Source organism: Catharus ustulatus, chromosome 23, assembly GCF_009819885.2.
Source record: "Catharus ustulatus isolate bCatUst1 chromosome 23, bCatUst1.pri.v2, whole genome shotgun sequence".
NCBI classification, from domain to species: Eukaryota; Metazoa; Chordata; class Aves; order Passeriformes; family Turdidae; genus Catharus; species Catharus ustulatus.
This window is the reverse complement of record NC_046243.1, coordinates 6,147,947-6,208,894: the sequence shown is the minus strand read 5'-3', so window position 1 is coordinate 6,208,894 and position 60,948 is coordinate 6,147,947. Positions and strand designations below refer to the sequence as shown.

The 60,948-nt window shown below is 53.7% G+C and overlaps 1 protein-coding gene across 1 annotated transcript; it reads right to left on the bottom strand.

The window, feature by feature from the left end:
* Nucleotides 1-275: 275 nt before the first annotated feature.
* On the bottom strand, nt 276-43,190 carry WNT3 (Wnt family member 3). Its single transcript, XM_033079175.2, has 4 exons — nt 43,108-43,190; nt 10,753-10,994; nt 3,090-3,355; nt 276-975 (listed from the first exon to the last, which is right to left on the bottom strand). Exons 1-4 carry the CDS (start codon nt 43,185-43,187, stop codon nt 496-498), a joined length of 1,068 nt encoding a protein of 355 aa, XP_032935066.1. The 5' UTR covers nt 43,188-43,190; the 3' UTR covers nt 276-495.
* Between the last annotated feature and the right edge of the window lie 17,758 nt (nt 43,191-60,948).

Genomic DNA, 60,948 nt, shown 5'->3' with positions numbered 1-60,948 from the left:
TAAAAAATCCATTTCCACCTGAGCCCCCGTGTTGGTGTCTGCAGGGGCTGGACCTGAGGTGCAGGACAGAGCTGGGAGCTGCTGTGGCAGCAGCTCTGCCTTGTGAGGCTGTGCCTCGCTGGGACTCAGCTGTCCCTGGTGTCCCCAGGCAGCCTGTCCTGTCCGTGCCCTCTTTGTCCTGTCCCTGCCCTCCCTGTCCTCTCCATGCCCTTTTTGTCCTGTCCCTGCCCTCCCTGTCCTGTCCCCGCCCTCTCTGTCCTGTCCCTGCTCTCCCTGTCCTGTCCCTGCCCTCTCCAGACATCCTGCCCTGCCCGAGGGATGCAATCCCACCTGACGTGGGTGAGGGGCGCAGAGCCTTCTCCGTGCCCTGGGTGTGCCCTGGCCGGGGCCATCAGGAGTTCTGTGCCATCCTCTGCAGTGTGGGGCTGTCCCCGGGGCTGCTGGAGCCCTGGGCCCTGCCCTGCAGCAGCCTCCACCACCGGGACCCACCCGCGCTTACTTGCAGGTGTGAACGTCGTAGACCCGCGTGCACTCCTGGCAGCTGACGTAGCAGCACCAGTGGAAGATGCAGTGACATTTCTCCTTGCGTTTCTCAGTCCGGGTGTTGTGGCCCCGCCCGCAGCACAGCAGGTCGCAGCCATCGATGCCGTGGGAGGTGACATTGCATGTTCTGTCCCTGGTCCCAAAGGAGCCCGTCTCGGGGTTGGGCTCACAGAAGTTGGGGGAGTTCTCGTAGTACACCAGGTCCCGCTCCGTGGGCGGTTTGAACAGCGCGTACTTGGCCCTGAGCGTCTCTACCCAGCCCCGCGACTCGCGGTGCTTCTCCACCACCATCTCCGAGGCGCTGTCGTACTTGTCCTTCAGGTAATCCCCGATGGCGCGGAAATCGGGCTGGGCCCACCAGCACGTCTTCACCTCGCAGCTCCCCGAGAGCCCGTGGCACTTGCACTTGAGGTGCATGTGATCCAGGATGGTCTGTGCGGGGAAATCAGAGTCAAAAACCCTGAAACACAGGGTTTGCGTCCCATCGCCCCCCTGAGCCACCTGGGGTACAAGGTCTGATCTTGGGAAACCTCACCTTGAGTTCTGGGGGCAGTTTTAGGCACCACGATGTTGTAACCCTATACCCTGATGCCTTAAGAATGGTGTGTCCCTGCAACTCTGTAACCCTGTAACACCTAGGGACTGGCCATCTGAAATCCTATTGGAAAGAAGCCAAGAAGTTCCCCCTCCCCATTCCTGACCCATAGAAAAACCCCGAGCCCCTTTGTTTCACTCTTTTTGTTCCCTGCCTTCACCCATGGAAGCCATAAGAGCAATAAACTGAAGAAGTCCAGGGAAGAGCCTCTAATACCTCATCTGTTGTACATGATAGCACCCCAGGCTAGCTCTGCAGAGTATATTGGGAGCGGGGCCAGGCCTCAGGGTGTTGTATCACCACGACATAAAAAAGGCATTAAGCCACTAGAGAGCATCCAAAGGAGACCACCAGGATGGGGAAGGGTCTGGAGGGGCCTTATGAGGGCACTTCTGATGGAGGAGACTGAGCTTGGACCTCACTGAGGTTTTCAGCATCCTCAGGAGGAGCAGTGGATGGAATCAATCTCTTCACTCTCGTGACCAGTGACAGGACCCAGGGAATGGCTGGAGCTGTGCCAGGGGAGGTTTAGGTTGGGTATCAGGGAAAGGTTCTTCCCTCACCCAGAGGGTGCTGGGCACTGCCCAGGCTCCCCAGGGAATGGTCCCAGCCCCGAGGTGCCAGAGCTCCAGGAGTGTTTGGCAGCACTACCAGGGTGGCACAGGCTGGGATTGCTGGGGGGTCTGTGCAGGGCCAGGGGCTGGAATCCATGATCCTGTGGGTCCCTTCCAGCCCAGGATATTCTCTGGTTCTATGATTTTGTAAGCATGGGCTGGTTGGAGATGCTGGGGAGCTTTAAAGATCTCTGGACATGTCACACTACAAAAGCATGGCTGAGGTGGGCAACTGCTGTGATCATCAATCCAGTCCAATCCAATCCAATCCAACCCAATCCAGTCTAATTTATTCTAGTCCAGTCCAACCTAATCCAAATGTTTGATCCTTTTGTGGGGGTCCTCCCTGTCCTATCTGTGTGGACAGTCAGAGCCCAGAGAAGCTGAGGGCTGGAGATGTTTCTGAGCCCTGTAGATGGAGACTGATCCCTGTCCTCTCCTTGCTAATGACCCTTCATTTATGTCCCAAGTCCAACAGTTTGTACTAAAATGTGTGTGAAACTGGGAGTCTACAGATAGGACTCTTCACAAAAACCTCCTTTGTGTGGGGCAAAATAAGCACTGATTTTGAATAAAATTACTGGAGTTTGCTGGGGGATTTTTGTACTGGAAGCTGTCAGGCTTCTCTCCTTCCCCCTCTGCCTGCTGTGCAAAACCCATATCAGTGTCAGCTTCAAGCACTGTTGGAAAGGTCCCACTGGGCTTTCAAATGACCCTGCTGACTGCAGGGATGGGATGGGATGGGATGGGATGGGATGGGATGGGATGGGATGGGATGGGATGGGATGGGATGGGATGTGATGGGATGGGATGGGATGGGATGGAATGGAATGGAATATTACAGTTGGATGAGGCTGTGACTATCACCTACTTCAAGGAATCATTGGGTGGGATAATGTTCTAACAGGGAACATGCAGGAAGGAGGCACTGGGAGGAAAATCCTCTTCATCCAGTGCTGACCTGGGGTTGGGTTTCTACCATGGCCTTGGGAGGTGCTCAGGATGCCCAGAGCAGCTGTGGCTGCCCCACCCCTGGCAGTGTCCAAGGTCAGGTTGGACAGGGCTTGGAGCACCCTGGGATGGTGGAAGGTGTCCCTGACCATAGCAAGGGTGTGGAACAGGATGGGCTTTCGGGTCCCATCAACCCAAACCATTCTGGATTTCTGTTTGCATCGGAGTCAAGGCATATTTTAGCTCTGAACCCCACCTGTCTGTTTGGAGGGAGAGGAAATGCCATGCCCTGGAAAATAATCCTAGAAAGTCTCTGCCTGGGAATTGCTGTGGTGCCACTGCCCGAGGAGGAGCTGCACTGTGCAGCAGGACTGGGCAGCACTCACCGTCCGGCCGGCCTCGTTGTTGTGCCTGTTCATGGCGGAGCGCGCGTCCGGCCGGTTCTCGCGCGCGTCGGCGAACTCCCGGGACACCAGCACCCCGAAATCGGCGTCCTCGCTGCACCCTCCCCACTTCCAGCCGTCCCCCGGGGGTCCCTTGTGGTGGGAGTCACAACCACAGATGGTGGAGGTGCCCTCGGCGCAGGAGCGGGTGACAGCGAAGGCCACCCCGGCCGAGGCGATGGCGTGCACAAAGGCGGATTCTCGGGTGGCTGTGGAGACACAGAGCGCGGGGGTCACTGCTCAGTGCAACCCTGGTGTTCTCCTTCCCAACCTCCCCCAGAAGCACCCAACACTCATGGAAAAGCAATAAGGTGTTTTGTTAAATTGTTAATGAAGGTTTGGTGGAGCAGGAGCTGCCAGCATTGCCCTTGGAGGAGGTGGGGCAGGATCCAGGATTTGTGTGCTCAGGGGTGAACAAGGCACCAGAAGCAGCTTGAGGGGCCTCAGGAAAGAGTTACTGGAGTAATTCTTGTTCTGGGAACCCAGAGAGGGGCTCCATGCCAGGGGTTGGAGATGGAGAAGCTCATTGAGCTGGGGACAGGTTTGGGATGCTGCAGGACACCCTGTGGGACAGCAGCTTTTAACCCTTGGCCTCAGTGGCTGCCCTGGCTCAGCCTGTCCCAAGCACAGCCTCAGAACCAACTTTCTCCCTGGGGACACCTTTTGTCTCAGAGCTCTGCACAAGTGCAGCTCCCTGGGCAGTGACACTGGGGTGCTTTGGCCCATCTGTAAGGATGGAGACATGAGGTGTCTAAATCCAGAGCAGATGCTGGGGTCAGTCCAACAGAGAGACTGGGAGGGGCTGGAGGCCTGAGCTCAGGGACTGTGGTGCCTGGCCTGGAGAGTTCCCACTGCCTCGTGGGTCTGGTGTGATCAGATCATTGGGACAGTCATCAGCAGACATGGGATGAGCCCAGAAATTTCTGCTGAGAAATTCACCTTGGAGCCATGAACCGTCCTCTCAGCTGTGCCCTGCATCCCTGCCCTGCATCCCTGCATCCCTGCCCTGCATCCCTGCCCTGCATCCCTGCCCTGCATCCCTGCTCTGCATCCCTGCATCCCTGCATCCCTGCCCTGCATCCCTGCCCTGCTCCTGCCTCGTTCCCGGGGACCGCAGCTCGCTGTCCCCAGCCTGTCTCTCTGCAGAGGAGGGTCTGGCTCCCACAAGCCAGGTTCCAGGCTGATGCCAGCCCCAGCAGGCTCCCAGGGGAGGTGGCTGTGGGGTGTGCCAGCTGTGGGAATGTGCAGCCCTGCCCGGGGAACTCCCAAACAGGATCTCCAACCAGGGCTGCTCAGTCCTGGCTGTGCCGGCAGCACCCTGCTGAGGTTTTCATCTCCCTTCAGTTCAGATTCTTCCCTCCTGCCCTTCCCATCTCGGATGTGCCGGCAGGGATCCAGCATCCACCTAGCAGGGTCTGCCTCGGGGTCTTTTCACCAGCTGCTTGTACTGGGACCACTGGGGCTGTGGGCACCGGCTGAGGGTCCCTGCTCCCAGTGAGGTGTTTCAGCCTGACAAAGGCGCTTTGGGTGGCCCGTGATCCAAAGCAGAGCAGATTAGAGGAGCCAGCGAGCCCTCCTGGCCCCAGCCCAGGACAGCCCGGGGACAGCGGGAGGACACGAGTGGCTCTCGGGCCCGATGTGGCTCCGCTTTCCCTGGCAGGTGTGGATGGCCCGGGGAGCAGAGTGACAGCCCGGGGAGCGGAGTGACAGCCCGGGGAGCAGAGTGACTGCGGGGCCGGGCTGGGCTGGGATCGAGCCGGGACCGAGCTGGGGCTGGGCTGGGGCTGGGCTGGGCCAGAGCCGGGGCTGACCAGTGCCCGCCGGGCAGGGCCGCGATGGACACGGCTGGACACGGCTGGACACGGCTCCCGCAGCTTCCCCGTGTCCCCGTGTCCCCCGTATCCCCCATGTCCCCGTGTCTCCGTGTCCCCCGTGTCCCCCGTGTCCCCGTGTCCCCGTGTCCCCGTGTCCCCCGCACGGTGCCGGCGCGGGGGGGAGCGAGGAGCTGCGAACAAACCCCTCGCCTTGAAATTCTCGCCTGGGTCTGGGCGAGGAGCTGGGAGAATTTCCCAGAGATGAAATGCGGGAGCAGCGTTCCCAGAACCAGGGGAGGGGCTGGCGAGGGAGGATTAGAGCCGCCTTGACAGTGCACCACTGCGACAGTGTCCCAGCCGGGCCCGTTACCTGCTGGGACACTCAATTTGCCATTGTTCCCGCGGTGTCACACTGTATTACCAGCATAATGCGGAATGTTTCCGCCGGCCAGCGTACCCACGGCACAGAGCACTGGCATTCCCCAGGAGCACCTCGTAGCAACGGGGCAATGTTCCCCTGTCCTGCCGTCACCCTCCAATCCCGCCAGCCCGGCTGGGAAATCCCTATTGATGGCGCTCCCCAGCCCCCCAGAATGGCTAAAGGGCGTGTGAATGCGGCAGCGATTTGAAACGACTGCGGCGCTGCGATGGTATCGCTCGCCCTGCCTCACAGTAGGGGAGGAAGCTTAGCTCTTTCTCATCGGTATAAGCTTATTTTTCTCTCTCCCTCTCTCCTTTCCCTCCCCCTCCCTTTAAGCTGCTGAGTTTATATCAAGCCGGCCCCTGATCCCACACACCCCTGTTTAGATGCAAATGATGCGGGTGTCATGGCTGAGAAAAGCCGTGGGTTATCGTGGTGCGGGTCTGCCTTTCACAGCTCGTGTCAGGGCTTAGCCGGAATCGCGGGGACCCGGAGCCAGCCCGGCCCAGCTGCTCTGCACCTGCCCGGCCCCTCAGGGGGATGCCCGGGAGCATCTTCCCGGAGAATCGGCGGGGAGTCCTGGAGAGGAGAGGAGCACGGGCAGCCCGGGCTGAGGGGACAGGAGCACAAGGACTGGGGAAAGGGCTGAGCTTGCAAAGCTCCTGCCAAGCTCCAGCAGACCCAGCCCTGGCTGCGGCTCCCAGACCTCTTCCCCACAGCAGGAATCACTCTCCAGATTCCTGTGGGGCTTTCCTGCCTCGGGCACTCACACCCAGCTCTGTCTGGGTGCCAGCTTTAACCAAAATCATGGATTTCATCTCGAGCCCAGAGAAGGGTGATTGCTTCCCCCAGAGATGGCTCAGCCCTGGCTCTGGGCAGGACTTGGCTGGAAGAGCCATTGGCTTTAGATAAGAACTGACCTTATTTTACAAAGAAAAGGGAAAGAAGGGAGGGGGAAAGCAGGTTTTTCTTTCCTCCTTATTCCAGACTGCACACCTGCAGTATAAATCATCTTGGGGAATCTGCTTGTAAAAACATGATCTTACCCCACATTCAGGGCTTGGGTTTTTGACTTTTTTGGGGTTTTTTCATGGTCTGCTTTAGAAAATAAGACATGGAAAAAGAAAACAGAATTGTAGAACTACAGAACAGTTTGGGTTGGGAGAGACAAGCCCATCCAGTGCCACCCCTGCCATGGTAGGGCCACCTTCCACTATCCCAGGCTGCTCCCAGCCCTGTCCAGCCTGGCCTTGGGCACTCCCAGGGATCCAGGGGCAGCCACAGCTGCTCTGGGCACCCTGTGCCAGGCCCTCCCCACCCTCCCAGGGAACAATTCCATCCCAATATCCCATCCAGCCCTGCCCTCTGGCAGTGGGAATCCATTCCCCCTTGTCCTTTCACTGATAGATTCTTGTTCCAAGTCCCTCTTCAGCTCTTCTGGAGCCTTTTTAGGCACTAGAAGGGGCTCTGAGCTCTTCCTGAAGCTTTCTCCTCTCCAGGTGAACACCCTCAGCTCTCCCAGCCTGTCCTTCCTTGCAGTGGCCTTAGGGCAGCTCCAGCAGCCAAAAATTTGGGTCTGAATGTGGGGTGGGAAATGTGGGGAAAGCGGGGTGGGTGAGGACAGAGCCTCACCAGGGCTGTTGTTCAGCAGCTCCCACGTGGCTCCAGTGCCCTGGGGTTTCCCTGAGCTGCCTTTGGTGTTCCTCACCCTGCCAGGGGCAAAGGTTGGAGGAAAGATTGGAGCTGTGGGTTACACTGGGGGTGGGGAAGTGATGTGGGGATGAGAGGGGAGGCTGTGGGAAGACCTGGAGGCAGGGATCCCTTGGGTGTTTCAGGGAGGGCAGCCCTGTGCTCCCACCCTGGCACCAGAGCTCAAAGCCTGGAGGATGTGCCCAGAAGGAGCAGCCCAGGAAGGCTCAGACACAGCAGGGTCTGCTCAGCTGAGCCTCCCACACTGTGCTGCTCTGCAACTGAGCTCTCCTTCAATGGAAGGGACCATGGTTAACTTGTCTGTAGCTCCTTCAAAATGAAATTATCCTCATTTTCTTTGCAGGTCTATTAGAAATTATTTTCGATGCCGTTGTAGTGACAACTGCACCTTTGAAGCTTTTCCAAAATAGCCTCAATCTACCTGAGGGAGAAGCAGCTGAGATTAACCAATAAATAGTGAGGGGAGATTTCATCCAGGTGTTTGTCAGAGGTGAAACCCCAAGCCTTTGTTGGCCAAATGCAGCATGTGAGCTGTGACAGGAATTGTCTTGGTCTGGATTTTAGTTTTGGTTTTGGTTTGTGGGACTGCACCCTTGGGATGTGCTGGAAGTCAGGAAAAAGGAAACATGGCAAAGGCTGCCGTGGTGGACACAGGATCCACATTATGGGCTCAAAACTCTTGGTTTGAGGATCTCCTAAAGGATTCCAAAACAGCTGGAGAGGGACTTGGAACAAGGGCCTGGAGGGACAGGACACAGGGAATGGCTCCCAGTGCCAGGGGGCAGGGCTGGATGGGATACTGGGCAGGAATTGTTCCCTGGGAGGGTGGGCAGGCCCTGGCACAGGGTGCCCAGAGCAGCTGTGGCTGCCCCTGGATCCCTGGCAGTGTCCATGGCCAGGCTGGGCTGGGCTGGGAGCAGCCTGGGACAGGGGGAGGTGTCCCTGCCATGGCAGGGGTGGCACTGGGTGGGCTTTGTCCAACCCAAACCAGTCTGGGACTCTCGTTGCTGCCTCTGAGGAAGACACTGAGTTGGATGAGATGATTTTTGAAAGGTCCCTTCCAACCCAGACTGTTCCATGGTTGTCTGAAGGCCCAGGAGTGTCCAGCAGCTCTTGTCAGTGATGAGCAGGGCTGGTCCCACACTCCTGCCAGGATCTCTCAGTTCTGTCACCAACAGAACTCTTCTCTCTTCCCTCAGCTGAGGAAGCCATGGATGGAAAGGTTTTCTGGTTTTCTCCGTGACTTCTGTGCTGCAGACTCTGGGAATCTCAGAGGTTCCCTGTGTTACTCACTGCCACACAATGACACCAGTCCCATCCTCAATCCACTCATTAATTTTGAAGGCAGCAGGGAAAAGACACGAGCACAGTTCAAAGCTGTGAATAATACCCACAATCAGATGGGCTGGGCTTTGATGTGTCCTCCTTTGCAGATGATGCTGTTTATTTTTAACTGCTCCACTTTCAGGTTAGTGAGACACCAGGATAAATACACTCTGGGAGCCTGGCAGTGCTGTCTGGAGATGTGTCATGGTGCCGTTGGGAAAGCTGAATTTCCAACGTGCTCACTCATTTTTCTCCATCTGTCAGAAGAGTTTCAGAGCTCTGGGTGATATTTTACCTTGTCAGCTCGGGGTGCGTGGAGATGCTGAGGCAAGTCCACACATGAGGCTTTGCTCCAGTCCCTGCAGCCGAAAGAATCTTAAAATATTCCCCATAAATTCAAAGTTCAGTTTGCTCATTACAGGGAGGATGGTTCAAATCTGATCTTGAAGTGCTTTCCCGCTGACAGAAATGGTGCTGAGAGATTTTCAGTGTCTCCATGCTTGAGCAGTTCTTTCATAACGTGTTTAGAATTTTTATGACACTTTCTTAATGACCGTTTTTAAAGAAAATTAAAACTTTCTGATCTTTTAAGTGCTGAAATTTGGGAAAGGCTTTTATTAGGCAGCAAACTGGAGTGTGTTGAGCCCTGCTGACAAGTTATTTAGTAGTAAATACAGCAGTTACTCCAAAATATACCCTGGCACAACAGAGGGGAAATGAATGTCATGGTGCCTATTAGTGCTCTAATAAGACTTTACAATCCTGGCTCCTGCAAAGAATCCCACACTAGCACAAAGGAATGATTTTCACTGAAATACTCAACTGACATTTCAGGGATCTGAAATGATACCTACCCTTAGTGGGAGGCTGAAACTTGGAAAAAGAGCTATCATGAATTGTTTCTTTGCAGAATATTGGGGCTTTGTAAGAAAGATTCACCAGAGGTCCTGCATTCTCTGGGGACTGTTGGAAAATAGTCCAAAGTCCTGCTCCCACCCCAATTTCTCCAGTTTCTTGAAGTCTATACCATAAAATTCTCATTTCCAAAGCATCACTGGAAACAATAATTTCTGTTCAATAAAGAGATTTTGGGCTGCAGGGACACAGTGGTGTCAACACCCAGGAAAACGAGGAGGAAATGGTTTTGGTTGTGTTTATGAAGCTGTGAAATGAAGATATTACCTGTGGATGTCCCTTGAACTGACTGTGGCACAGAGTGAACATAATCCCACAGGACAGGATGGACAAACCAGAGATTTTTATCCACTGGGAGTTTTTAATCCACCACTTGGCCCAATTTTGTGGGAATGCCTTTTAACCTGGGGTCTGGGACATCTGAGATGTGGGACAGGTTATCATGGAGCTGTGCTGGGGAGGGTCAGACTGGAGAGCAGGGAAAGGTTCTTCCCTCACCCAGAGGGTGCTGGGCACTGCCCAGGCTCCAGGAATGGTCCCAGCCCCGAGGTGCCAGAGCTCCAGGAGTGTTTGGACAGGGTGGGATTGTTGGGGTGACAGGAGCTGCACTGGATGGTTCTTGTGTATCCCCAAACTCAGGGAATTTTGTGGTTCTATGATGTTCCCCTCCAGCACCTCCACCCAGGCTGTTCTGGGGCCCTTTCTCACTTTTCCCAGTGTAATGCCCATGGTCTCACTGGGAATCCCAATTTTGTGGTGCCTCATCAATGCTGCAGTGGGCCTGGTGCATGCAGTGCTGGAAAGGTGGCATTTCAGGAGCAGGGTGTGAAGAGGAGTTTGGAGAGAGGAGAGGAAAAATGAGTTTATAACCTCTCCTTGGTCCCTGCTTTTTGGGCTCATTTGTGAAAAGATTCATTGAAATCCCACTGAAAAAAAAGATTCATTGAACTAAGCCTGATCAGGATCATGGAGTTCAACCATGGTTCTTCAGTGTGGGGAAACCTGAGCCCAGGGACCTGCTGGGGTGGGCACTTTGTGCTTCAGTGGCTCTGCCTGGATCCAAAGAGCTCAACCACATCCCCTCCTTGGCTGTTCCCAGCGCTGGACCCAGCCTGGAAATGCTGCATGCCCTGGACAGGGAGGTGGAGCCATGGTTCCAGAAACTCCCAGAACATGTGAGAGTGCTTGGGGCTCAACCTTCCCCTCCTGTCCTTTACATCCTCCCTGCCCTTCTGAGCTCCTGGGATGGGAACAGACCTTTCCCTCGTTACCCCTTGTGACAGAAAACACCAAAAACTTGGGGAAAAAACAAACTGGAGAGCTCAGAGCTGGAAGCTGGCACATCAGCCCCTGTCCCAGGGTGTACCCCGAGCCCAGGGGAGCTGTGGCAGCCCTGCCCCAGCCCAGCTGCCCCAGGTACCTTTGTCCAGGACGGGCCCGAAGATGGCCAGGCTGTCGTCGATGGTGGTGCAGTTCCAGCGGCGGCCCCGGAACTGGTGCTGGCACTCCTGGATGCCCAGCTTGACTCCCTCAGCCACGCTGGGCATGATCTCGATGTAGTTGCGGCAGAAGCGGAGCTGCTTGGGCACCAGGCCGGGGATGGAGCCGCACAGGATGGGCTGGGACCCCAGGGAGCTGTACTGCTGGCCCAGGGCCAGGGACCTGCAGGGACAGGGACAGGGACAGTGTCAGGGCTGGGAACATCCCTGTGCCTGGCTGTGCCCTGTCCTGGTGCCACCAATAACCCCAGCCCTGCCCCCACCACCCCCAGGGGGAGTTGGGTGAGCCAAGAGTTTGGGGGGACAAAGCTGTGAAACCCAGAGATTTCCTGAGAGAACAGAACAGAACTGCTGCTGCTGTCACTGCTTGCACACCTGGGCCTTTCAGCTCTGCATGGAGCCACAGCACCTGAGAGCTCCCCAAGGGGCTGGAGGATCTGCCAGGACCTGCCAGGGACTGCACCCAGGGCAGCAACACCTCTGTTGAGTTTTGCCCTTTTCTGACCAGAGATGGGGCAACTGAGAGGCCTGAGACAATGCAGATGTTATAATTCACACCATCACACTCAGAAACCAACTATTTCCTAATTAAAGTACATTATAAGTGTTCCTTGGCTATCAGCTTTTGTCACATCATGCTGTAAAATGCCTTAAAGCCAATCATCTAAAATCACCCCTTGTGGGTTCTACTACAATGTTCAGAGTTCTGTTTTTCCAAAGTTTTCTGTTTTCTAATCTAATTTGCAAGGCCATCCTTTGACACTTTTTTCTCTCCCAACAACATCTGTCCTATTCCATGGCATTTCTAAGTCAGCATTTCTTATCTCCAGGTTTGCATACAGATGTGTGAGCCTTCTGTCAGGCCCTGAGAACTTCCCACAAATCCATTTCCCACCTGGAGCCTGGGGAATACCCAGGATCTCTCAGGAGAACTGACATGAGAGCTTCTCAGCTGTGGCCAAGGTGGAAAGTGCCCTGTCCAATGACAAGTTCACCAGGGAGGGATCAGCATTCCTGGGCAGGGCTCAGGTGTGTCAGGGCCACTGCTCCAGGCTGGCTGGACACCTGAACAGGTGACCCTGGCAGAGACTGAACCACCACAGTTCCACCTGGGTGGACACCAGGCTCAAGCTGCTCCTTTGAGCAAGGCAGGTTTGTGAGGATCCTTTCTGCTGCTCCAAGGAGCTGCCAGTGCCCAGCATCAGTGGTGGGAACAGTGGGTCAGAAATTGTCACTGAAGGGAGCAGCCACTGCCTAAAGAAGCACTGAGACACCTGGTATTGCCTGGAGCAGGGCCAGCCCAGCCCAGCTGTCCCTGCAGGAGGTGGGTGCAGAGGTGTGTGAGCAGCAGTTCTGTGCCACAGTGACCATCAGGAACTCAGAGTGGAGACCTCAGTTTGCAGGTACCCCTGTGGGCAAACCAGGGGCTTTGACTCAGTGTGTTCTCAGCCCATGGGATTGCTGGGGTGTCCTGAGCAGGGCCAGGATTGGCCTGGATAATCCTTGTTGAGTCCCTTCCAACCCAGGCAATTCTGGGATCCTATGATTTGCCCCTCCAGCACCTCCTTCCAGGGTGTTTGGGGGCCCTTGGCCCATGATCTCACAGGCAATCCCAATTTTATGGTGCCTCATCAATGTTCCAGTGTGCCTGATCCGTGCCAGATTTCCAGCTCAGGAGATTCTCTGCTGCTTTGATTCTATTTCTCTTGCACTGGGAGTCCATATGAAGATCTGGGGTGAGGCCCCAGCAGTGCTGAGCAGCAGGGAAGGATCCCCTCCCTCCCCTCCCTGCTGTCCCTCAGGATCCCTGGTCACTGCAGTGTCCCAGGGCTGCTCCACAGGCAGGCTCTGGTCCAGCAGCACCCCCAGGTTTTGCTCTGCACTCTTTGCTGCCTGGCCCCAGCAGGTGCATGAGGTTGTTTCTCCCCACGTAGTTTTTCCCCAGGTCCCTTGGTTGGAGATAATCCCGTTCCTGTTTGCCCACTGAAGCACATTCCAACCCCTGTGGTACCAACCCCTCCTCCCACTGCATTCCTGTTTCTGCCTCAAGCACCTGGAGACTGGCTGGGAATAAAACAATCATTGGTGGCCCTTGGTCAATCCAGGCTGGGAGAGCCCTCAGGAGGGCTCAGAGCATGGCAGGACCTTTCCAGGTTACATTTGGGTTCTCAGGGCCTTGTCCTTCCCCAACTTGACCTCCTCCAAAGACATGAGGCCAGGAGATGCCAAGAGATGCCAAGACACCAAGATGTTCAAGAGATGCCATCCCTTTTTTGGGACACCTGGGTGACTGTCCTTACCCAGAGCTGCTCTCCCAGGCTGGAGTCTCAGGCTGGATGCTGAGCTGGCAGCAATTGGTTGATTTAATTACACCTGAATGATTTTAAGGATGCAAAGGGAACCCCAAGGTACCAGCTCAGGAGAAATGTGTCTGCTGGAGCCACTGGATGAGAGGACCTGACTTCCACTCCTGCCCCAGTGCTGTCTTCTCCCACAGCTCCTGCTCCCTGTTTCCCCTGCCCCTCTCTGCCCCTCTCTGCCCCTGCCTGAGGCTCCACATCTCCCACCCTTGGATGGGACCCCCAGATGTCCTGGGGGCAGCAGCACAAGGGGCAGTGCACTGGGCCTGGCTCCCAGAGCTGCTCTGTGCTTCCAGCTCCCTCCCAGCCCCTGGCATGGGGGCTCAGCCCTGCTGGATGAGTGCTGAGCTCCAGGGAACAGACTCTGCCCCAGAGATGGTAACAGCAGCACCTTCTCTCCAGCCATCACCTCATTTTGTGTCAGTGAACCTGGGATCTCCCCACTGCAACTTGGTTATAAAAACTTCATTGCTCTTGTCCCATCATCCAGATCAGCCAGGGGTGCTGGGAGGACACAGAAGTCAGGAGCTGAGAAGTCCCATGGGTCAGTGGTTTCCCTATAGAGTGGCTGAGATGTGAAGATGAAACAAAATCTCTTTGAAATCTGGGATCCCAGGGGCAAATCTTGTGTCTTACACAAGATATTAAATCTAAAATCTCAATCACAGGACTTAAATCTCATTCACAGGAGTTAAATCTAAACCACAAGAGCTCATGAGGATGAAGGAAGCACACAAGGAGAGGAAGTGCCATGGGGTGGGTTGGAGAGATGGAGGACCAGCACAGTTTTTAGGGCACAAACACAGCTGGCACCTGCAGGACTGACAGAGCCCAGCTCCCTCTCCTGCTCTCAGGGTCCCTCCAGGCTGGCTGAGCCCACACTGCTGTGTGAGGGATGGGTGTGCACACAAGGGTTGGTTTTGCTGTGGATCCAGCAGCTGTGAGCTGGCTCTCTGTGCTCCCCATGCTCTGGGATGAGCTCCTGAAGCCCTGGCAGTGAATGGTTTTGTGCAGCCCCTCCCCTGGCTGCTCCTGGGTGAATCCCTCCATCCCTGCAGAGGTGATTCTGTCTTCCCACTCCTCAGTGGGGAAGGTGCTGTGTCCACACCCATCTCCATCCTCCCTGCAGAGCTGGCCAGAAATTCATCTTTCCTTTGACTGGAAAGGCACCTGGTGCCCAGAAAGACCAGACCCAGTGTTGTTTGGAAATAGCAGGGTTTGGCCAGGTCAGAACTGCTCCTGGGCACATGAAAAGCAGCATCTAGGGCAGGTTTCCTGCCAGGGAATTCAAAAGGTCCTGGGACATTTCTTCCTCCCTCCCTGGAGGCTGCAGTGCTTGGAGCACTCAGGACTGGACTCCCTGTGTGCCAGGGCTGCTCAGAGCAGCTGGGATTTACCAGGCACAGCAAACCCTGGTGAGCTGCTCCCCCATGGACAGGGCTCCAAAGCCCCTGGAGGTGATGCCCTGCTGGGCTGCTGCCCTCCAGGACAGCAGCTCCTTGGGGAGGTGTTTTCTGTCCTCTGCTGTGTGAGCAGGGTGAGGTCTGGGCTGGCCTTGGGGTGTGGAGCTTTCACAGATCCATGATAAAAGACAAGCAAAGGGCCAGGAGGGGACCCTGCATCCTGGGGAACAATCTGCTGGGCTCACCCCTTTCTCCTTCTTCTGCAATCCCATAACCTGCTGCTGTCTGTAATGAGTCCTGGGAGCTCTTGGAGTCCTGGGATAGAGAGGGATTTGCTCAGTTCTGGGTCATATTGATGTTTGTTGAGGAGTGTGCCCCAGCCTCCAGTGAGCTCCAGTGTGGGCAGCACCTGTGGCTGCCTGAGCTCAGTGCTGCAGCTTTTTGCTTGAAATGCAGCAGAACCTTTCTGGATGTGCTGCTCTGGCAGTGTTTTCTGGCTGTGGAACAGCAGCTGAAGCAGATGAATTTGAAGAACTCTTTGTCCCCTCCCTGCTCCAGCACAGCTCCAGCCCCGTGGCAGGAGGGCTCTGGGCTGTCACCAAGGGCACATCTCGTCCCATGGAGCACTCCCTGCACTGCAGCTCTCCCCTGCCCTCCTGAGGGATCTGCACATCAGTGGGGACAAGCTCCAGGACTCCTGGGCCCCTCTGTGCCACTTGCCCTGACAAAGATGTTAGAATGATTTTAGATTTTCTTCACTGGAGCCTGCAGCACACAGGAGATCCACGAGGAGATCCACAGCCATGAGAGCTGCACAGAGGAGGCTGCTGGTCATGGTGCCTCCTGCTCTTCCTAAATTCCTTCAGAGCCATGGCCAGCAGCACTCCTTGAGAGCTCCCAAGAGCTCCAGTGAAGCTTTTAACCATGATCACAGGATCCCAGGATGCTTTGGGCTGAAATGAACCCTAAAGCCCATCCAGTGCCACCCCTGCCATGGCAGGGACACCTCCCACTGTCCCAGCTGCTCCCAGCCCTGTCCAGCCTGGCCTTGGGCACTGCCAGGGATCCAGGGACACCCACAGCTTCCCTGGACAGGTCCCTGCAGCACAGTTACAAGGCAATCATTGTCCTGCTTGGCTCCCTGACATCCACCAGTGCCTCAGATTGATCCCTGAGGTTCTTACAAAGCACTGGAAAGCTGGGAGCCAGCAGGAGAAACCAGCTCACAGCTTGTTTGCCACCTGCTGCCTTGGGGAAAGCCTCTCTCTGCCTGGAAGGAGTTTTATTTTACACTTTTGAGATGAATTTGGTGTTTTCCCATTCAGGTCAATGTTTCTGCTCCAAGCAGTGGCACTGGTGCATCCTGGCAGTGCTGGTCTGGGGACAGGTTGGGAGCAGCAGTTTCCACCTGGCTCTTTCTCTGTCTCACACCTGCTATAAAATTCACCTATTTGAATTCTGGTGCTGTGCTGGCTGCAGCCCTTTGTGGGCAGGGGAACACACAAATCCTTGGGTTTGCCTGAAGAGCAGCAGCAGGAAAAGTTTTGCAAGTCAAAGCATGAAATGGATGTTCACATCTGAGCAGGGAAATGTCAGGTCTTGACTGAATGTGGAGACCAGACAAAACATGACAGAATTCCAATGAGGAGAGGGACTGGGGATCAGTTTTTCATCAGGAATCGCCCTCTGAGCATGTCTGGAGATTTGAGCTTTTCCATAGAGGGGGCACAGACTCCCCACCCAACTCTGCCTTGGGGGTCAATAAAACAGACCAAAAATTCATTTTTAAAAGGATGTTCAGCTGCCTGAGCATTAGAGGCTGATGGCCCAGCCAGGCTGAGTGCCAGGGCAGGAATGGGAGCTGGGTTTTAGTGTTTAATTGTCCTGGGAAGTCTCCATAGATTTTACACCCCAGTGTGACCCCTTGAACCAGAGAGCTTTTTCCAGTTGGAATGTTTGAAAATGACCTCATTAAAGAGTGTGTAGGAACTGTACTATCTGAACATTCAGCACCCACAAGAGCAGATCCTGTCCCATTAAACTCCTCCCTTAATGTAGTCACTAAGGGCCATAATCCTTTTAAAAGGCAAAAGTCCATCTAGAAATCACTCCCAAACCTGTGGCTGCTTGGAAATAATCTAATCATCACTGAGAGCTCTCCTCAGCTCAGGGTGTGTAAATTCCTCTGGGTGATTTTTGTTTGTTGTCCATGCACACAGTGCTGCCCCTCCAGAGACATTCCCAGGACTGTGCCAACACCAGGGATGGTTTGGCCCCTGCTGTCCAAGCCCCTGTTCTGTTCAGCTGGTCAGGAATTCTGCAGCCTGCTCCATTTGCAGAGAGGTGCTGGTTACTGCACAGGGAAGGCAGGAGGGAGCACAGCTGAGGTGATGCCCTGATCACAGCTCAGGGTTGGACACTGTGCCCTGCTCTGCTCCCAGTGTCACCTCTGGTGATTTTGTTCTGAGGGAGCAGAGGAATGGCCCAGGTGTGGCTAAAAAATGAATGTTACAAAGAAATGCTGCAGAGAGGCAGCTCCAGGTCTGAGGAACCAGAGGAAGAGGCTGCTGCTGTTTTGTTTTAGCCTCCAATCAACACCAGTGTCGAGGCAGCTGCTGAAACACATCCCAGACTCAATCTGCACTGAGGGAAATGAAAAGCCCCATATCTGCACACAGAGAAAATTGTTCTGAGTAAAACCAAGATCCCAAATGCTCTGCAGGGAGCATCCCTGTCCCTGTGACCTGTCCCCCCTGCAGGGCCAGAGTGACCAAGGGTGAGGAGCCTGGCTCAGGGGGCTCTCCAGGTGGGGCACTGCAAGGCTGTGTCACTCAGGAGGGAATTTTTAGGAGCTCTCTGTGGCTCCTGCAGGAGCTGGTGCTCTCCTGGGCTCTCTGTGAGTGCTTCCCATCCTCCCCATCCCCTGTGTGGCCTGGGAATGGTGACAGATAATGAAATATCTTCTGCAGAGGTGGAGGGGTTGAGGAACTGTCAGGTCCCAGCCAGGCAGCAGTGACTTTGTCACCTCTGATGTTCAGTGGGAAACTGGAGCTGGGAGAGCCTGGGCTGCAGGACACAGCCCAGCCCTGCTGGTCCACACAGAGCAGGACAAACTCACTCTGCACCCTGGGGAGGGAAGCTGTGTGTAATGGGGGGGAAAAGGGGTTTGTGAGCAATGCTGGTGCCACAGAAATTGCCTCAAGACCTGAGACTGGCAGGGCAAGCAGATGAGAGTCAGGGCAGGCAGCAAGAGGAGCTGAGTGTGGGGTCTGTGGGGTCTGTGTGGTCACTCCTGGCTGTGCCTGGCTGCAGAGGGGCTGCTCTGCCTCCCTCAGCTGGGCTTTGCAGCTGCCAGAGGTGGGGTAGGACTTTCTGGAAAGCTCCCACGAGAAATCAAGGAGTGAGGCCATCCCTGAGCTGGGCAGTGATGTGGCCCCAGAGCTCCATCCCTGGGGCTGAGGCCAGAAATGCCCAGGGAGCAGAGACCAACCTCCCCTCCTGTCCCCTGGGTGGGGATCCCCTCCTGTCCCCTGGGGGATCAACGAGCCCTGTCCCAGCTTGTCACTGTCTGAGCACTGGCACAGGACACTGAGTCCTGCAGAGACACGGGAACAGGGACAAGGAGGGATGGAGGGATGGATGATGGATGGATGGTGGATGAATGGATGGATGGATAGATGGATGGAGGGATGGATGGATGGATGGATGGATGGATGGATGGATGGATGGATGGATGGATGGATGGATGGAGGGAGGGAGGCAGGAAGAGGCTCTCCCTGTGGACAGACTGGCTGAGGATGGATTATTTTCACCCTGAGTGTCCAATCCCAGGGAGGCTGAATGGGAAGGAGGTTCAGGGGTGCAGTGGTGCTGCAGAAAGGGAAAGCCAGAACAGGGAAAGTCCAGGGTGAGGCTCATGGAAGCATCAAGGGCAGTGTTGGGAGGAGGCTGCCCTGCTCAATGTGAGTGTTTTGCCCTGCTCAATGTGAGTGTTTTCACTCAGGGAATAATAACCAGCATTTCATGCATTTCTCATTCTGCTCTGTCAATCATTATAAAATTACCAAAGGACACTGAGTAATCACAGATCATCCTCCCAAAGAGGAGCATCTGGTTGTGCTTTATCTTCTTCCTGCACTCTAAAAAAATCACTATTGTCTGTGGGATGGGGTTTCCCTGTTTCCTTTAAAAATGCACTCAGATCCTTCAGATTTAATGAAACTTAGGGGCAAGGAGGGGCACAGGGGAGAACACCACTCAAGCCCCAAGCATTGTTCAGGGCTCATATCCTCAGGTGGTTTCTTAACTGAAAGTAGGAGTCACACATGGTTGGTTGGGGCAGATTTTTGTGTCTAAACCCCAAATGTGTTTTCTTCAACCTACCCAATAATTGGTGTCACTTCTGCCATCCTGAGTGCTGCTGACAATCACTGCTGCTCCCATGGCAGGAGGGTGCTAAAAAACCCCAAAATCCATCTGGGCTGGGTCTCACGTGTTGAGCAGCCCCAGGATCCTCCTGCACTGAGCACAGGGCAGGATGAGATGAACTCAGCCTGGCTGAATCCCTCCTGGGCCAAGGACATGCAAACAAGGGAATGTCCTGGGGTGGGACAGTGATTCTGGGGCAGAGCCATCTGCTCACACTCATGTTCTCTCTCTTGGGTTCAGGACCCAGTTCTGTAAGAACTGACTTACTGCTCCTCCCAAATCTCCATGGAGATCACCCCCAGGTTTGGGGCTGGCCCTTGGCACTGGTCTGTGTGGCTCCTGGATTTGCTGAACCATTCCTGGGGGCTGGGCAGAGCAAGAAGTGCTCTGGGAATCCCAGGGCTCTGACAGAGGCAGGAAGGGAGATCCTGGAATTCTCAGAGCTCAGCACCCTGGGATCCCCCTCTGCTGGGTCCTGGAGCAGGCAGTGCCTAAAATCCATCAGAGCAGAGGGAGGCTGAGCTCTCTCTCAAAGACTTGGGGAGCTTTGGGGTTTAGAAGAGCAAATGCAGAAAGGAGGTGAAGGTGTGGAGCTGCAAGGGGTGTTCATCACCACGGTGGAAGTGATTCATCTCTCCCAGGGTTAAACCCCTCACACTTGCTGCTATTTCTGGTCTCACAGCCATTCCTGATCCACAAAAATCCAAACCCACAGCTCTCCATGCCAGTGGGATGCTGCCCAAGAAGTGCCCCCCTCCACATGGCTGTGCTGAGCAAGGCCCACTGCAGCTCCCCTAGCCAGACCCCCCTGCCCCACTCACAGGTTTGCTAAACCTTTAATTAAATGGTTTTGGGTCATTTGTTTCCTCTCACAATCTTCACTCACAGCTCCTATGAGTGAATGGGCTGAACGTGCTGAGTTTGAGCCCAAATCAGTTTGAGCCCAAATCTGTTTGAACCCAAATCTATTTGAACTCTCCCATCATCAGCTCTGGGCTGGGTCAGTGTGGGCTCAGCACACCCAGGGAAGTCCCTGGTGTTGGTGGCACCATCCTGGGAATGCTGCACCCAGAGGGATGTGTAGGAAAGGGACACTGTGCAGGGGATGGGACCTTGTGCTTGGGGTTGGGTGGCTGAGGGGTCCCAGGAGAGAAGGAAGGGCTGGGTAGGGTCAGGAGGCTGAAGGGGTCCAACAACAGCCCACAGCCTCCTGTGGGGCAGTTCCAGATGTGGCAGAGCCCAACTCTTCCCAGGCCTGCCAGATGATGGGAAACAACTGGAAGAGAAGCCTGGAAATGGAGGTTGGGCATTAGGAAAAATTCCCTTTTGGGGTGCCCAGCCAAGGGGGCTCTCACCTGTGGGCTCTGGGCTGGACACAGCCCCTGCTGCCCTGGGATGTGCTGGGGATGTCTCTGCCTCAGGGGAGGCTGGACCACAGACCCTGAGCATCCTTTCCCCCTGCACTGCTGTGGCTTGGTGTAAAGGGATTTTGGGGGAGAAGGGGCAGCACCCAGCCCTGGGTGGCAGGAGCATCACCTCTGGCAGGCTGGCACTGAGGAGGGGCAGGATGGGGGTCACAGCTCCTCTGGGTAACTCTGAAATAATCCTGGCACAATCTGTGGGTCACACCTGCCTGTGCCCCCTGTTCTCTGCCAAGAGCTGCATTTCAGCAGGGGCAAACAGCCCCACACCTCCCGTGTGCTCTGAGGGCACCTTCCTTCACACAGCACCATGGAAAATCCACACCCAGCTCTGAAATGGCCAAATGGGTGAGTGTGGCTGAATTCCAGGGACACCATGTGAGTGCTGCTCCTGCCTGGCAGGACAGTGAGGTCTGAGGGAGGGATCAGTGCTACCAGAGCTCTTGGATGGGGAAGATTTTAGAGAAATGCAGACACTGCCAGTGCAAAGAGGTGCAGATCAAGGGCAGACAGTGAGGTGAAGTTTGCTGGGGGTGAAATGGGTGCCAGGACGTGTTGGGTGCATCGGGGTTTCAGAGAACTCAGATTTCTGCAGCTTTCCTCCTGAGCTGAAGGGATCTCCTGTCCCCCCTGGCACTGGGCAGGGTTCACTTCCCCCCTTTAAACTCCAGGTGCTGCAACCCAGAGAAAGTTCCTGAGGAACTGGGGGAGAGGAGGAGGCACTGGGGGGGCTCAGGTGCTCTGATCCATGTGGAGTTACTGTAGAGAGGAGCTCACACACTCCAGGAAACTCCTCTGACCCCACAGAGAATGAGGGAAGGACTTCTCAGATTAGATCAGCTGAACCTGGCCCTGAGTACTGCATGACCAAAGACTGGCCCTCAGAAGGTTTGTGACGAGATTTTTGCCCCATGAACTGAAATAAATCTTGTTTTATTCCATTTTTCCCTTGCCTCCTGGCATGAGCTGCTCTCCTGTGGGTGCACCCAGCACCCATCACCCACATCTCTGCTGCCACTACTTTGTAGTTTTACAGAATCAGGTGCAGGTGGCAGCTGGGCTGCAAAAACTGAAAATAAAAGAGTGTGTCTCACAAAACCCAGGTGCTCCCCTGCCACTGACTCTGGGTTTGGGGTTGCTGAGCCACAGCTCTGTTGATTTGGGAAGTCAAAGGGGTTTTTGCTGTGATCCAAGGAGGTCACAGAACCACAGGATGGTTTGGCCTGGGAAGAACCTTAAAGATCATCTTGTTCCACCCCCTGCCATGGAAAGGATGTCACCCACAGAGCTGCTCCCCCAGGGCCCCTCCAGCCTGTCCCTGAGCACTGCCTGGTCCTTTGGAGGGGTGGGGAATGCTTGGCAGGGAGGCCCAAAGGGAGGAGAGATGGAGCTGCAGCTCTGAGCCCTTTGAGAGTGGGAATTGTTACCCTGACCCTGCTTTCTCAAATCCCTTTTGGGTGGAAATCAGAGCTTGAAGAAATGTAAAACCCCCAGAGGACACCTGGACTGCAGGGTCCATCGCTTGGCATGGGATTGTTTTTGGGACATGGGAAGCTCAGAAATTCCTACTGAAAGGCCAAGGGGAATGGAGGATGCAGGAGGATCAGATCCTTCAGGTGCTCTCCTGGGGCTGTGGGGTGCTCTGGGGGGAGCAGGGACATCTCTTGTCCCCCAGCACTGGATGGGCTGAGGCAGGAGTGACCAGCTCCAAGCTGAGCTGCCAGCCAGAAGGAACCATTGTGACCCCAGGCACTGAGCAAAGCCCAGGGAATGCTGGCACAGGGCCCTGGGTGGGTCTGGGGGCACTGATGTCACATCACAGCACCTGTCCCAGCCCTGCAGCTGGTGCAGCCTCAGGCTCTGCCTGCAGGGGCATCTCCAGGGGGATGCAGCCACCCCTCACATTCAGCAAAGGGAAAGGAGACACCCAGGGGACAGAGGACAGGGTGGTTTGTGAAATCAGATTCCTCAGCGCTGGGATTTGCCCACAGCTTCTCCTGGACATGCTCAGGGTGGTTCTGTCCCTCCCTTTCCTTCCTGGAGCTCTGGCTGTTCTGTCTCACCCAGCTCAGGGCTGGAGTGGTTTAAGCCTCCTCCCTGTTGTAAAGGGGATGTTAAACATGGGAAGGGGACAAAGGAGCAATAGCAGTGAGCTGAGGCACTGGCTTATGCTGACAGTTTGATCAGTCTATTGGAAAGACTTCTGAGAGATTATTTAGTTACAGTGGGAAGAAGGGGAAGATTAAGACTTTCTGTCCAGCAGAAGAGGGCAGGACAATAGCTGTGAGTGGCAATTCAGACCAGGGCACTGCAAAGGCACAAATCTCAAAGCAAAAGTCCAATGCCCAACACTTGTTGTAGATTCTTTTACACTGAGTGTCTTCAAACCCAGCCTGTGCCTTTCTGAAAGGAGCTGCTGGACAGGACAAATGGATTGCTCACCCTTGGGGTGGAGGGATCACAGTGGTCACACAGCCCTGCCTGGCTTTGCAAGGAGGATTTTTCCCTGTGCCCTGTGCCCCTGAGGAGGCAGAGCCCACTCAGGGAGTGTTTGCTGCCCTGGCAGAGGCAGCAGAGGAGGGTGGCACAGGAGCTGGGATCCTGCTCTTGTGTAGGGGGGATCAATATTATCAACATTCCTTATCACAGCAATATTCTCTAAATAAAGCTGAAGTCCTGCAGCAGCTTTGGTGAAACACCTGAGGTGCTCAGGAGGGGCACAGGGACAGGAGCTCTGCACACCATGAGTCTAAGGCAACTCAGTCATTTCTAACAACACTAATAATGGGTGACTGCAAAGCCCACAGGGATCCCAGGGCCCCTCGTGCAGGGCTGGAGGAAGGACAGAGGTTCCCACATGGGCTGTGCTGACCCCCCAGTGCAATGCTCCCAGTGCTGAATATTCCTTGGACCCACAGGCACTGAGGACAATTCCTCCTCCCCTGCTGATTTCCCCCTTACTGCTTTATTGCTTTATTTCTTCACAAGTTTTGTAAAGAAAATGGTTTTAAACCTTTCCCAAGTGTCTGCAGGAACACCACATCTGCAAACAGCAGAACCCTGGGAGCTGCTCCCAGCCCAGCTGAGGCTGCTGCCCTGCCCTGCCCTGCCCTGCCCTGCCCTGCCCTGCCCTGCCCTGTCCATCCCCCTGGCACCACTCCCACAGTCTCTCCTGGGTTTTGAGTCCTGATGGCTCAGGAGCAGAAACAAATCCTGCTCCAGAGCCCTCCTGTACCTCAGGCTGAGCCAGTGGCATCCTCACATCTCCAAGTTCAGTGTCCCTGGGCCAAACCTGGGTCATTTATTGATCTTTCCCAGCCTCCCTGCCCACCCTTGGCCTCCCTCGGTTCCCCAGCCCTACCAGGGGTGATTTGCTCTGCAGACACAGCCCTGGTTTGGCATTTCCAGAGCTGCATTAGAGAATCATGGAATCCCAGGATGGTTTGGGTGGGGAGGTACCCTAAAGCCAATCTCATTCCACCCCTGTGACAGGCAGGGACACTTCCCACTGTCCCAGGCTGCTCCAAGCCTCATCCAGCCTGGCCTTGGACACTGCCAGGGATCCAGGGGCAGCCCCAGCTGCTCTGGGAATTCCATTCCAGGGCCTGCCCACCCTCAGAGGGGGGAATTCCTCCCCAGTATCCAATCAAGCATTGCCCTGTCCTGTCCCTCCATGTCAGCTGGAGCTTGCCCTGCACACTCTTCCCTCCTGCTTTCAGAGTTTTCCCATGCAGTGTCTCAGCTCAGGAGCTTGGCTGTCTCCTCTTGTTCCACTCAGCCCATGTGGAGCCAGGAGTGCTGGCTGAGAAGGGCCTTGGCTCCCCTCAGAGCTGCCCAGGCATCTGTGTGTGCTGGAACTCAGCTCAGCCCTGCTGTGCATCTCAGAAAGACCCATGGGCTTTTTGTATTCTTTTCCCTGTGTTTTTCTCAGAGAAGCTCACATTCACTTCTCACAGGCAGATGGAGATCCCTGGGCACAACAACTGACAAAGGACTGTGGCAAAACTGCACCCTTGGCAGGGAATGGGGGTAACCTGTGCTAAATCCCTGTGGCTTTTTTTTTTTTTTTTTTTTTTTTTTTTTTGTGAGGAGGGTCTTAACTAAAAGAAAATAAATGCCTGATCCTCAGGAATGTTCCTTGTTGCACAAATAAAAGTTTCTAGTCACACAGTGTGACTCAGTGGCCAACACCAGAAATATGCTGGTTCTTGCAGGGACCTGGCACCAAGGAGCACAAGGGGTCTGATTGTGGCTGGAAAACGAAGTTGGGTCTCAAAGTCCTGACAGTTAAAGAAATAATGAAATTCAGAGGCTTGTGTGAGCACAGAAGGAAGATCAAGATATTGGCTGGTTGTTAAATGAGTTGAGCACAGGAATTTCAATCACAGCATAATTAGGAGATAATCCCCTCCCTCCCTGCCAGCAGCTCTCTTTGGAGGCACAATGAGGATCATGGAACCACAGGCTGGTTTGGAAAGGACTCTCAAGACCATCCAGTTCCACCCCCTGCCATGGGCAGGGACACCTTCCCCTAGACCAGGGGGCTCCAAGCCCTGTCCAGCCTGGCCTCAGACACCTCATGAACCTCAAGAAAAGCAAATGCAAGGCCCTGAGCCCTGGGACAGCCCCATGCACAGGACTGGCTGGGGCTGACTCAATTTGCAGAAAAGGCCTTGAGGATCCTGGTGGGCAGCAGCTGGAACAGGAATCTGTTGTGTCCGTGCAGGAAAAAAGGTCAGCTGCATCCTGGGGCTGCATTAGCAGGGCTGGAAAATCGAGGAATGTTTTTCCCCCCTACTCAGCTCTTGTGAGACCACAGGTAGAGTCCCATGTCCAGTCTGGGGTTCCCTGGATGGGCAAACCTTGGACACAGAGGTGGGAGCAGCAGGGTGCTCAGGGGGCTGCTCTGGGTAGGTCCCTGTGGTGAGAGAGCAGCAGATGATCCTGGAGATCAGAGGAACCTAAATTATTGTTCTATAACCCAAAACTCAGGAGCAGTGGCCCAGAGAGTGGCTGTGCTGAGAGATGGAGGCTTCACTACAAACTCTGGTTGTGCTGGCTCCTCCTCCAGCACAGAACAGGCACTTCTGGGAGGTCAGTGCCCATTTTTCCATGGGCCCATAACTTCATGATTATAAGCCGCACGTTACAATACAGAGTGTGATAAAAGGTATCTGTTCTATCACCATCTGTTGCGGGTGGGGGCAGTGATCCTTATCTCAACGGCAGATATTCTGCTACTGGGCCATCCACTGAAACCAGGCGGGGCATTGTTCTTTATCTTTTCACAACCCATCCTTCCTCCAGCCAGTCATTTTCTGCTCATGGCCATTGAGTCCCACTGTGGGAGTGATAAAATTACTGCATCCCATTGGAAGTTGCTCCAGCCAGGGGGAAGAGCCCAACATTTCTTACCAAGATAAAACAGAGGTTTTGGGACACTAAGGGAGTCCCTTTCTCCACTGGACTCCAGAGGAAAACCGGATTTCTCCACATCACCACTGGAGCTCCGGAGGGAAACTGCACCTTGTACAGGAGCACTGCTCCAACTGAGCCACATCTGTCACTGCAGGAGGATGCAGCCACCATGGAATGGGACTGCTGCCAACACCCTGCCTGACTGATGGGTGTCAGGCTGTACTCTGACTGTGTCAGGGTTTGGGGTTTGTTCTTTGTAGTGCTGTATTTCTATTTTAATTTCCCTAGTAAAGAACTGTTATTCCTAATTCCCATATCTTTGCTTGAGAGCCCCTTGATTTCAAAATTATAATAATTTGGAGGGAGGGGGTTTACATTCTCCATTTCAAAGAGAAGTTCCTGCCTTTCTCAGCAGACACCTGTCCTCCAAACTAAAACAGCAACTTTTCATTCTTTGTCCATATATAAGCCACACCTGATTATAAGCCGCACTTTGGGTTCAGACCAAAATTTTAGTCAAAATTGTGCAGCTTATAATGGTGAAATTACTGTACTTGAGCCCAGAGAGACCCCCCCACATCAGGGCCTGACCCATCCACTGATTTGAAAGGTGGCTCAGGGAATCCCCTTTGGGTGTCTGGTTCAGGTCACTCCCCCTGAGCTCCTCTCTCAGGCTCCCCTTGTAACAAATGGAGAAAATTTGCACTTTTAGGAATGATCCAGTGCCCTGTTTCACCTGCTCCCCTCTGAGGAGGTTCTTGCACTCTGACATGTGGGCTGGGCACTGGGGGGTTTAATTCTCCCAAATGGCACTTCCTGACTTTCTATCCAGAGCAGGATGAGGCCGCAAGCACCAACCACGCAGGTGCATCACAGGAAACCTTTCCAACAGGTGAGCACAAAATTCCTTGGAAAAGCCAAGGGATGTTCCTCCCACAGGCTGGCCCAGGAACACAGCCCTGACCCACAGCAGTGCCTGAGAACCCAGAACATTTCAGAGGAGCTGTTTTGGGTGCCATGGCCTGTGCCAGGTGGGTGTGACTCCAGGAGCAGTGAGGATGCTCAGGGAACAGTCCCCAGGGTGGGCTGGGTTGGTGGTGCCACCCTCAGCACCCCCAGCACCTCCTCTGCACACTCCAGCCCTTGTCTGCAGGTCAGTGGGGTGGGGTTTGCCCCTCCTGGACACAGCAGAGTCAGAGGATGAGAATGGGAAGAGTGGAGTGAAGGAGAGCATCAGGTGAGCATTTCACTCTGCCTCCCAGTCCTGGGTGCTGTGGGGCAGGTAAGAGCACTGAAGAGCACAGAAATGATCTCTGCAGTGGCTGTGAAACCTCCTGCTGGAGGAGCACAGGTGGTTTTGGGGTGGGGCACCTGATGTTCAAGGGGCTGGGAGAGCTGGGACTGTGCAGCCAGGAGAAAAACCTGAGAGACCTTGTCCATGTCCTGACAGGACAGGGGACAATGGGAAAAACCTGAAGACCATGGAATTCTCTCTGAGCATGGGAAAACTCCTGCTCACTGTGTGACAGAACAGGTGACCCAGAGAGCCTGTGGAGATTTCATCCTTGGAAACAGAACCCAAGTGGGCACAGCCTGGGGCACCCTGCTCTGTCTGTCCCTGCTGTCCCTGTGATCTCCAGAGTAACTTCCAGCCCCAACTGGCCCTTGATTCTGTGATTAAAATCCAGTTCCTTGGCAGCACACCGTGGGTTTGATGCTGGAGGACCCAAGGCATTTCTGTGGGGTTTTAGGACAGATCTGCCTGATGCCATTCTGGGATCCATCACGTTATGGGATGGGGACACACGTGGCAGGGTGGTGGTGGGGAAGAGTGGGAAGAGAAAAAAGATGTTCTAGGTGAGTCCAATGCTATTGAACAAAGACAAGGATTGTTGAAAACACTTCCACTTGAGCCTGGTTGAGCTTTCTGGGACAGCTAGGGGCTGGAATTGCCAGGGCTCTGTCCAGAACCAGTGTCACCTCTCAGTGTCACTGCTGGGGCAGCTCCTCCTCCCCTCCCCATCTCTCCTTTCTCTCTTCCCTCCTGTGTCCTCCTTGGCCAATTCTGAGATGGGAATGATCCCAAATCTCAAACTTCCCAATCTCCTGCTCTTTTAACAGCTGACCCTGGAAACCTCTCGTTTCCAGTTTGGGCTCTAACACCCAACATCTCTTTTAAAAATCCCCACCCTAAAAGCCATTATCTTACTGATGGGAGAGAGCCTCATCCCAAAAAAGTCACCCATTCACAGTCCCTTTGCTCAGTCACAAATTTCTTTCTCCATAAATCTCCCACCCCTGGATTTTTCTGCTCCACTTTGTTCTGTTGCTCACTGCCTTGTGCTGTGATCTCAGCCTCCCCTCCTGTCACCCCCACTTCTGCTTTTCTGTTTCCAGCCAGCCCAACAGAGCCCGGGAGGGGAGCCCAGGGTGGGATTGTTGGGGTGTCCAGGGTTGGACTGGATGATCCTTGGGTCCCTTCCAGCCCAGGACATTCTGTGATTCCCTGGAGTGGGGCAGGACAGGAGGTGCACAGAGGGGTCAGTGCTGATGGCATTGGAGCCTGGGGGTCACCTGAGTCATTGCTGGGGAGGAACTGGGGCCCAAATGCTCCTCAGATGAGACTGGGTGTGAAGGACAGCCCAGCTGAGATTTTGAGGCCTCAAGTGGCTTTGTGGAGAAGTCAGAAGTCAGCTCAGACAGCAACAGGAGCTCTGTCAAACCCCTTCCTGCTGGGTTTGTGGTGACTTTGGGGTCAGTCAGAGCCACCCCAAGATCTAAAGGGAATCCCTGTGCCTGGGGGGCAGCAGGGAGAGCAGGAGCCCTGAGTGAGCAGGAGCCTGAGTGAGCAGGAGTCCTGTGTGTGTGAGAGCAGGAGCTCTGTGTGAGTGAGCAGGAGCCTGAGTGTGTGTGAGCAGGAGCTGTGTGTGTGTGAGCAGGAGCCCTGAGTGTGTGTGAGCAGGAGCTGTGTGTGTGTGTGAGCAGGAGCTGTGTGTGTGTGAGCAGGAGCTGTGTGTGTGTGTGAGCAGGAGCTCTGTGTGTGTGTGAGCAGGAGCTGTGTGTGTGTGTGAGCAGGAGCTCTGTGTGTGTGTGAGCAGGAGCTGTGTGTGTGTGTGAGCAGGAGCTGTGTGTGTGTGTGAGCAGGAGCTGTGTGTGTGTGAGCAGGAGCTGTGTGTGTGTGTGTGAGCAGGAGCTGTGTGTGTGTGTGTGTGAGCAGGAGCTGTGTGTGTGTGTGTGTGAGCAGGAGCTCTGAGTGTGTGTGTGAGCAGGTGCTGTGTGTGTGTGAGCAGGAGCTGTGTGTGTGTGTGTGAGCAGGAGCTGTGTGTGTGAGCAGGAGCTGTGTGTGTGTGAGCAGGAGCTCTGTGTGTGTGAGCAGGAGCTCTGTGTGTGTGAGCAGGAGCTGTGTGTGTGTGAGCAGGAGCTCTGTGTGTGTGTGAGCAGGAGCTCTGTGTGTGAGCAGGAGCTGTGTGTGTGTGAGCAGGAGCTCTGTGTGTGTGTGTGAGCAGGAGCTGTGTGTGTGTGAGCAGGAGCTCTGTGTGTGTGTGTGAGCAGGAGCTGTGTGTGTGTGAGCAGGAGCTCTGTGTGTGTGTGTGAGCAGGAGCTCTGAGTGAGCAGGGCAGGGCTCCATCCCTCACAGCATCCCCACGGCTGGGGATCAGTGCAGCCACAGCACTCAGTGGGATCAGCCTGTCCTGGGGGAGCTGCTGCACTCGGGGTCACTCAGGGCTCTGTCATGGGCTTGGAAGTGATTTGGGATCTGCTGCCAGCACTTTGTGTTGGCAACGAACACGGCTGTGAGCAAAGGGGGGGCTGGGATGGGGACAAGGATACAGGGATGGGATGGGGATTGGGGATGGGATTGGGGATGGGGAATGGGGCTGGGGCTGGGGATGGAATGGAGATCGGGATGGGATTGGGAATGGGGATGGGGATGGGATTGCGGATGGGATTGGGGTGGGGATGGGGTTGGGATTGGGGATTGGGGATGGGATTTGGGGATTGGGGATGGGATTAGGGATGGGATGGGGTTTAGCTGGTGCTGGAGCGCTTCTCCTGCACAGGAACCAGCACAGCCTGAACGAAGTTGCTGACAAGGGACTGGGTGTGCCCGGAGCTGGGTCCTGCATTGTTCCCTCAGCAGATAGAAATGTTATTTATGTTCAGCAATGCCTGCTCAAAGCAGTCCACTCTCGGTTTGGAAAACACAATCAACTGATTTGCCATGGGAGAGGATCTATTCTGCGGGGACTGTGATAATATTATTCGACCCGGAATTTACATAAATGCATATGATTTGCATATGCAAATGTAGGCGTCGAGCCTGTGACCGCAATAAACACAGCGGGATTTTCAGCACTGTAGAACCTTTTCTCCGAAGAGAGACGCTGGGGTTTGCTGGTCCTGGCAGGGCTGTCCTGTCTGTGTGACCGAGCCCACGCCACCTCCCGGGGCTGCTGTCCCCTCGCTGTCCCCTCGCTGCCCCTGCCAGCCCCGCACCGGGACGGGATCGTGTCCTGCCGGGGACCAGGGGGCAGCAGAAATCCGGGAGGGAAGGGAGCTCCCCGCTCAGGTGGGGGTGCTGGCACCCCGAGCCCTCCCCAGTTTGGGGGGGTCCCTTTGGGGCTGGGTGGCCTCAAGAAGGGATTGGTGCCAACTGCCCCGGGATCCCCAGGGTCAGTCACAGACTTTGGCACTGGGAAGCGACTTCCCAATGCTCAGACCTCACGGAGAACACCCCATGGATGGGAATTACCGCATCCACTCCATGTCCCACACTTTGGGCTGTGATCTGAGGGCTGCCTCTCTTTGGAGAGTCCCTCCCCACACCCTGACACCAGGACTGAACTCTGCAGGCTGGTTCTGCTCCTGTGAGCAGCCTGGGGCTACCCCGGAGAGGAGCCCTGGGTGAAAAGGGGACAGAGGGGGCAGAGGGGCAGTGGGGGCAGTGGGGCAGTGGTCAGTTGGGCAGTGGGGTCAGTGGGGCAGTGGGCAGTTGGGCTGCCCATCCTGGGCACCGGTTCTGTCTCAGCTGGAGGAACTGGATGTTAAAGTGTCCTGTGTCAGCTCTGGCATGGAAAAATCCAGTGGAATCTTGTGAAAAGATTTCAAATTAGTCCTGGTGGTTTCTTGGTGAAAAATCAGGCTGCTTTACTGGGTGCTGCTATCCTTTCTGCATGGAAAGCAAAGCACTTGGGGAAGGTTCTGGGCTCTGGAAAGGTGTGAGACACAAACTGCTCTGAGTATTGCAGGGAAAACTGAACCAGTGCCACACCGCTGCTGCTCTGCTCCTTCCCAGGGACCCTCAGCTCTGCTGGGGAGCAGCACCAGGAGCAAGGCAGGGGGAGAAGAGGGCTGAGCCCAGGTCCTGCAGGTCCCAGCAGCGAGGGGATGGGGGTGCCTGAGCTGAAGGTTGTGAGTGAAGTGATGCTCAGGGCTTTTCTCAGCTCTCAGCCCTTCCTGGGAACATCCCACAGTCCCACACACCTGTCTCAGTTAATGTCGATCCCAGAAGTCCAATAATCTCACCAGGCACCAACAATAAGCCTTTGAATAAATGAAATGGTGGCTTTTGGGCCACTCCAGACAGGACAAGGTGTGAGAAATGTGCTTTACAGCCTCCAAATGGAAAAGGGACACCAGCAGCACCCCTGGGTGTGAGGCACTGCACAAGGGGCTGGTCCTGGAGCACAGCTCCTCTGGGCACCTCCACTGATGTGCTGGGCTGGGTGTTGGAAGGAGGAAAATATTTGGGAGCATCACCAGGAGAGGTGACTTGGGCTGAAGAGGCCCCTGGATGAAAAAATTTCCAACTAAGCACAAATCTGGGTGAGGAGGAGGAGGAGGTGTGGGATGTTTGGAGCTGTGGGATTTGCCCCCCCCAGGTCACACCATGGGGATGGAGCCCTGCAGGAGGCTGAGACCTGCCTGGGATGGGCAGCATTGAAGGGACTCCTCACTTGGCTTTGCTTGTGGCAGCAGCTGTTCTTTCCCCATTCAACTGCCTCCAGTTCAAGCCATGAGCTCTCTGTACTTTTACCCTGCTGATGCTTTTCCCCTCCCACTGGAAAAGCAGCAGGGTGGGGCTTGGCTGCCCACCTGAGCCAGCCCACAGCAATAAACAATAAACAATAAATTTCTGTTCCTCACCACTCTGCCATCGTTTGTGATCTGCAGGATCTGTTCTGCATTCACTTGGATTTGTCTCTGTCCAAGCAGCAAATCTAAATATTGTCTCCTCACCTGAGGAAATTCAGCCCTTCCAGGCCCTTGCTGGGTTTTTGGTGTGCTTTCCTCGTTCTATAGGAAATGCAAACACACCTTGGGGTGCAACAATAAGATAAATAATGACTGAAATAAAATGCCAGGCTGGCATTTTCTGTCCTGAGAGCAAATCCAACAACAGCTCCTAGGAGACCTTTCCTATCACTTATCAACCAACATGGCCCCAAAAATCTGGGCAAGAGGAGCAGCAGCAAAGAGAATTCTCACAGATTTTGCACAGCTTCACTTCTTGGTTTGTGAGCACTGAAGCATCAACTGCAGAGACCATCCCATAATAATGTGTGTCAAAGAGGCCCTAACAGAAAATCTGTTGTGCAGATTTGGGACCCCTTTTCCAATTTGCATTATTTAATTTGATTCTCCACTGAGTGCCATTCACTTCTGTATTCCAAGGTGTCCTTTGTGACCAAACTTCATCACAGAATCCTCACAAAATCATGGAATGGTTTGGGCTGAAGGGACCCTAATGCTCATCCCATCCCATCCCATCCCATCCCATCCCATCCCATCCCATCCCATCCCATCCCATCCCATCCCATCCCAGCTTTGTTCACATCTCTCATCTCTGTTCCCCCACCCAAACCCTTCTCAGTGCTGGACACTCTGTCCTTGCAAAACTCTGCTGCTGACTCCCCACCAATGTGAAAAAATCCCCTTTTCTGTATTTTGTAACAAATAATCTGATCTGGAGTTATAGGAAATATCCTTTACTCCCAGAGTTTTTGGTCAGGAACAGAGATGAATCAATCTGCAAAATTACATCTTTTCGTACAGGTTTATTATTGCTGAGAAGTTTCTTATTTTTGATCATTGGGAATATGGCTTTTTTTTTTTTTCCCAGCCCCCTACCAGCTACAGTAAAATTTAACAGAGTTCAAAGCTGGGGATGTGGGTGAAGGGATGGGGACCCTCTCTTAACTGATATTTTGTTTGAGGCCAAGGGACTGAGGAGTTATTGGAGCCTGATCTGACTCAAGGAACTGAAAATCCAACCTCAAGGCAAATGTTCTTTGAGCATCTCCATCCTTTCCCACAGCACACTTTCCTGATAGAATTCATCCCAGCACTCACGGCAGGTTTTTACACCCAGTTGTTCTTTTCCTCAGCAAGCCTGGAACTCACAGCCTTCAGAACTACACCAGAAATCTGATTTTCCACTTTGAGTGTGGCTTCCACCCAAGCAGAGAAGTCAATGCCCACCTTAAGCTTGAAGTGGAGCCCAAGAGTTTCCTCCTCCAAACCCTGGAGCTGCTGGGCTCAGGGGGGAGCAGAACTCAACCTCAGCCCGGGCTGGACAGCACAGAGCAGCTCCTGCCCCAGCAGGACCATGGAGAGTCAGCACTGGAACAACCCCTGGAGCCAGGGCTGCTGGGCTGGGAGCACAAAGGCAGGGTGTGGTGGGGCACAGCTGGAAACATCTGCACAGCTGGAGACATCTGCACAGCATTTCTGAGCAGCTGGGAGGGCTCATCTGTGTCCCCTGGCCATCAAGGGCTGATTCCCAGCACCCCCAAAGCCTCTGAGCACACCCCTGGTGCTGCTGGCACCAGCCTGTCCCTCTTGTCTGGCTCTTCCCAAAGCTCTGGTGTTGGGATAAGGGATGTCACAAAGGTGTCACTGCTCCCAAAAGGATGTGAAAACCCAGCCCCAGCACACAAGGGAAGGGTCTCCTCTGGGGGTTTGGCCTCCAAAACTGGGATCCTGAGCTGAGTGTCCTTTCTATCAGCTCCCAACTCTTTCTGAGCTCTCACTCAACCAACAGATGCAGCAGCCTATGCCCCACCAAACCCACCAACAAGGATTTTGTTTCTGGAGATCTTATTTTTAGATTTATAGAGGAAAATGAACAAATTGAAAGGGAAAGTAAAAATATAGAGACAGCTCTGCATGAATTCCCTGTCAAACAGACAACAGGTGGATTTCATTAAAAACTTATTAAAGGGGAGCTGGTTGTTACCAAACCTAATCAGGCTGGAGCAGATAACATGCCACAATCAGAATTTAAAAAGGCAATAAAAATATTTTGCAGCAATAAAACCTCCCCCCAAAAAACCCAACAAGAATCACCCCAAAAACATCTAAGAGACCTCTGCAGGTAAAACCTGCCTTGCAAATGTGCCCCTGGCAGCAAGGAACTCCCAAAGTCCACGGGGGGAAGGAGTGAGGAGTAAAGAGCTGAGTGACTTGTTAGGACTGTGAAAAGCTCCTGTGACGTTTTTCAAGGACCACTGCAAATTTCTTAATTAAAAATCTCCACCATTTCTAGAAAGTAACTGCAGGAAACTTGGGTGAGTCTGTGACACAGAAATGGGATCAGAATGAAAAACCCTTGAGCTTTTATCAGCCAGCACTAACCCTCCCTGCCCCAGTGAGGGTCTGTTTGTTGAAAACAAGATCTGAAGATCTGGAGCCTGAGCCAGGGTGGTGCTGGAGGGCAGCAGGGAAAGTTTCTCATTCAAAAGTGCAGGGACTGGGAATGGTGCCAGTTAGACTTGATTAGATTTGTAAGATTAATTAAAAGCAGACAGGTTCAGTGAATTGTGAAAAAGACAAATTAGCAAATTAGCAAATCAGGAAACCTATCTTGAGGAAAGGAATTAGAGACTTTAGCTCCTTTATCAGGGCAAATTTACTTTTCAAAGCATGGTTCTTCATGTGGCAGAGCTCCACTGGCAGCCCAGGTGAGCAAAAGGCAAATTCCAGGCTGGGCAGGGGAGCCCTTCCAGCCAAGGCTCCCAGCTCCTCGCTCAGGAGTTTTATTGTTGGGTTTTTGTTGTTGTTTTTTTATTCCCTTGGTGTGTGCTGGATTGTGACTGGAGAGAGGAATCCCCAGCCAGGGCAGGGTCAGACAGGGCAGGTGAGGAGTTTGCAAACCTCTGTTTTTGGGGTCAGTTTGGGATTTCTGAGGAGTCCTGGGTGTGGTCCCAGTCCATATCCAAGGAAAGAGAGGGGGAGTGGGGAGCTGGGGGCTCTCAAGATCCCTCTGTCCCAAGGAAAAGTTTATCCAGGAAAAGCTGCAAATCAGCACTGGGCATAGGGGGTGTTAAAGGGTTCCACGTGTTAATCACAGCACAGCAAACACAGAAATCTCAGCCTGTGTCCCACCCAGACATTGCTTTATCCTGAAAACTTCACCCAAACAACCCCAAATAACACAGCCTGAGAACCTCCCACCACATCCAGCATCACTGTGACTTTACTACAAACTTCAGGATCACTGAGCCCCTTCCATCTGTGGTTCACACAAAAGGGATCTCAGATCAGGTCAGCAAGAATAAGATTGCAAACCAACAGAAAGCTGAAATTCAGCTTCAGGTAAGGGAAGGAACACGAGCTGTGACTGTCTGTACATGATAGCAGAGTTCTGACAAACCCTCCCCATTTTGGGTCCTCTGGGAAAATCCCTGACAGATCTCTGAGTGGGGCTGGAACTGAATGAGGCTGTGGCATGAGCAGGAGCAGCTGAACATCAAATGTGTCTTGTCCCAACAAAAGGCAGTGAAAAGCAGATGTCAGTCTGGGGCTGCTCCATCCACCAACAAAGGAGAGAGCAGGAGGCTCCAGCCCTTCCGAGACCAGGGCTGGGACAGAATCTCTGCAGCTCACAGAGGGGCAGCAGCAGCAGAGTGTGCCTGGGTGAGTTCACAGGGCAGAGCCCTGGCTCAGACATCCCATCAAATCCTCTTGAGCTGCAGCTCAGAGCTCTTTAGGTTCCATTTCCATCCCAAGCTCCATTCAGAGCTGCCTGAGGGAAACTGAGAGGGCTGGAACAGAATCCAGACCACTGGAGTTCAGTCTGCAGGTTCTGTGTGCTAGGACAGGATCATAACCATGTGAGCACAAAGAAAATAATGAATCCATCTTCAAGAGGCCTTTAGTATGAGCTTCATAATGTTGTAAAAATGATAATGGCTGCTCAGTATTTATGGAATGAGCCTTGACTTTCACCAAGGGCTGTGATGTGTCCACACTGGTGAATGGTTGGACTCTGAATCCAGAGTTCTTTCTGTCTTAAAGCTCAAAGATGTTCCATATTTGATATGGATCACCTTGAACCATCCAGACACCAGTTAGAGACCAGTTTGTGTGGGCAGCTGCTTAAAACTCCTGCCAGGGAGCCAAGGATGCTTCACTCAGGCCTGGCATGAAGCTGAGGACAGGCTCAGGCTGAGCCAGATTCCACAGACACAATTTTGGTCAGCAGGGAGGCACAGCTGGAACAGCCTGGCCAGCTCAGCAGCACTGCCAGATGTGCTGGGGGTGCTGAGCTCTGCTCTCAGCTGCCTCTGCCCCAGCAGCCCCTGGCCTGGCCAGCACACCAGGGGCATTTCCAGAGGGCTGAGCATGGGACACTGAGACTGGAAGCACAGGTCAGATGAAAATGTTAAAACTCAGTTAAAATGTGACAGAGATAATGGCAAGTGCTGTGCATTACACCTGCAGGTAATAGCTCAGGTCTTTAGTCTTTATTATTTCTTGGATAATGTTTGGGGCTTTTTTCTTTACAACTGGCTGCTTGGACATTTTCCTGCCTTTCCATGTAAAATCCAGCCACACTGAACTGTCTGACCTGGCAGTGGAAGGGTCTGATGAGCATCACTGAGACTCAGATCACCAATGTCAGGGGGAAGAGACCCTTCCATGCTGCTCACAGCCCTGGCACCCATGCAGACAATTCCATCTGTCCCCCAGGACTTCAGCAGAAATCAAAAGCCCCCTGAGTGTCAGCTAAAGGATGGAAGTGAAATTCAGGAGTGATTTAGTGACTCAGAGCTCTGTCCCTGGGGCTCAGGGAGGGAGGAAGGGCTGGAGCTGCCTCCCCTGGGCTCACCCACCCCTCTGAGAGAGATAAGAACATGAGCTAAAGTCCTGTCCTGAGCCAGCTGGGGTGGCACTGCCTCGTCCCTGGGCACAGGAGGGCTGTGTAGAGCAGGGGGACAGGAGGGGCCTCCAGGTTTGTCCTGTGGCTGTGGGGCCCTGGGTCCCACAGCAATGAGGGTTGGAGCTGCTGGGGGTCCTGGTGAAGGCACAGCCCCCATTGAATGGACCCTGGAATGGGGTGAGCCAGGACCAGTCTGTCAGGAGGAGCCCCAGAGATCACCTTCAGTGGCACTGGCCTCACAAAGGTGTCCCAGCCATGGGAGGGAAGCCTGACAGCAGAGTGGGACCAGGCAGAGCAGTGCAGCCTAATCCCACAAATGTCCCAGGACAGCCCCTCCTCACCTCCCTGCAGCCAGGAGGGTCCCCTCAGGAGTGAGATTTATTTGGCAATTGCCCTTTGTTGGATTGTTCAGCCCTGGAGAGGGAAGATCAGCCCTGTCCTGTGTGTGAGAGCCCTCCAAGCAGGCTCAGCCTGCCCTGAGCCCTCCCTGCCCCAGCCAGGACTCCCCTTCCCACCTGTCCAGCCCCCACTGGCCCCACTCCAGCTCCTCCCCATCCCTGCTGAGCTGGGAGCTCCTGTTCTGCCACCCCAGCACCATCCCTGGGTGGGAATCCCTGACCCCATCAGGGGGAGCTGGGCTGGGGGGTCAGCAGGGAGCGGAGCTGGCATGGGGATCACTGCTCTGGGGCTCCCAGCACCTCCAGCCAAGAGAGGGGCCAGAAATCCCCCCTGAATTCCCAGTGCCCTTCCTTGGGGTCCCTTCAGCAAATGCTTCATTTTGGCCAATGCTGTTTTTAGTGAAGGAGTCAAATGAGGAACAAGTGGTTGCAATTAAATTGCCTCTTCAAAGCTCTTGGTGGCCACTTAAATTTAACCAACCAGTTAAATTAACTCCTGAGTTCAGTTACAAGGCTGGTGACAGAGATTTGTGTCTCAAGGGCAGAAGGACTCCTGAGTGAGTCAGAGCTCCTTGGCTCCAGGCCTGGGCTGGCCCTGCAGGACAGGGTGGGCCCTGGGGCTGGGGCACTGCAGGAGGGATTAATTCAAGGGAATGAGACTTCCTGATAATCAGGAATGTGGCACTGCTGATTGCTGAGTGCTGTCACTCTCCAGAAGCATTTTGAAGCTGTTGCTGAACTCAGGACTCCTCTGCCCTGTGCCATGGCAGGGGTGGAACAAAATGACCTCCAGGGCTGCTTCCAACCCAAACCACGCTGGGATTTGGCATAGGGAAGGGACAAAACCAACAAGAGATGCCACTGGAGCACTCTGCCAAGCCCTGGGAGTGCTGAGACTCACGAGGCTGTGCATCCCTGGAGATCTGCTCTGGCACTGCTTGGGGCTGCCCTGAATTCCAGCCCCAAAACTCTGATTTTCATGGATTGACCATCCCACTGGGCAGGGTGGGGACAGGGATTCCCACTGGCTACATCTGGCTGGGAAAAATGCTGGAGAAAACCTTTAAGCCCACAAAGGCACCGAGGGGCAGTGACACCGAGGGGCAGTGACACCGAGGGGCAGTGACACCGAGGGCAGTGGTGTCAGTCCCCAGCTGTGCTCACACCTCTCCAGCAGCAGCAGGAGGGGACCTGTGGGGCTGCTCTGGTTTGGGGTGCCAGAGCTGCACCCCTGGCTCCATCCCTGACACCTCCTCATTCCCTCAGCACTGCCTGGAGCATCCTGAGCTGCAGGGACCTCCCGAGGATCATGGAGTGATGCTGCACTCAATTTTATTCCTTTACAATAAAGCTGCAAGGGCCACGTGCCTCTAACAGGACATGGACTGTGGGATGAAAATGTTTTGAATCTTCAAAGAAGGGGAAACTCCTGATTGCCAAGAAAATGAAGTTCCCATCTGTCCCAGCGAGGTGAGGCACTGACAGCTGAAGGGGAGCAGGAAAATGTCACCTCTGGCTGCATCTACATAAAAAAGGTCTCACAGGTTTTCCCTCAGGAGGAAGCTGCTGTGGGATGAGTGAGAACCTGTTCTGAAGTTTCTCCCTGTCTCTTCCTAAGAGCTCAAGGCCACTGGGATTCTCAGCCAGCTGCCAGCATCTCCTGCTTTCCCCAAAAACATTTCTGAGGGGTAGAGATAAAATGGAATAACTTAGGGTGGACAAAGCCATTCTTGAGTTGCCAAATCATCTGCTGAGAGACAAGGGAATGCTGAATGGGGAGAGGCACCTGGGCACAGTCACAGCTACAGGCAGAGACTCATTAGTCTCATTAGTCCCTCATTATCAGATCCTGAGGGATGATGAGAGAAGTGAGGCTAATTCTTTTACTCCCTGTTTATACCAGTGACTCCAAACCTGACTCATTTCTCCAGGCTGGTGACCCACCAGAGGTTTTCAAGACTTCCTGGGGAGTGCTGCCCATGGAAGAGGATAGTTTTTGGTGTGTGCACAGTTCATGGGTGGAAATGTCTCTGTGACTGAGCTCTTCAGCCCCTGCACGTGTGTCACATCCTGGGGGTGATTTCTGGTTGTTTCCTAGGACACAATATCTCTGTTGGCCTGCACTGCCACAGCTCTGGCCGTGGCTGCATTTCCAGCTGGATTTTCCCAGAACAGTCACCACAAAGCTCTGGGCCCAGCTACCAATGTGTGCCCACTGCAGGGACCTGTGTGTGCCACCGTGATCCCAGCCCCAAGGACCAGGACACATCCTGCCATCCACGGCACTATCCATGCCATCAGGGATTAAAAAAACAACTGGAGGTGGTTTTGGTGCCCTAAAAGGCCTTGGCATGTGCCATGGGGCTGGGAATGGCCACAGCCCCTCTGCCCATCTGCTCCCAGCCACACCACTCCTGGCAGCCTGGTCTCACAGCCCCACCACAGCTCCCATCTCCTGCTCTTTCAGCAGCACTAACCAGACAGCCAAAGTGTTGGACACATCTCTGAGGGAGCTTTGTTGGCCTCAGCTCCTCCTGTCAGCACTCACAGGCAGCATTTCGCTGACCTTTTCCCATCTGTGCCCCATTTGTTCCCTCTAATGGGATGGGAGCATGTGAAGAAGGGTTGGACCTGTGTCAAAATCCCTCCCCTGCTCACGGGAGGTTCCATCCACAGCTGAGCCACCCCTGGACCTCACTCAGAGCTGCCTGGCTGGGACAGGGCGATGTCAGGGAGCTTCCAACAAACCCCTGGGCTGAAACCCCCTCTGGGCTTCTCCATCCCGCTGCCACCAGCGGGGCTGGGTGTGCAGGACAGGGACCTTCCCTTTGCTGTGCTCTCTGTGCCTGTGCCCAGGGCTGGGCAGAGCTCTGCAGAGCTCCAGGGCTGCACTTGGGCTCTCCTTTCCCTGCACAATGTGGAGAACCACGTCCTTCCCTGCTCCTAAATAAAGCACAGCCCACAGACCCTCAGCAGCTCCGTCCCTTTGCCTTTATCCCCTGCAGGGTCACTGCTGCCGGGCTCCTGGCATTGTCTGGCTGCACCGTGGAGCTGCAGGATCATTCCAGCCACCCCCAAACCCATTTACAAGGTGATCAGACCCCGTTCTTGCCACACTTCTTTTCCTTGGGCACACCCAGGCACTTCCTCCCCACCACAGGAATAAACATTTTCCTCGTTTCTGTCCCACAGCAGAAAGGATCTGTTTTGATGTTGCTGCCAAAGCATTCCCTACCCAGCAGGAAAATCCCCAGGAAGGTTGTGGCAGCAGGACAGGGCGCTGCTGTCAGCATCCTTGGGGCCCTGCCCCTGAACAGCCCCCCTGAAGGTCTCGAGTTTAGCAGAGCTGGGCTTAGCTGGGGGGAAGGAAGCCCAGGTGAGCCCCAGCCCAGCCTGACAGCACAGGGCTGATGCTGAGCCCCACCTTTGCTTCCCTTGCCCTGTTTTGGGGTGTGCTGAGCCCTGCAAGTGGGGCTCATCCCCCACGGGCTGCTCTGTGCCTGCCTAAAGATCACAGCATCAGGAAGACAATTGGAAAATGATGGTTTAAGAGCACAGATCACACCATGCCAGAGCCCAGTGCACAAACCTCATCTCCACAGAGCAGACACTGAAAGCCTCCAATGGCACCAAAGCAGACCTTTAATTTGTGCTCTGGGAGCATTGTCTGTGCCTGAGCAGCCAGGGAGCCCTGGCCCAGATATTTCTGCCTTCCTGCTCCTTCAGCCTTCAAGAAACCTCTGAAACCCCACAGCATTTGCAACCTCAGCCCTACATGGGGCACCTCTCACGTCCCTCCAGAGCAGCAGAGACTCTCTGGCACTTTGGTGTTGCCAGAATCCACAAAAATATGCAAAACCTGGATCCGTGGAGGAAATTCTGTGGAGAGTGTGTTTGACTCCCTCCTTTCCCAGGGATGCTGCTTGCCATGGCCCTGGTCTCTGTGTCCTGCATCCTCTGTATTGTTCCTTTGGGTGAACTCAGAAGGTTTGGGAGAAGGGAATGGGGCAGACACCTGTCTGAAAACAGACACAGAGGATATTTTGCTCATGGGGACATTTTTGCTCACGGGGAAAATGAGACCTTTTTGTCAAGAAAAGCTCTGAGAGTTGAAACCCTCCTTGATTTGGGCATAAAATCCAGATTTCCATCAAAGCCTGAGGCAGGCCAGGGGCTGGTGGGATGCTGAGAGCTGATGTCATGGCAAGGTGTCCTGCCTTAGATCCAGCCCTGGCTCCCTGACCTGTTCCAGCCTGCCCCGTGCCCACACAGCGGTGCCCAGGTGGGAGAAAAGGATGGAAGGAATCAAAGCGCTGCTCTCTGCATTTCAGGAGCCTCCCCTGCCCCAGGCTCAGGGCCTGAAGTTCGGCAGCCACGCTCAGGGCGAGGAAATAATTTAATTCTCCAGGAAAACCTGCTGTGATTTAGCCATTTCATGAACCTGCGGAGCTTTGAAACGCTTCCTGAGCGGGGACTTGTCATTGTGTTCTGTCTTTCTCCTCTGGAACGGCACATTCTCCTTCCCAAAGTCCACAGTAACAAATGGATTATTAAAAAAAAAAATTGTCTTTTCCCTTCTGAATTCTAAATATTCCCAGACATGGCAGTCCATTCCCAAGTTCACTCCCACCTACTTCTTGCCATCTCCATGCTGGCACTGAAAGGATCTAATTCAGGAATAAAAAAGAGAGACTTTTCTGGAAAGGCGAAAATAACCCAAGAATCCCAGTAGCACCAAATTCCACCATCTCCCTCTTTTCCCTACGGATCATCAGGCTCCAGCCCCTACCTGGCACACACAGAAACTTAACAAGAGATATTCCAGCAAGAAATCCGACATAAAGAGAGAAATAAACGGAAATATTCTGTTATGCAACTCGCTGTCTGCTGGGTTTAAATGACCTGGAATATCTAATTCTATATTTCTTGTTCTAAAGGGCTTCCAATTGCATTTTGTTACTGTGTTCATTTATTTAGTGTTAGATTTATTTTTAAAATAAGTAACTCATGTTACTTATCAGCCTCATTACAAGATACAACCAATTCTTTTAAAATTTATTTTTTCTCGTTGGTGCAAGGAAATTAGCGACATTTCCATAATTAAAATGAACAAAATCCACCTTTGAGCAATTTTCCTAACGAATGTTTTCTCAGGTGCCATTCGCGTTATTTGCCGGACTAAATTCACATGACAGAATACAACAAAAGAAGGGAAAGAAGTCCAAAAAAACGCAGCAACCAAACAGAAAATAGAATTTAAAAAAATTTTTTTAAAGGATCAATTGCAGTTTCATGGAAAGGAAGCAAATCCCTGTGGCAGAGTCATGCGAGAGACAAAATTCCCATTGCACGAGGAAATAAAACCGCATCCTTTCACATCCGAACCAAGAGCCCATCGCCACGGTGCCGAAAATGGAGAAATTAAGAGTGGTGGGGAAGCCTCCATTTGCGCAAAGGGAAACCCAGGCATGGCCCTTTCAGAATCACCCCCAAACTTTTCCCTGATTTCGTTAATTACAGGTCAAATGGGAAGAAATCACGCTTCCACTCCAGCATGCAGCCATGGGCAGCTCCGCAGGGCGAGGGGTGGAAAGGAAGGAACACACAGCTCCCGTGGCTAATAATTAATGAATTCATTAATCAATCATAGGCAGAGGAAGGGCGAGGGGAGGAAGGAATCTTACCACCAAATTGGGTAACCGGCTAAGACCTTTGTGCCATTGAAGAGAAAAGACAGAATTAGTCCAAGCAGGTGGTAATCCATTAGTCCAGGCTGGTGCAAGGGGAAAATCGCCGCGAAGTTTTCAGAAAAACATGAAGTGCCAAAATGAAGAATCCCCCTCCTCCCAGGGAAAAAAAAAAAAAAAAAAAAGGAAAAAAAAAAAAAAAAATGGGGAGGGGGGGTAAAAAGAGTGAAGCCAAGTCCCTCGTGGCTCGGATGACTTTGTGGCTTGTCAGAAACACACCTCTCCAAGCCTTTCCCCCGTAGATCATCCAAAAGCGGCTATTAAAAAGTGCAGGGCTCGGGGATGTCAGCAGGCGGCCAATCAGACCGCATGGCCCAAGGTGAGGGATGAGGCTCAGCCCAGGGCTGTCAATCACCCTCTCCCCCCCCTCCACCCCACAACTTTGTTCCGAGCCCTCGCTGCCACGGACAAACCCTCTGTGCACCACACTCCACTGGGCCACTGCGATTTGGGGGAGGATTTTGAATTTTATTATGTTTTTTTAATTTTTTTTTTTTTTTCCCAATTTGACTTTGGAGCCCAGGATGTGCTGCCCCTGAATGCCAGGACTCGGCAAGGTAAGGATGGAGGGTGGCTGTGGTGAGGGGTGCCTGTGGTCGAGTTTAATCCCACGGTGGGGATGAGACAGAACTTGTTCTTCAGATGGACAGGGATGGGGGCACCGAGGGGCAGAAAACCCTCTGGATGTGATGGTGTGGGCAAAACTGGCGATAAAGTTGAAATGAAAGCTGCAGTGCCCAGGTTTTCAGCGTGTGGGGGTGATGGATGGACGGGGAGCAGTGGCAGCCTGGCTTTTATTGAGGAAAAATGCCCTGTCATGGTGAGGGCAGCGGCAGGTGGGGACAGGTCCCAGGATGGACTGCTTGTGAAGGGCATCTCTGGATGCAGGAAGATGGAAAAAAACCCCAAAACACCTCTAATCAGTTTCATAATTTACAAATAGACTCAACAAAGGCTTTCCTTAAAAATCCTTGTTATTGGATAGAGAGCCTGGTGTAGCTGGAGCTATTGTGCAGGCAGAGGGGATGACTCGACAGAATGGGACAAAGAAATGGGAGAAGCCAAACAAGTTGCTTTTTGTCCTGAAGCATCTCAGCAACCACAGCTCTGGTGCTGCCCTGGGGCTGCCCCAGGAACCACCTCGAGATCAGGTGCTTTAGGAACCACAAATCCCTTTATTTCAGAGCCATGGTCCTGTCTTGGGTGGCTCAATGCATCTCATGGGTTTGAGAGCTCTAGACCTGTCCTGATCTAAGGCTCTGGGCACAAACAAATTCCTTGTTGTTGTTTAATTACACACAGGGAAGCTGTGGCTGCCCCACCCCTGGCAGTGCCCAAGGCCAGGTTGGAATCACCTGGGATACTGGAAGGTGTCCCTGCCAGGGCAGGGTGGAATGGGATGATCTTTTAAGGTTCCTTCCAACCCATTCCATGATCCTGTGCTGCACCTGCCCCTTGCTGCTGCTGTTCTTGATTGCCATTCTCCCTGGTGTGGTGTGTCTGGGTGCTGAGCTGGGCAGTGCTGCTCTCACAGGGGGGTTGCTGTCCTGGCCATGGCACACCCAAGGCAGGACACAGCAGTGCTCACATTTCCCCTCTCCATCACCCTGCACCTGCTGCAGGCACTGGGAGGCCAAATTTCTCCAGGATTACTCCTATGGGTTTTCTAGCTGATTGTGGTCCACCATAGATATTAAATATTCTTGTTCTCTTGTGGGATTTCAGATCCCAGAGGGGATGTTGGCTGTAGTCTGTCCTGGCAAATCTTCCTGGAACCCAGCTGGGTTTTATTGAACTCAGTTGCCTGGGTCTAAGAAAGCAGGGATTGCCAAATGACATTTGGGGACACATGGATTTAGTAAATTAAACACTACCTGGAAATCTTCCCCAGATCTTGAAATGTACTGCCCATGTTTTTAACCATGAAGATGGACCCTGGTGTGGAGCTGGCCTGGCCACCTCACCCAGCCCTGAAGAGATTTTAGTCACAGCTTGGGGTTAGTGTGGGACAGGAACTATTCCAAATAGACCCTTAAGAATGACCCACCTGTTCTGGAGATCAAGGGAGCTTTTCAGGATGGATGGAGGTGCCCCTGTCTGTCCCATTCCAGCCCCAGGGAATGGTTCCAGGCTCTCTTCCCTTACCTGGGCTGTGTACAAGGCACTGAATGCCTGTGAGCTGCTCTGGCAAAAGCAGAAGTGCAAGAGCTGCCCAGGTTTGTATTGGTGGATGTTGTGGAGCTGCACAAACAGAATAAGGATTAAAAGTACTGAGGGACAGAATTGCTGTCATTAAAGTGCCACTGCTAGAGGCAGCAAATGGAGGGACTGGAGTGAGATGTCTCAGGTGATACTGCAGGTGCCTGAGCCCTTGGGAGAGGACAGAAACCTCAGACACTGCAGAAATCCAGCTGGGAAAAGCTTTTGAAATCTGAATTATGTTGTTGTTGGTTAAAGACCATCATCAAGGTCTTGGAGGACCTGGCAGTGCTGGGTTAATGGTTGAGCTTGATAATCTCAAAGGTTTTTATCCAACTTTAATGATTCTGTGGTGGTTGAAACGTTCCTGTCCATCAGACATTGGGGAATACAAAATGCTCCTTATCCATTTCTGGGTGCTGGTACTTACAAGCCAAGGCAATAATGAGCTCCAAAGTGCTTCCTCTGTAGGAACTAGGAGGGAAAGTGACCCCAGAGCCAATTTCAGAGGCTTTATTTGCTGTTGTGGTCAGAGATGTCAGTGTGCCTTGGGAAGGGCTGTGTTACAGCAAGAGCAGGATACAAAGCTGAACACACCAAACTGATGTGGCCACAGGCAAAAGGCTGATCCCAAGCACACACAATTCATGGGAATGCTGTCCATGGCTCCAACAGGTGTCTGTAGAAGTTTCTGGAGATGCTCATCCCCCCAAATCCTTTAACTTCTCCATTCCACTGCTCTCTGAACATCTGCTTGTCCCAGCATCGTAAGGAATTTGTGTTGTCCCACCTTGTGTGAGGAGATTGTGTTTGGGGTGTGTGGAGATCCTGGGAGCAGAAGCTCCTGCCTGTCCCTAACCCAGTACAGGAGACTCTTGGCTGAGTTTCTCCCAGGGAAATGAGCAGAATATCGAGCAGAAGAGCCATGGCAGTTCTCAGCTGCGTCTTTGGTCCCCAAAGCCCTGGGACGCAGGCACAGCTCCCCAGGGAGGAGGACCTGTCTCCCAGGGATGAAGACTCCATTGTCTGTGAAGGGAACAGGCTCACTTTGAGTCTTCTCTGCTGCGAAATGAAAATCTGATGCATACATGCTAAAATTATCCTGGGCATATTTCATGCTAGCCTGAACAAATATTTATAAGTTCTACAGCAAACATTAATTATAAATGTAATTTCTAAGAGCAAATGACAGTTACCCAAAAGAGTACAATTTCAAAATTTCACTCATAGATACCTCCTTGTGCTGCTGAGTGACAGTTTTATTAACTGAGGGTCTTTTCAATCACATCACTCTGTCTAGTTTGGCAATATTGACTCTCGTAGCCCAGTTTCAATACGCCCAGAAATGAAAGGAATTGAGGAAGTCAGAGGTTTGGCTGCTCAAGAAAAGTCCTGCTGCCTTTACAATGCCAGCACAGAGGTGCTTGTGTGTCAGGGACATTGTGGCACTGCAGACTGTGCTGCTGGAGGTGCTGAGAGGATCCTTTGCTTTATTCCAAAGCACTCCAGCAAAGGAGCTTTGTGATCACCTGGGAAACGTGCCCCTCCTTCCCCTGGGGCTCTAACTCTGCAACTTTGCCTTCTTTTAGCTTCTCTTCCTTCCTCCACCTGCCTCTGCCAGCAGGAAGAAGCCCAGCCCGGGGCAGGTGATGGATGTGGAGTGTCCTGGTTTGTGCTCGGCGAGGATTTCAGCGCGGGAGCTGCGGAGCTCAGAGCCCTGCAGGTGCACCCAGGTCTCAGGGGAAGCAAAGTGCCATAAGTGGGTGCTGAGGTTGGATTTCACTCCTGGGCACAGCCAGGAGCAGGAACTGGAGGTGGATCTCTTGGAAAATGGTCTTTTAAGGGTTAGCAAGTCCTAAAATAACCTGGGCTTGCTGGTTTGAACAACTGAATTTTGTTGTTAGAGTCTAAAGTGGAGGTAAAATAGGACATTGTACTCTGATGGCTCATCAGTCCTAAAGTAAATAATTACAGAAAATCTGTAAAGAGCTGGGGAAATCCTTCCTCAAAGCCTGATGAACTGTCTGGCTCCTTCCATCCTAAACTGCTGAAATCCTGAGTATTTCTGAGGGCTCTGTTTGCTGCTAACCTGTCACAGGTAACATTAGCATTCCCTCCAAACTTCCCTGCTCCTCATTTTTCTGGGCCAAACCTCTCTCCTGGATCCTTGTGTTCCCTCCTGGCTCTTCACCTGTGGTGGGAATGATGTGAAATTAGAAAAAACCTTTGCCACTGCTTTTACTCTTTTAGCAATAACTTTATGGCACTCTCTCTTTTCTTAATTTTTTTCCCCTTGCAAATAGCCTTTACCTCACTCCATTTATTTACAAACTATTCTAAGGTGATGACATAGAATTCCTCCACTTGGGATATTTTTTTGTCTGCCTGTGATGGTAGAAACTCTTTTCAGCCAATTTCCTGCAATATCCCAGGCTTGTGGCCAAGGCCCTGGGATTTCTGTTTTGTTTTTTTCTTTAAAAAGGAAAAACAAAATATATATTTGTTTAAAAATTGATTAAAATAAACCCCAAAAAACCAAACCAAAGATATTTTTTAATTAAACCTGAAAGGTTGCATTTTAAAACATTGGCAGTGTAACCTGCTGTAGTAGCTGTTCTCAGATCCAAATCAAGAAACTTGTGTTGTGTTCTCAACTTTCCCAAGAGCTCCTCACACGATTCTGCTGGCCCAGGTTCTTCATCTGTCCCTGGATTTCTTGTAAACCTGAGGAAATCCCATTTTCTGTGTGCATCCCTGAGCTGGAACATCAAGGGACAGCTGAGAATCACAAGTGTGATAAATACTGAGCAGAGGAGCAGAGCTGGAATCCCAGATTTGATATCCCAGGGGCAGCAGAAGGAGAAGTGGTGATGCCCCAGGTTCAGTTGTTCTCCCTTCTAGTCCCAAACACCCTCTGTGGCTGGGGGATCACAGGAAAGGAGAGAAGTGCTGGCTGCTCCAGCACTGCCAGAAATCCTCTGGGACATTTCAGCACAGTGCCTGGGTGCCCTTGGACTGCCAACAACAACACCTTTCTTTCACTGTCACCTACTTCAATTCCTTCTGCACCTCAGCCTTCAAACTCCATTTATTTCCAGATTTCTTCTGTTTTACCAAGGAGATGTTCAGGAAAAATAACCCCAAACCCTAATGAAGGTCTAACCCATGGGTTTTAGTGGCCATGGCAACGTGGAGCACAGAGAGAGCCACAGAACCCATCTCAAACTTCAGTAAATACCAGGAGTTTATTGTGTCTGACTGGCACAGATTGGCCTGAAATAGTGCTGGCATCAAGTGGGGTCACTGCTCTGGGCTGGCAGAGCTTGGGATGCAGCTTTGAGGTGTTCTCTGTTCACCTCCTGCTCTTCTGTCTGTGCCATCCCTGCTCCAAGACACCCCCAGTCTCTTCTGAAGTAAAGGGGAATCTAAGTCTGCTCCAGTAGGGCACTTTTCTCATCAGCCATCAGCTCTTAGTGGGAAAATTATTTTCAGATGCCATTTAGGGCTCTGCTCAGTCTTCACCTGAGCCACTTAGGGCAGTGTGAGGCCCATGGGAAAGGTCTCAGAGGGTTTTCTTGCACAACAATGTGATTTTTTCACCAATCTGAAGCAGTAGCTGGGGATACAGGAGGGGCATGGGTGAGATGGGGGAGTCTGTGCAGAGCCCCAGCTGTGTGAGAGGGGTCTGTGGGTGAATGGGAGGGAGCAGGGCTGGGTGAGGATGGGCCAGAGGTGGGACAGGTCTGGCTGCTGGGGGAGCAGCCCCACCACACAAAGCACTGCAAAGCCAGATCCTGGTGTCCCTCTGGAGCTGGGATTGAAGGGAAGTTCTCACCTCGTGTTTGGGGCAGCCTGGATCCATGGGAGAGGCTGAGCTGCCCCTCAGGGCTGCAGTAAATCTGACATGAAGGAACTATGCCCCAGGTGCTGGGCTTGTTTAAGGCAGCTCTGTCTACCTTGACATCTGCAGGAATGCATCCCAGGGCTGGGGGAGGGATGGAGAGCAGAGGGAGCAGAGTCATTCCTCCCCTTCCTCCTCTCCCTGCCCAGGACTCCAGCCCAGCAGTATCCTGGAGATTGGAAAAGAATGAGACCAGCTATTTCTTGCTGCAGGCTGTGATTTTCCACGATGTTGTAGTGGGGCCCTGTGGTGTGGGTGAATGCCTGTGCTGCTGGAGGAAAAGGACATTCATGGATTTCCATCAGGCTGTGCTTTCCCTGGGCTGTGGCTGCCTGTGGGTGCCCTGGAGCACTGTGAGGGTTGGAGACCTCCTGGCTGAGCTGCTGTGCCCACAGGAAATGTCTCCATCTGCAATCACGGGGTGAGACTCAGAGAATGTCCTGGGCTGGAAGGGACCCACCAGGATCATGGATTCCAGCTCCAGCCCTGCACAGACCCCCAGCAATCCCACCCTGGGCATCCCTGGCAGTGCTGTTCAAACACTCCTGGAGCTCTGGCATTCCCTGGGGAGCCTGGGCAGTGCCCAGCACCCTCTGGGTGAGGGAAGAACCTTTCCCTGATCCCCATCCCAACCACCATGGCACAGCTCCAGCTGTTCCCTGGGTGCTGTCTCTGCTCACAGAGAGCAGAGATGGAGCCTCACTCCCCAGACCCAGATCTGCTCCCACCCCAGTCCTGGCCATGCACTGGGGAGGAGTCCCAGCCCAGCCCAGCACAGGACAAGCTCCAATCCATGGGGTTGGTTTTTCCCTGGCCCCAAGGCACTGCTCTCATCATGCCATCGGTGCTGCCAGGGAGGACGGGTGGCACAGATCCCAGATCTTGCATCCTGGGCTGTCCCCTGCTCTCACAGAGGGTGTGAGGGGCTGGGTCTGGCCCTGCTGTGCCAGGGCAGGCTCTGCAGGTCCCCAGCAGCCCCTTCTGTGCCCCAGCACTTGGTGTGAGAGGGGCTGGGCTGCCCCAGCCTGCAGGGACCAGAGAATCCCATTTTGGTCTGAGCACTCTGAGGATGCTGGGCCAAACTGGAACAAGCTAAAATACAAAGTGGGGCAGGAAAAATATGCTGATGTGAAGCTGGGCTGGGCTTTACTGAGCTGGGGCTGAGTTTGGGCTGGGCTTTGCTGGGCTGGGGCTGGGAAAAGGCGAGGGCAGCTGGCTGGGGGCAGGCAGGAGGGCTGGAGCAGTGCCTGCAGAGCAGCCTGGTGGGGACTCGATCCGGGAAGTTTTAATGACACAACAACAACAACAACAAAAGAGGAAAGAGGGGAAAGGAAGAAAAGGCTCCTGCAGGGCTGGTTGCCACGGAGACCCCAAGGAAGTTTGAACCAGTCCTGCTCTTTTCACAGCCGCCTTTGAGCCAAGGAGGGAATTATGGCTGGCCATAAAAGGGGACATGTGGCCCTTTGCTCACAGGGACCGGCCTCTGCAGTTACGAGCCTTCAGCTCATTTTCTCTCTTGTCCCCTCCTGCAATTATACATTTGGATCTCAGGAAAAAAAAAAAAAAGGGTGGGGGGGGGAAATCTAGGACAAGTTGTGCATCCTTTGCCCTGGGGACCCATCCCCACAGGGCAGATCGCTGCCTCTTCCAGCCCATTATTCCCTCAGCCCAGCCTCCTCCGCTCCCTCTGCTCTTGGGGAATGCTTCTGTGCTCAGAGCTGACAAACAGCTCACTCTGGCTGTCCTCACTCCCAGCTCCCAAACAGACCAAAGGGAAGCTTTGGACAGAGTTTTCTTGCTTGTCACAGCTCTTGGGTTTTCCAGAGGCACTGACCAAGTGCCAGGAATTGGAGTGAAAGGGATAAATCCAGCTCTGTGCTGCCTCCCCCGATTTCTCCAGTGACACTTGCATAACTGGAGCCCCAAAGTTGTGTTGTGGAGCTCAGGTCAGGCTCTTGGGTCTCACCTTGGGCTTAGGGCTGAGCTTTGCTTGCACTGCCAGCCCCCAGGGGATGTGCTGCACAAAGCCCTGCTCAGGGGGTGTCACACAGGGACAGACAGGCAGAGGGACAGGCAGACAGAGGGACAGACAGACAGAGGGCAGGATGGGGTGCCAGCAAGGGCAAGGAGTGTCCTGCAGGGTAGGACAGAGTGAGAGCCCTGCACAGCACAGCCCTCCCACCCCTCCCCAGCTGGGCTTAGCAATTCTGCTTTTCCGTGGATTTTGGGGACATTCAGGTGTTCCTGGAGCTTTGGTGCTGGAGGGTTGTGGTGAGCTGTGAGAGCACAGCTGGGAATGGTGCTCACCAGGCTGGGACCTGCTCCCCCTCCCCAGGGCTTTGCCCCAGAGCCCCTCTCCCCCTCTGGGGCTGGGCTGAGGTGTTGGGTGCTGTGTCCTGCATGTGGCAGAGTGACAGAGGCCAGGCCAGAGCCCTGCTCTGCCTCTCACCCTGCAGCTGCTGAGAGCAGAGCCAGGCACTGAGCAGGGCTGGGGGTCCAAGTGCCAGGGTAGGGATGATTGTACAGATCTCTGTTGCCATCAGCTTCTTGAGTTTCTTTTTAAACCCAGAACTGTGTTTGAAGGGATTTATTACCCAGAGAGTTTGTGGGATCTCCATCCTGGGAGGTTCTGGAGACTGGGGCAGACGAATCCATGGGGACCTTCCAGCAATTGTCTTGGGTTAGAGACCTCCAAAGGCTCCTTCCCACCAGCACTTCTATGAGAAGATAGTAGATTTATAATGTATTGCTTTATAAATATTGATTGAGTCCATTTTTGTGTGTGATAATAACACAAAACACTGCAACAGTCCAGAGCACCTTCACAGGAATCCTCCCAGGGAGGATTCAGAGGCAGGATCCTGCTCCCTCCTCCTCCCAGGCTCCGTGCAGCAGGTAAGGCAGTGACACACCGTGCAAGGACAGGCAGAATTCCCCCCTGTCCTGAGGGTGGGACCCCAGCAGGAGCTCAGACACACACCCTGCCAGCTCAGCAGGAGCTGCTCAGCCCATCAGGCACCTGCTCCCAGAGGAGAACCCCTCTGCTCGGGAAGAACTGACCTTTAATGAAGGCAGGTTAATACCTTTAAATGAAGAGCAGCTGCATCAATTGACACTCAGCTGGACACGTGTTTGCAGCCAGGTTTGTGCTGCCTTTGACAGATTTCTGTGTTTCTGTGTTGTGTTTGTGTGTATCTCCTGTTCCCACTGTGCTCTCTGGACACACAGCCCTGCATCCCGCCCTCCTCCCACCCAAACTGCCCCTTATTCCCCAGCTCCTGCCACGCTCCTGCTTTGCAGAGCAACTGATAATTTCCAGGCTCTGTGCTTGGCACTTCTGCAGGGCTTTGCCTGCTGTCTTCAGACAAAAATAAAAGGAGCTTGCACCCTTCAGAGAGTCTGAGCATCATCCTTCCCATCATGGAGCTTGACAAGCGTCAACCTTGTCCACCCTTGGAGGACTTGCTGCAGGGGAAGCTGGAACTTCATAGAGCTAAAAAGATACCAGAGCTTCACTTTAGAATCCTGGAAATCCACTTCTGTTCCATACTAAGGCAAAAAAGCCAGCTAGAGCATCACCCAGCAGTGTGGTCCTCTCTGTGCCCATCCCACAGCGTGACAATGCAGAGAGAGTGTGGGGTTCCTCAGGTGAGGTTCCTCAGGTGGGGGCTCCTCAGGTGAGGTTCCTCAGGTGATGTTCTTCAGGCTCTCCTTGGTCTCTGCTCTGGTTTACATTTTTCTGTCTGTGTCATCACAGCCACATGTTCCCCTGGGGTTACCCCCTCAGCCACCCTGGTGTCCTGTTTGTGGGGCTAAGTGGTGAATCACAGCTGTAAAAAAATAACCTTTATTGGGGGTAAATCTCTATTTATCTTAGCACCAGCTTTATCTACTGCTCCATTTGTTTTATTATCACATTTTTGGTGGGAGATGTCTTCAGGAGGGAGAGTTTGTGTGTTGGAGCAGGATCCCTGTCTCTGTGATCACAAGAGTGTTGTGTTTGGGACTCAGAAATGGCACAGGCAGTATCTTGTGTCCTGCTCACATTTTTGCAACCAGTGGCTGACTCTCAATCCCTTGAGTTTCCCAAAGACCATCTTCATTTGATGGGAAGACTCTCCTAGGATGCAGTGAGGGTGCTGCAGTCCCTGCTCCTGAGCTGCAGAGCTCCCTGGCCTGGGGACCAAGCCTGACTGGACAGTGGGACACAAGTGCCACCCAGCGGGCTGTGACAGCTCTGGGCACCACCGAGTCACAGGGGTTTGGCTGGGAAGGGACCCTACAGACACCTCCTGTTACCGCAGGTGGCCCCAGCCTGGCCCTGGGCACTGCCGGGGATCCAGGGGCAGCCACAGCTGCTCTGTGTCCGTTTGTGGTGTGGGTTGGAGCCCTGGGTCCCTGATTGTCCCCTGGCCCCACCACAGACAAGCCTGGGCTGTCCAACAAAGCACAGCACAGGTTCTACCCCCACAATCCCTTCCCCAAGGCCGTGGGTTCCTGGCAGTGCCCAGCACTGGGTGTCCCAGCTCTGCAGGAGGACAATCGGGCTGGAAGAAGCACAGGGAAGGACAAGCCCCCTGCACCCCCCGAGAGATGGGGGCGCTCCAGGTGATGGGGGAGCAGAATCCGAGTCACCTGTCAGGTGTCAGCTCAGTGCCCAAGAGCTGCCCCTCCTCACCTCGGGCAGGAAAGGCTCTGGGGGGAGTCAGGAGGGCCGGGAGGAGCAGCAAACACCTTCCCCAGCTGTGCAAGGATTCCTGGAGGAGCCGGCGATGCTCGGGGCACAGAACCATCACCTGGGGCAGAGTACCATCATCTGCTGGCCACAGTGCCATCCATGGGGCACAGAACCATCCATGGGGCACAGAACCATCCATGGGGCACAGAACCATCATCTGCTGGCCACAGTGCCATCCATAGGGCACAGAACCATCCTTTCCTGGGGCACAGAACCATCCATGGGGCACAGCACCATCCTCCCGAGGCACAGTGCCATTTCCTGGGGCACAGAACCATCCATGGGGCACAGCACCATCCTCCCGAGGCACAGTACCATTTCCTGGGGCACAGAACCATCCTCTTCTGGGGCACAGTCCCATTTCCTGGGGCACAGAACCATCCATGGGGCACAGAACCATCCATGGGGCACAGAACCATCCTCTCCTAGGGCACAGTGCCATTTCCTGGGGCACAGTACCATCCATGGGGCACAGAACCATCCTCTCCTAGGGCACAATGCCATTTCCTGGGGCACAGTACCATCTGCTGGCAGAGCAGCGCCAGCGGAGTCGGGGATGGGAGCTCTTAGCCCAGATCAGTAAAGCTCGGCTTTACCCAGAATCACAGCAGGGCTCCCGTTTGATGTTAATTCACTCCAATTTAACACGTTTCGGTTGCAAATTCAGACTCTAAATTGGGTGATTGGAGGTTTCCCTCTCGGACAGTTGGAGTGGCAAATTCAAGTTCTGATGTTTTTCTGTCTGCAGAAGGAAGGAAAGAAAATCCCAGACAGAGCCCGCTTTGCCAAATTCCTGTGGAAGGTTTGTAATATTTATTCCCTCGGTTTCTTACTAATCTGTAGCTTAAATATTAATTTATTCAGCTCTTAATCTCTTTACTTGCATTGCATCTGCACTCCCTGCCCTCCCTCTCAGCCCCAGTTTATTCCTGTTCTGTGCTTTTCTATTCCACCCAGCACCGTGCTTCGCCTCTGAGTCTCCCAGGCTCTACCCCACTTCCATTTATTTGCTGAAGCAATAGCAGATGATCGATTTGAGGCTGTTTGTAGTTCATTCCTGCTCTCAGAACCCTCCAGTGTGGCATCCACATCCACTTTGTTTCCTCTTAATCACTTCCCTGCTCCTGTGCGTGGCTGTTCCTCCTCTCCACAGAGTCTGGGGGTGCAGCTCACTGAAAAGGAAGCTCAGAGCACGTAGCCACGGGCCCACACGCTGTGGCCAGGAAACTGTGGTGCACAGCAAACCCAGAGCATTCAAAACACAGCTCCCAAAAGCACTGGTTAAGTGGCCTGGGGTCAGAAATGATCCAGGACTTGGTCCCACTCTTGGAATGTGGTTCCCTTGTTGAGGATGGGTCAGGGGTAAGACAGCCCTGCTTGGCTGCACTGCCTGGGTTTTGTTCTGCTGAGCCTGACTCATCTACCAGAATGCACCTGATTGATGAGATGTGTGTTCAGTGCTTTGGAAATGATGATTTGTTCCTCCCTGAAAAGCCATCAGCTCGTCCCAGGGCAGCTCCTGGCTGGGTTCACTGGGGAAGGACCCATCTGGAGACCCTGGGGCTGAACTGGAGACACTTGGGGCAAGCCCAGCTCAGCCCAGCTCAGCCCAGCTCAGCTGAGGGCCTGGCTGGCAGTGCAGGGCTCAGGCTCAGGGGTTCTGCCCAGTCCCTGCCCTGGTCAGGGCTCGTGTGAGCCAGGACTGACTGCCCAGCACTGACAGGAGCAGGGAGCTGCTCCCCACATCTCCTCTGCCTCTCTGCATCCCCCCAGCATCCCCCTGGAACCAGCTGGGGCCCACAGAGCTCTCCATGGACTGGTTCTGATCATGGATTGTGCAGAGTTATGCAGAGTATGGTGTCAAACAGTGGCCAGGGCTGCAGCTGGGAGCAGAGGGGATGAAGAAAGGAGGGGCAGAATGATTCCTCTTTAGGCAGCAGTGAGCTCTGAGGCTGGCTCAGTTTGTCACTGATTCCCTCCTGGCAGCCCAGCAGCTCCATGTGTGATTGAGCAGTAATTGGATCAACACTCCTCCATCCAGCCAGGACACCCCAGCAAGGCCTCTCTGAGCTGCTGGCCTCTTCCTAGCACCTCAGCAGGACTGACCAGGATGGAGGAGCTCCTCTCTCTTCTCTGTTTTCTGCAGGGTGCAAGGACTATCCTGCCCTGCTCCTCAACCCTGTCCTGAGCAATCACAGCGTGGTTTGGCTTGGCAGGAACCTTTAAAGACCATTTATTTTCTACCTCCTGCAATGGGCAGGGTCATCCTCAACAAAACCAGGTCTCTCCAACCTTTGTCTGACCCGGCCTTGGACACTTCCAGGGATGGGGCAGCTCTGGGCACCTTGTGCCAGGGCCTCACCATCCTTATTTTTCTCTTTATATCTAGTCTGAATGTACCCTCTTGTAGTTTAAACCCATCAGCCCTGTCTGGTCACAGCAGGCCCTGCTGAGAGATGCAGCTCTGCTTCCTCCTCATTTTGGGTCTTCACCACAGGATCAGAGAACGGTTTGGGTTGAAGATGATGGAGTTCCAGCCCCAGGCTGTGGCAGGGACCTGTTCCTGCCTCACTGCCAGCCTGAGCATCACCAACCTCCCTTCCTGGCTGGCCCAACACGGGCCATGGTCCTTTTTATAAGGGAATTGCACCACCATGGCACTGAGGAACATCTCATCCCTCCATCCCCTGTCCTGCCTTGCTGCACAGAGACCTTCCAGTGCCAGAGCAAGCTGGAAAGGCAGGATTTCAGTTTCTGTCAGGTTTGGTTGGAACCCCCTGAGGTGTGTGCAGGGGATGTGTTCACAGTTCAGGGCTCCCCTCACTTGGCCTGGGGAGAGGCAGAGCCTGGAGAACACATCTGAGTCTGGGACTTCAGCTCCTCTGGGCACTCCTGGTGCTTCTCCTTCCAGCTCTGCCCACCTCACCTGAGTGCCCCTCAGTGTCCCCCTGCCCTGAGCTGCCCTCCATGGCACAAACCCTGGGGTCTGAGGCTCCAGCCCTGCTGCATCTCCAGACAAAGCTGCACCAGGAAATCCCCACAGGTATTGGATGCTGTCAGGGCTTTTCCCAAGGAATCTCATCGTGTTCCCTTCTGCCTTTCATCTTCCCCAGGGCTGCATGTTTCTGCTCCATGACATGTCCCCCGCTTTCATTTTTGCCACCTTTGTAATTTGATTTTTCTTTTGATCTGTTTCACAATTTCCCCAATTTTCTGTTTAGATTTTGAAATTTGGCTCCTGCCCAGCAGCAACACTGTGCAAAAGCAGATTCCTCAGGAAAAATCACAGGAACAGAATGTGCACGTAACGAGACTTCTCCTGAAAAATTTCCCAGACAGCAAGAATTTGCAGCTTAGGGACTTCCCCAGCCCAAGGTAGTGTTGATGGCTTTAGTAACAGTGAGGGTTTTTCCATAAATCCATAAATCTACATGGTTTCTCCTTAAACTGCAGGTGAACATTTGGCTTGGTGTCACCTGCCGTCCCAGAGCTGCTGGTGACAACGTCCTGGTTATGTGAGGGACAGCATCCAGTGGGGGGCTTATTTAAAATGCCATTTAATGGCTTAATTTGGTGTCACAATAACTGTAAGTTCTTGTCCACTCTCTGTCAGAGAGGTCTGGACAAGCTCTGCTGCTCCTGCATCCATTGTCTCTCACCCAAACTGAGGGATCCCAACTCCACAGCTCCTCCAGATCTCTGATCCTGTTGCTGTGACTCTCCACACCTCTCCTGCTCCATGGCACCCCTGGCTGAGGTGGGAGCTGGGATGGGACCTGTGCCTGGATCTCCATTAAAGCACCATGAGATCAGGCTGCTCATGGGCCACAGCTGCTGCTCCTTGCCATTCCCCCTGGGATGAGCTGAGGAAAATCCCAAACCATCCAGGTATGGGGTCACTGAGCGCTGGTGAAGCTGCAGAACAAGGCTTGGGTGGAGAAGCAGCAGGGTTCCAGAACATTCCCTGCAATGAGCTGAGGGTTGCTGCCCTCCTCAGCACTGGCACAGGATAATGCAGCACAGTGGGGCAGGGGAGGAGGGATCTGTCTCATCTCTGGGATGGGAATGTTGACACCTGAATTAATTCATCATCTCCTTATGGACAATGAGTTTCCAACATACAACAAGTGCTTAGGTACAGCCCTCTGTAAGCACAGCATCTCAAACCTCCTGGGTGGTCACCAAAGAGAACAGGACATCAGGAGACCAAAACAGGAAAACCAGGGAATTTTTGCCACTGTGTTCTCCTCACTGCCAGTGAAGACCCAGGAGAAGCAGGGCAGGTGCTGGGAGCTGGAGTGGGGGAACCAAAGGTGCTGAGTGATGGGATGGCTGAAGGGGGGCTGGGGTCTCTCAGAAGGATGAGTGCAATTCTTCCTTGGGCTGCTGGTAATTCCTGGCAGCCATGGGAGGGATCTCTCCCAGCCCAGGTGTGTCTGACACTGCTGGAGAGGGAGTGAACTCAGCAGAAGCAAGAGGAGCTGGCCAAAGTTTGTGCTGGCCAAAGGTGCCTCAGGAGAAGGCTCTGGGGACAGGCAATGCCATGGGACACCCCAGGGTGTTGGGATAGCAGGGAATCCCTCAGGCCTTGCTCCGTTTTTGGTTTCTGTTGCTCTGAAGGTGCTGTGTGGTGCCTGTGGAGCCTGGGCAGTGCTGCAGTGCAGGAGGGAGATTATGAATTCCTGCAGAAGATATGACCTGTCCCTTGGGATGGACAAATGTCTACAAGCATGACAGAAATGGGAAATATTGCTTAGATCTTGGGGATGGGACCCTCCAGCTCTGTGCCACAGGAGCCAGAAGGAAACTGCATCAGAATGAGAGGGGAGGGCTGGGTTGGGTGGTGTCACCTCCCTGTCACCTGCTCCTCTCTGGGTCTCCTGGGCAGTCCCACAAAGAGGCTCAAAACCCTTTTCCTGCCCATCCCAAAGCTTTCTTATCCTGGGAATGGGCTTTTGTTTTGTGGGCTGTACAAAGCCTGGTGATCCCATGGGGTCCTGGACACCCTCTCTGGAGTGTGGCACCTGCTGCCAGCCTCTCTGAGCAGGACAGGGCTGCATGGGACAATTTACACTCAGATGAGGAGAGGGGTGGGTTTTGCAAAGCCCTGGCTGGGAAAATGTGAGTATTATGTCCAATATATTTAATCAATACATGAGTATCAGAAATTCCTGTGAAGTCAAATCCAGCATAAAAGAAACATTGAGTGGGAATTCTTTTTGGGGTTTGCATGAATCCCTCAAAATGCCTTTTCTTCCAAATCTCACAATATTTGTGGTGAATCAAATGAAGCCAGGTGGCAACTGAAATTGGATTAATATGTCCTTGGAAACATCCTAGATAAAACCTCTGTGTGACCTGCAGGTGTGAAATCACTGCTGGTGCAGGTACCTGCCCAGATGGCCACGGCACAGAGCAACAGGCAGCTGGCTCAGAAATTGTCTGCTTTAGAAAAAACATGGCCATTGTGCCTTGGGAAATGCCCCTAAACCTGCTGTCAAACCAGCACAGATCAAATCAGCTCTGAAATAAAATAACTGAGCTGGAGAAGCATCTGCAATGACAAGCCCTGGAGCGTGACCCCAGGAATTGGGACACAGGAACCTGCCAGGACAGAAGACAACTCTTCTTTCTCCAGGCTCTCCCAGGTTTTTCTGGCTTGGAGCTCCATGGCAAAGCCTGAGCCCTGGCCTTGCACTGTGCAGTGGAACAGTGAGAGCAGCCTCACCCATCTGGGGGTGCCTTCCTATTTTCACCAGTTTTCCTCTCCCCTGATGAATTACAGCCTCATTCTCCAGCGTCCTCAGCACACCTGAGCTCAGCCCTGCCTCTGGCAAAGCCTTTTCCCTTCTGCTGTTGGAGCAGTCCTGAGGCAGCACAGAGCCACCACATTCCTGCTCTTGGACTTGCTCCATGCCCAGCTCCAACACCTTGTCCTCCTGCAGCTCTGCCTGGTGTCTCTCCTGACATCTTCTTTCCTTCAGACCCAGCTGCTCCTCATCCTCCTCCTGACCCAGCTCTTCCCTGGCCAGTCAGACTCCTGAGGTTCTCTGGATTTTCCCCAGGAGCAGCTCCAGGACTGTGCTCCCCCTCCTGGCATAGACACCTCCCTCTCTCAGCTTGTGGCAGGCAGGAATTGGGGACAGGCCCTGCTAGAGCAGCTGCCCAAGAACCCAAGAGGGAAGAGAGCTCTGGGGACAAGAAGAGCACTCACACTGTCCCACACGTTGTCACTTGGGCATGTCCTGCTCACTCATCTCCAGCTGTGCTGGATGTGGAGAGCAGAAGGCACAGCCAGGGCTGTCCTTCCTTAGCCCAACACCTTTCCCAGGCTCCCCTTTGCTGGCAGAAGGAACCAGGACCGAGCAGGGCAGTCACAGACCCCTCCATGGCCTCAGCCTTTTCTGCTGCCAGCTGCTCAGAGCAGACACTGCTCTGATGGTGCAGCCAGCCCCAGGGATGTGGCTGCTGCTCCCTCTGCCCTGCAGCCCCCACCTGCCCCCAGACACTTCCACACTGTTTGGAATTCCCTCCCTCACCCCAGCCAGAAGGGAAAATGTGTCCTGCCAACCTGACTCTTCCAATAGAGACAGATACTGCCAGAGCTGTGAGAATGGGCCCTCCCAGCTGTATGGGAAGGCACCTTGCTCCCATCAGACACGTCCCAGGAGGTACCAGAGAGGTGTCTGGGCCCTCTGCCCCAGCACTGCTGAGCTGCCTCCCTTGGCAGCCTCCTGTGAGCTGCTCTGTCCTTGGAATTCCCTGGCTGGGATGGAAGGCTTCAAACATCAGCACAGGATTGTCCTCTCGTGCCTTCACCAGCTGGGTCTGGCCCTCACCCATCCTCAGCAGGTCTGGCTGGAGCTGCACACTCCTGTGGGGTCAGCACTCCTTCCTTCCTCTGCAGGGCTTCATGGCTCTGCTGGGGATCTGTCCACGT

Bases quoted from the DNA above. Each gene is read 5' to 3' on its own strand.
- WNT3 (XM_033079175.2), bottom strand. From the start codon at position 43,187: ATGGATTACCACCTGCTTGGACTAATTCTGTCTTTTCTCTTCAATGGC. The intron at 10,995-43,107 runs GTAAGATTCCTT...CTGTCCCTGCAG, and splicing joins GCCGGTTACCCAATTTGGTG to GTCCCTGGCCCTGGGCCAGC. The intron at 3,356-10,752 runs GTACCTGGGGCA...GTGTCTCCACAG, and splicing joins CGGGCCCGTCCTGGACAAAG to CCACCCGAGAATCCGCCTTT.